Below are 72,089 nucleotides of genomic sequence, written 5' to 3' on the forward strand. Positions count from 1 at the left end.
CAAGGTCTTCACTCAACTACAAGGCTGATTTTCAGAATCACCTGAGCTACTTGCCCCCAATTGAAGTCCTCAAGCGGACAAATTCCTCAGCTGATGAAAAGGGCAAGGCACCTGCTATTATTGATGAAGGCATTCGTCCATTGGATGGTCAGTTCCGCAAAGCTGCTTCTTACTCCACCAATGATGACTCTGCCACTCATGATTCTGCCAATGCTTCCAAGCCAAATCCTCAAGCCACAGCTCCAAGAGTGATGACTGACCGTGAGCTTCTCCTCAGTCTTCACCAGAAGGTGGATCGAAACCACAAATGGGTTAAGCGTCAGTTTGGTTATATTCTTCACAACACGACTGCTACACACAATGCAGTGAAGAAAAACCATTACTACCTCCATAAAGTCTTCGGTCGCACCTGGGCTGTTCTATCACATCTCTATGGTGAAGAAGATCTGAAGCAAATGGGTCTTAAGGAGGACTTTGACCGGTCTGCACCACTAGCGAAGAAATTCAAGAAGGTCAAGGTTCCTTCCTTGGTGGCCAACTCCTATTCTTCATCACGCGAAACCGATGAGCATGAAGACTTGGACGACACTGCGGCAGGCCCTACAACAACAAACGACCCCAACAACGCTGGTGCGATATTCTTCAGGGGCGTTAGTCCTCATTTTCGATCCTTTTGGTCATTCGATGACAAAGGGGGAGAAATTTGGGTTAGTCTTCAAGTGGGTCTACCTATATGGGCGTTTTCTTTGGGAAAAGTTACAACTCTCGTTCTTCTGAGACTTTATTCGACCGAGTTGTAAACTTAAACTCTATGGTGGCCTGATACTTTTACTGTGATTTTCTGCATGCTTATTCCTCATTAATGCACGCATGCTGAATTACATCAGTCACCATATTTCATCATGCATTTCAAATTCTTCATATTATATGTTAAATGCGTGTATGAATTACAAGATATAGGGGGAGATCTCCATGATTCTACTCTTCAAGTGTGCATTGCTTCAAAAGCAAATTCCTCACTATGCACATCTTCAGGGGGAGTTCTTCTATATCTTGCAATCAAATTCCTCAATGTCAGTGTTTACACTTCATATGTTTATCCCCGTTGAAAACTTAACCTATATTGTCATCAATCACCAAAAAGGGGGAGATTGTAAGTGCCTCTAGTGCCCCTTAGTGATTTTGGTGTATTGAAGACTTATAGGTTAAGGGACTAATGTGTTTGTGAGTGTACACAGGCCTATAAGTCTATGAGGAGTTTGATATTTACAGAGAAAGATCGACCCCTAAAAATGAATATCTTCGACTGAAGACTTTGGATTTCTGAAGACTTTCTGAAGACTTTGAAAGTGAAGAAATTGGTGTGACCTTGAAGACTTGGTATTCATTCGAGGAACATGAAGCGTGAAGACTCTTGTTTTCGTAGTTTCATTTTCTCTTTCTTGAGTCATAGGAAACACCGTACTGTTAAAGGGGGTCGAGGAAATACTAAGGAAAAATTTCCATGTGACGCTCAACTCAAAATCCTACACCTACCAATCCCTTTGAGTGAAGCCATTGGAAATCTCATACAGTTCAGTAAAATTTCTTCAGTGACAGAGACGAAGTTCTTCTGGTCTCTGAGGAATTTGTTCTAACTGAGGAGTTAGGAATTCGCCAGTGCGAATTGCCTACAAGTGAGGAACATGATAGCCGTGAGGAATTTGATAGTCAACTTTCCGACCGTTGTTGTGCTACGCGCCAGCTGTTCCAAAATATCTACCCACCTAACGGTCATATCATTGAAGGGCATTTATGTCTTATCATGTTGGGCTGCTCCCTAGGCTATAAATAGCCGCCCCCTACAACCACTAGCTGGTTGGCTGCTCCGAGAGAAACTGACACTTGTCATTTGAGAGCATCCCATCCTCCGAGGACTTTGAGCGAAAATCATCAAGTGAGGAAAACCCAAACCCAAACACCCACAAACCCAAAGTGATTGAGCATCACTGAAGATATTGATCCTGCGTGGATCTGACGCTTGTTACCTTTGAAGATTGTGCATCTTCCAGATGATTAGGCGTCATGGTCTGAGCATCCAAGAGGAAATTGTGGATCGCCGAGTGACCGAGTTTGTGAAGGTTTGGAAGTCACCTGAAGACTTATCACGAGTGATTGGGCGAGGTTTGTGTGACCTTAGCTCAAGGAGAATAGCCTCACTGTGTGTCCGGGACTGTGTGTCCTCATGTTTAAATACCTAGCCGCTCCAACCAGACGTACAACTGTCACAGCAGTTGGAACTGGTCTACCAAATCATTGTCTTCACCAAGCCTACTAGTTCTATTTCCTCAACTCTTTCATTTCCTTCATTACTGTGTTGTGTGCTTGTTCATATCTGTTCGAAGACTTTGACTGAAGACTTTCTCAATTTCCTCAGTTCAATTTCTTCAGTCTGTTTGTCTTCATCCTGTTTATCCTGTGTTTACGCTGCCTGTACTCTGAGCTTGTTTTCATTTCATCTTAATAACCATGCTTCTGTTCTGTTATGTTTACATCTGAGTACTTATTCCGCTGCAAGTAGTTCTTCGCTCAGGAATTTCCTCACCCTGAAATTCCTCAGTGAAGAATTCATAAAAATCGCCTATTCACCACCCCCCTCTAGTTGATATAACGCACTTTCACGTGTGGGAATTTGTGCTTTACTTTGGTTCATTTGGAACACTTGTAATGATTGTATTTTTAACAAAACGAAAGTTCCAAACTTTTTGCAGGTTATCTTCAAGGCTACCAGCTGGATCCTTACGTGGTCATTACTTTGCAAGGAGGAGGATCGGGTGCCTACGATCTTTCGGTGCAACCGATGGAAGATGGTCTCTCGGGATTTGTTCAACTTATTTGGTTGGCGGCCTACTAGTAGGATTTGTGATGCATGAGGCTCATTTTCCTATGTTTTTTTACTTTTTAATTTACCCTTCGGGCGGTCATGTGCGACACTTTATTAGTTGAACTTTCTTATGGTCGGATGATGAAATTTGATATTATAAATAAAAGGTTGTGTGCATCACTCGATGCAGAGGCCAAGGGATGTCCCCTCTTTAAAAAAAAACGTCGTCCTCGTCTACGGTCTTATTGACGAGCAGTGCCGCCTTCGCGACGAATGCGCTCTTCACCTACCTGGACACGGTGTCCGGTGATGTTCGTGCCACTGTCGATGATCGTCCACTCTGTAGCATGTCCATTGAGTGGTTGGTTGCAGCCGCGCAAGGTTGGAGGTGGAGAGGAGCGGCATGAGGAGGGAGATGAGCAAGCCCAAGATAAAGTCTCCTCAGGTTTCAGTTAAGTCTGCTTCATCTAGGGTTTTGGGCGATGGGCGCTCCTCCATCGCCGCCACCTAAACTTTCCGATGGAAGCGAATCGGATCGCTGGGAGGAGTCCTCTCGGGCCACGGATCTGATGTACACGGTGTCTACGAGTCTAAGCTGTCTCCATCGGGAGTCAGTACGCGCCACGTTTGAGGGTCACCCGGTTAGGCCTGGGGATACAAAAACCCTAGACCCTGATCGCCGCTCCTCATGAAACCTGGGAAAGATCGAAAAACCTCCAGATCAGAACACGAGCACAAGCCGCCGCAAGCACGAGATGTCTCAGATCGATCCTAAGGAGATGGGTGGGGGGTGATCATGGCGGATCCGGTGAGGATCTTGTCCACCCGAAGCCCGTCAGTGGTGGGGCGATCGTGATGTCTAGACGTGCGGCCATGCATGTGGATCGGGAGGAAGACAGGCAGAAGAATAGCAATTGGGATGGGCCAACAGCGGAAGGTGTCATGCCGGAAGGGGCGGAAGAGCAGATTGCAGGTGAGGTGGAAATGGACGATGTTGCCTTCGTTGCGGTTGATCTAGACGATGATGACGAGGAAGATGAGGTGGATGCTGGGGCCAGATGGAGGCTGATGGCTCTATATAGATCGCAGCGACGACCAAGCACAAAGACTCTGTCGGGTCACTTTGAGAAAATTTGGCAACTGCGCACTGGAGTCGAGTTTAAGCCGGTAAAGAACAACTACTACATTGTTTCTCTGTTCTCGGAAGGGGATTTTAGGTTTGTGGCGAGGGGGGCATGGATTTATGATGGAGATGCACTGCTAGTTACCCTGTTCAATGGTGATGAGCAACCCTCTGAGACCATGCTTGAGGCTGTTCCGGTCTGGGTTCGAGTTTTTGATGTGCCTTGGAAGAAACAAACTAGGGTTTATGGAGAAGCTCTAGGAGGTACTCTGGGAGAGGTTATGGAAGTGGATGTTCCTTAGGTAGGCCATGGTACACGGGAGTTCCTCCGAGTGAGGGTGAAGCTGCCTTATAACAGGAGGTTGCAGAAGGAAGTGACGCTGGAGTATAATGCAAAGGGCGCCATAAAACGACTAAAATTTAAGCTTAAGTATGAGAGGGTGCCGCACTTTTGTTTCCATTATGGTTTCATGGGACATGACAAAGAAGCTTGTGAGAAGAAGAGGATTGGGCTTGGTGTTCCCCGTTCAAAAAGTTTGATCACCGGGCTGTCTTTACACCCTGGCCAGGGCAGCCAAGAGCGAGACAGAGTAAGGATTTTTCCTTGGGTAGTGCGGCGTCGGCTACCCGCGCGCCATCACGGGAGACTGCAAGGGAGGATGATCGAGGGTCACATGAAATACCAACTAGATTTGATGCTGAGGACGGTTTTGAGGAGAAGGAGATACATGCACCACAGGAGGAGGATGATGAGCTGGCAAGTCATGTGGAGAAGCTGCGTTTGAGATTAGCTACGGAACGACCGGAGTGTAGCAAGGTACAACGTATGAAACAACAGTTTGAGGCACAAGAGCAAGAGTCGGGGAAGGGGCCAGTGAAACCACAGAAGAAGAAGGTTACATCACAACTTAAGAAAGTTACTACAACAAAAAAGGCAGGGGGGCTAGTGATTCATGACAAGCCTACGGTGGATGACATGATTCCAGCGATGTTGGGGCTGGACTCGCTCCAAGTCTCTTTTGGCAGTGCTGTGGATTCGATGGACTATAATGACTCCATCCTGGGGAAGCGGCATATATCCGGGAGCCTCCCGGTTGAGCTCAATGCGTTGGAGGGTAAAGGGGTTGTGCCCTACGAGGAGGGGACAGAAGGTGGCAAAAAAAAGAAAGGAAAAAAGGGTCGGTGTGTCACAGATGATGATGCGAGTAGTGCGGGTGTGGAAGCAATGACGGAGGCAACTAACCATGGGGCCGCTAGTAAACTGACGGGGCCAAGTGTGGAGCCCCGTCAGGAGCAATGAATTGCCTAGTGTGGAACTGTCGAGGGGCGGGGAACCCTCGCACAGTTCGTGACTTACAGGCTCTGTGTAGAGCCAATTCCCCGAGGATGGTGTTTTTGTGTGAGACTAGGCAACAACTACATAAGATGAAGAGGTTGCGTAATCGGTTAGGGCTCCGTGGCTTTGATGGCATAAGTAGCATTGGGAAGAGTGGTGGTTTAGCGTTGTTCTGGGATGATTCTATGTATGTCAGTGTTCAAGATGTAAACGCCAGGTGGATCGATGTGTTTGTTCGAGTTGCCCCGTCCGAACCACTTTGGCGCGTCACCTTTGTGTATGGTGAACCGAGGGTGGAAAACCGACACCTCATGTGGGAGAGTTTGTGCAGGCTAAGGAACATGTCCGAACTGCCATGGCTCGTTGTGGGTGATTTCAATAAGGCACTGTGGGACTATGAGCATATGTCCATGACGGCGAGACCGCAACCCCAAATGATGGCCTTTCGTGACTGTTTTGAAGTGTGCCAGTTGGTGGATCTGGGCTTTTTGGGATATCCCTTCACATACGATAATAAACGGAGTGGCCGGGCTAATGTGCAGGTGCGTTTGGACAGGGCGGCGGCGGACAATGCTTGGAGGGATCTCTTCCCGGAAGCGGCGGTTACCCACCTTACGTCACCTCGGTCTGATCATCGGTCGTTACTTTTGCGGTGCATGCAGGATACAAGTGTGAAAGTGGTTAAAGCGAGGCGCTATGAGGTCATGTGGGAGAGGGAGGCTTCTCTGGCAGAGGTGGTCGTGGCAGCTTGGGCCGCTTCGGGCGCGAAGGGTGACCTGGGCGGTGTCACTGCGGCCCTGAAAGCACCCATGGCAAAGTTGCATGAATGGAGCAACAAGACAATTGTCAATGTCATGAGAGAGATTGAGAAGTCAAGGACGAGGCTGGAAGAACTCCATAATATGAATGCCGACCGCAATGAGCTGCGCAAGGAATCAGATCACATGGATGAACTCCTGTACAAGGAGGAGATGATGTGGCTGCAACGTTCTAGAATGGAGTGGCTAAAACATGGTGACCGAAACACCAAATTCTTTCATAGGAAAGCAAGATGGAGAGCCCGAAAACAGGATTAAAGGCCTTCGAGACGACCTAGGGGTCCTGCATTCTGAGCAAGACGTCATGTTAGGTATGGCCATGAGCTATTTTCAAAACTTGTTTGAAGCTGACCCCGGTTTAGCTTCTCATACAGTGGTAAATCTCTTTGAGCCTGTCATTACGGAGGAAATGAATGCAAAGTAATGTGAAGCTTTCTCGGACAAGGAAATCAGTGATGCTCTTTTCCAGATGGGGCCTCTAAAGGCTCCAGGCCCAGACGGGTTTCCGGCGAGGTTCTTCCAGCGGCATTGGGGTATGATGAAAAATGACATTATTGAGGCAGTCAGACAGTTTTTCAGCTCGGGGGTGATGCCAGAGGGCGTCAACAACACCACTATTGTGCTCATTCCAAAGGTGGATAATCCCCAACGCTTATCTGAGTTCCGGCCCATCAGTCTCTGTAACGTGATATACAAGATCATATCAAAATGCTTGGTGAACCGTTTGAGACCTATACTTGGGGACATCATCTCTGAGGAGCAGAGCGCGTTTGTGCCTGGCAGACTCATAACAGACAATGCTTTCATTGCCTTTGAGTGCACTCACTATATTAAACAGGAGAAGGACCCTGATAAAGCTTTTTGTGCTTATAAGATGGACCTCCACTAGTAGAAAAAGGGCCTTTTGTCCCGGTTTATAAGGGCCTTTAACCGGGACTAAAGGGTCGTTACTAAAGCCTCCCCCTTTAGTCCCGGTTCTTACACGAACCGGGACTAAAGGCCGTCCACGTGGCCGCAGCCTGGAGCTCCACCTTTAGTCCCGGTTAGTAAGGAAATTTTATGATTTTTTTTCAAAAAAAAAATTTGAATTTTTTTATTTTCAAATTTCTGAATTATTTTAACCTCTAATCTCTAATCACCACCCCTCATCACTGCTCAATTTAACCTCTAATCTCTAATCACCCCTCATCATTCCAAATCATCTAACTTTCCGGACGGTCACCCATCCTCTCACTACTCCAGCCTGAGCACGCTTAACTTCCGGGTTCCATTCTCTCTCGTTTCCAAGTCTGCACTTTTTGTTTTCCTGACAATAGTAAGATGTCAATCCTATTAACCCTCGGGAATTTAGCTTGAGCATGAAGTCACACATTTCACTGTTTGAGTTTGAAACTATTGTTTTAAAAAACAATAATTATTTAGAAACACTAATATTTCTTGAATAAGTAGTTTGACCATAGTTTGACCACAGTTTGACCACAGTTTGACCAGATTTGACCAAAATTCAAAAAAACTGAAATAATTATTTAGTAACACTAATATTTCTTGAATAATTAGTTTGACCATTGTTTGACCACAGTTTGACCAGATTTGACCAAAATTCAAAAAAAACTGAAATAATTATTTAGTAACACTAATATTTCTTGAATAAGTAGTTTGACCATAGTTTGACCACAGTTTGACCAGATTTGACCAAAATTCAAAAAAAACTGAAATAATTATTTAGTAACACTAATATTCTTGAATAATTAGTTTGACCGTTGTTTGACCACAGTTTGACCACACTTTGACCAGATTTGACCAAAATTCAAAAAAACTGAAATAATTATTTAGTAACACTAATATTGTTGAATAATTATTTAGTAACACTAATACTTCTTGAATAAGTAGTTTGACCATAGTTTGACCAGATTTAACAAAAAAAAACTGAAATTTGAGCATAACTTTTTTTCCTTTTAGAATGTGAGGATTCTAAAAATTTGCAAACAGGCCGTGATGCGGATTTTCGTGCTGAACATTTTGATATATTATATGTTTTTCCTGACATCGTATGCAAAAGTTATAGCCGTTTTACATTTTCCCTACACTTTTTGCAAAACATGTCCAAATTTAAGTTTTTAAATTTTCCTAACTAGTACATGTAGTAACATAACTACATCTGGAAGGATTTTAATTTTTGAAGTTTTTATCATTTTCTTTTGCTTTTTACAAAATTGAAAAGGCGATCCACGGGGGGGCGGGGGTAGAGTTTGAAAATGGGACCTTTAGTACCGGTTCGTGCCATGAACCGGTACTAATGCCTCAAACCCCATTAGTACCGGTTGGTGGCTCGAACTGGGACTAAAGGTCTAACCTTTAGTACCGGTTGGTGCCACGAACCGGTACTAATGGGCATCGCACCCTTTAGTCCCGGTTCGTGTCTCAAACCAGGACTAAAGGGCTCAGGTGAACTGGGACTAATGCCTTAGCCGCACGAACCGGGACCAATGCTCACATTAGTCCCGGTTCGTGACTGAACCGGGACTAATGTGAATATTGCCCTGTGACCAAAGCCCTGTTTTCTACTAGTGCTCTCTAAGGCGTATGATCGGGTAGATTGGACTTGGAGCAAATGATGAGGAGGCTGGGCTTTGCGGATCGGTGGGTGAAATGGATTATGACCTGTGTCACCTCGGCTCGTTACTGCTGCAACGTTAATGGAGCCCTGTCAGATTCATTTGCACCATCGCGTGGGCTTCGGCAAGGAGATCCTCTCTCACCATTCTTATTCCTTTTTGTGGCGGATGGCAGGCGGCGCTTCTGAAGCGGGGTGTTGCCTCCGGGCGAATTACACCTCTAAGGGTCTGCCCACGAGCCCCTGGTATTTCACACATTATGTTTGCACATGATACACTATTATTCTTTCGAGCAAGCGAACAGGAAGCTCGACATGTCAAGGATGTCTTGGCCACCTTTGCACATGCCTCGGGTCAGCTAATCAACCCACAGAAGTGCTCAATTCTCTTCAGGGAGCAATGTCGGAGGGCTGACCGTGATGCCGTGGTACATGCTTTGGAGGTGCAGCAGCAAAGTTTCGAGGAATGTTACCTGGGCCTTCCCACGCCAAATGGTCGCATGTCTAGGGGAAGTTTCAGAACATCCAACAGAAATATATGAAGCGAATGGTGGAGTGGGATGGATCGCAACTTGCGCAAAGTGGAAGAGAGGTTCTTATAAAATCCATTGCTCAGGCCATTCCGACGTACATCATGAGTGTTTTTAAGTTGCCGGCGGCAACATGTGTAGATATGTTGCAGATGATTCGCAATTTTTTCTGGGGAGTAGAGAAGGGGAAGAGGAAGATGCATTGGCGGGCATGGATTCATCTCATAAAACCTAAGGCGCAAGGAGGGTTGGGATTCCGCGACCTTTGACTTTTTAACCAGGCGCTTCTGGCGCATCAAGCTTGGCGACTCCTGACGAGTCCGGACAGCTTGTGTGCCCGGTTGCTGAAAGCGCGTTACTACCCGCAGGGCAATCTGGAAGACACGGTTTTCTCGAGCGCGGCCTCGGTTACTTGGCAGGCGATACAACATGGACTTGAGCTTCTGAAAAAGGGACTGATCTGGCGGGTTGGGAATGGGAGGGCCATCAGGATTTGGCGTGATAGTTGGATTCCAAGGAATGGAAGTGGAAGGTCAGTTACTCCTCAAGGACGATGCCGGATACGTCGTGTCAGCGACTTGCTGGATAACCATGGAGCATGGAATATGGATATAGTTCGAAGCATTTTTTTGCCGGTGGATGCGGAGGTGATTGCAACGATCAAAACCTCTCCTTGGTTGGGGGAGGATTTGCTGGCATGGGAACCGGAGCGCAACGGGAACTTCACTGTTAGGAGCGCGTATAGACTTGCACTTGAGGATCTTCTTCGATTCTCTTCAGTCGCGGGGAGCAGGACACCGGACGTGCGACGAGCCGTCTAAGCTTTTATTTGGAGGTGCCCTGCTCCTCCTAAGGTTCGAATCTTTACTTGGCGGCTAGTCACGGATTATCTGCCCACTTGGTTTAACAAGCGTCGTCGAGGTCTGGAGGTGTCTGACAAATGCCCTCTCTGCGCCTTGGAGCCGGAGGACACGTTCCATGGTTTTTGCAGGTGCCCGTTGGCGGTTGCGCTCTGGCAAACAATGGCGGACCAATGGCGGATACCGGATGTCGCATCTTTCTGCCGGACAGGAACAGAGTGGCTGGCCCAAGCCCTTTGCGATCTGCCGGATATGGAGAGGATGATGCTCATGATGACGTTGTGGCGATGTTGGTACATTCGCAACGAACTGGTGCACCACAAGAAGCCGCCGCCGATCGAAGTATCCAAACGCTTCCTCACCAGCTACGTCGACTCTTTGGTGGGGCTCCAGAACGCACCGGAGACGGACCCAAGCAAGGGGAAGCAGGTGGTGGACACGCTTGCCCCGAAACGGCTCGGGCAGCTGGAGAACCGAGCGCCGCCTGTGCTGCTGCACTGGTCCAGGCCAGCCTCGGGGTGGACAAATCTAAACGTCGATGGTTCCTTCAGTGCCACGAGTGGAGAGGCTAGAGCGGGCATGGTCCTTCGCAGCGACACCGGTGATATCATCTTTTCTTCCTGCAGGGAACTACGGACGTGCTCTGACCCCCTTGAGGCCGAGCTACATGCATGCATGGAGGGGCTCAACCTGGCACTGCAGTGGACTCCTTTGCCTATGGTGATGGAAACAAATTGTTCGGTGACACTACATGCGATAGCAGCACCGGGGCCGGACAGATCTCGCTTTGCTATGCTCATCGACCAGATTAGACGCTTGATGTCAGGAGGTAGAGAAATAAAGCTAGTTCATGTACGTAGAGAGCAGAATGGTGTAAGCCACTATCTTGCGAACTATGGTAGAGTTCATAAACGCACGGTTGTATGGCTGGGATCGGGACCGGAGGAGGTCCCAGACTTGTGTAAGGCCGAGGCACTTTATGTGTGAGAAATGAAATTTTCTTTCACCCACAAAAAAAATAAAGTTTGCAAAACAAAATCCCCAGATATTGTGAAACTCGTAACTACGAGGTGGCAGTTTTGTCTAAGGCACGATGGCCAGTAGGCCGTGAGTATGAAGACCGAGTAGCCCGATACAGTGGTACACACCAGAGGCGTAGCCAGGCCTGAGTTGTGGCCAGGGGCGTAGGCATATTCTGGCTACGGCACTGGTGCCCACGATCAGTAAGTTTAATCATAACATCCAATTATTGGAGACTGCGGTCTCGCAAAAAGGTGAGTACGCTACGTGATGCTAACCCAGCCATACGTGGGCTTGCTATTGATTATATCTTACTTTTAGATCTCCAGATTTGTTTTCTGGTGATTTGCAGATTGACACTAGCGAATCAATCTGTGGTTGGATAGTTAGAGAGACCGTAGTATCCCAGTCAAGTAGGGTTCAAGTCCTGGTGCTCGCATTTATTTCTGGATTATTTCAGGATTTATGGCGATGCGCATTCAATGGGAGGAGACATTTCCGTCAAGCGACGAGGTGCATACGGTGACTTCGTAAATTTCAAGATGATATCCCGGCTCAGTCTTTCGAAGTGCTCATAGAGGTAGGGTATGCGTATGTGCGTTCATAGAGATGAGTGTATGCACGTATATATGAGCCCTTGCATCTGTTCTGTGTTAAAAAAATGTAGATTGACACTAACACACAATAGCAAATGTGAGTCTAGCCCATCGTAGTCTTCCATCAATTTCACCTCTGATCCCCGCCGTTTGTAAAGAAACTTTCTTCCAATGCTCTGCATTATCGTCTGCTAATCGTTCACGTCAAATCGATACAGTTACTATTCTCCCACGATTTCCACGCTCCTGCATCGTGGCTTTTTGGTCGGTTGTGGGCCTATTTATTAGGCTGTGTTTGGGCTGTTACATGTACATGGGCCTACTTAGTGCTGAGTCGTGACCATTAATGCAGCCTTTTTTCTTTGTACGTAGAAGTGTGTGTGCCCGCTCTCTCGGCATTCTCCTTCTTCTCGATGGAGCGCTGGCCCAGATTGTCAGCCGCGATCAGATGTGGCGGTGCGGCACTAATAGCAACCACATATCGATTTTGTGTTTTTTTCTTTTTAGTGTTATTTATTTATTTTTTATTTTTTGGTCTTTGTGTGTTTTATCTATTGTTTTTTTCTTTCTTTCAGGGATTTTCTATTCATATTCTTTTATGAATACATGTCCACTTTATTTAAAATACACTGAGCTTTTTGTTTATACAAGTTCTATAATTTTCAGATACATGTTTTTTTTCAAATACCATCTTCAACAGCAGGCCAACAAAATACGCAAGAAATAACCAGCAGCCCAACATGATATCTAGATGAAAAAACAACGCCAGAACCTAACCAAAACCCAAACAGACGCAGATAAACCAGAACAAAACAATCCGACCGCAATAACATCGTAAAGAAGAAGAAGAAAAAGTTAATCATATGGGTGAAAAATGGCGCGGCAAAGCGCGCGCTAGCCTCTAGTTTTTATCTATGTAGCAACCGAGGAAGCGAAACATGTGCTATGTTACGTATCATCTCTTCAGACAATCCAACAAATAGATAATTGCACTTATACGCCGTATCCAGTTAGACTCGCATGAACTTAATAAAAGTACTCCCTTCAGTCCATATTAATTGTGGCTGGTTTGTACAAAGTTACTCGGAGTAAGATTTGGTGTATTTATACTTGGCCTTGGCGTCTTTAGATGGAGACTAAATACCAGTAGGGTGTTTACTGTCAAGTCTATGTATGAAGATCTTATTAATACGGGGCCTGTGTTCCGTAGAAAGCATATATGGAAAATCAAAGTACCTTTAAAGGTTAAATATTTTATGTGGTTTGTTCATAGAGAGGTGATCCTCACCAAAGATAATTTGGCTAAACCAAACTGAAATGGATGTAAGAAGTGTTGTTTTTGTGATCAGGGTGAAACAATTCAACATCTTTTTATTTCCTGCCCTTTCGCGGCTTTGATTTGGCGCACAGTTCATGTTGCATATAATTTGCCACCCCCAACAAGTACCCCAAATTTGCTTGGAAACTGGTTGGTCGGTATCAACAAACAACTTAAGGGTCATATCCATGTAGGGGTGTGTGCCTTACTTTGGGCAATTTGAAATTGCCGGAATGACTGTGTTTTTAACAGGTCTCGCTCTATTAACTTTTTGCAGGTTATCTTCAAAGCCACCGCATTGATCCGTATGTGGTCATCACTTCAACGTGGGGATGCTGGGGGGCTCATGGCCTTTAGGTGCAACCGTCTGGAGATGGTTTCACAGGTCTTATTCAACCGGTTTGGCTGGCATGTCTCTAAAAGATTATGTGGTTAAGTCATGTAATCTTTCGTTTGTACCCACCTTGATGGTGTTTTCTTTTTCTTTTTGTCATTTTAGTTGATAGTATGGTGTCCTTTGTTTGAGCTGCAACTACAGATTCCCCATTCTGGGCGTCACAAAATCGGAAACTAAAACAAACACACATATTCTCACCCCAGCTTCCTAGAATCACTTCTGAAAATTAACTACCAGGAACGCACAAGCCGGAAGCTGTGAATCTGGTGATTCGGGCCATTCCTGGGCGGCCACTTACCTAAGTTAAAGTCTATACCAAGTTGTCCATGTTATTACACCAAGAATGCCACTCCTCCCCTCACCCAAATCACCCATGATAGGCTCTCCTCTCCCCTTGTTCTTTCTCACCCGAACAAAAGCTTGTATTCCGGCAACCAACCCCTGCCTCCGCCACGACCATCGCCAGCCACGTTGACTCCAGGATTGGCAGATCTTACGCCATCATGCCCGTCCCTCCCTGTATTTCGGTCACCGAGTTGTGTCGCCGCCACTGCCCACGAGCACCGCCAGCGACGCGTCATCCCTGATCTCCGTGTACGCCAGCCCAGTCAGCTATTGGACTGGCGGATCTACCCCGTATTCTGGGCACCAAGCTCCGCCGCTGCCCACAAGCCCCGCCGCTGCCCACAAGCCCCGCTAGCGATGCCTTTACGGCGTCTTGCACTCTACAACATTAGGGGCGTTGTAGACACTTCACAACATTTATGGTTTTTCAAAACCAGGGTAAACAAAGAGTCAGATTTGGATTTTCAAAATTTGCAGTTGTAGCTGACTTTAGGAATCCAAGCCACAACTGATTCTCAAGAATTTGTAGCCCAAACAAAGGGGACCTATGTACGTTTCACACATATTTTTTTAACGAAAATGATTGTGTGCATCATGATGATGCAGAGGCCGGGGTCATTTCCCTTTTCGAAAAAATATATATACTTGGCCAGCAAAAGATTTATACTACTTAAGATGGCGAGTATATAGTGACATGTCAAACTTGTATACGCATAGTAAGGGATGCCACTGGAACTAGCCTAACAAGCACGCATATATGTCGGACCAGAGCTTTGAAAGGGACACAATTATGCGTCGTTAATTATTGAGTTTGTGTGCTAGCTCATAGACGACCACTGGGACTGGCCTAATAGACACACATATATGTCATCGCATATAGGTCAAGTTGTTGAGCTTATGTCACCACAATTTCGAAAGAGACACACACACTATGCGTCCTTAATTATTGGGTTTGTGTGGTAGCCCATCCAGCAACCGTTCAATTTGCATCAAATAAGTAATTAATGATGTTAATTTGTTACGCCACATGCCCGTCACGATCAACCCAACCAAAACTCAAGAAAGAAGTAGAAAACTATGTTATGGTAACATTCCCTTGAGGAAGAAGAGTGACACAGACTTCAAGTGGCATTGCCGTCAACATAACGTGGAGCATCCAAAAGTGAAATGCAATCAACGTATCTTTCATGGTGATTTGCCAACGCCACACTGCCCAGGTGGCGTCAAGGAAGCAATTGATCTTGGGACCCAGTTTCTCAAGCGAGGAAATATCAGGTGGAAACCAACAAAAAAAAATTCGACTGTCAGGTGGAAACTAAGTTATAGTGGAAGCTGATGAAAACAAAATAAAAAATATGCTTGTAAAAATTCTAGAAAATTGTGATATATTGGAGAGGTGATGTTCTACAAACATGTAAATCTGAAGCTCAAATCAAATTCATTTGAGAGGTACGAGCAAACCATATCCAGGAAAAGAATAGTTACAAATCATACAACATCACTATTCTTGCGAAGTTTATTTTTCTTCCCAAATGAGTATGAGTTTGAACTTCTATTTCCACACGATTAAAGAACACCACCTTTCTAATGTATATTTTTAAAGAAAAATCTCAAAACTTTTGACCGTGGTTTCCATGGAGTTACATTTTAAGTTGGATTCCACTAGATACTCCCCCCCCCCCCCCCCCCCCCCAGCCACCATAATTCTCCCTTTATTTTTATTTTCTTTTGGTATTTACTTATTTTAAATGTAATGGCATCACTATGCTTGAGCCTTTCTTCTTTAAATGATTTTTTTATTTGTGATGAATAATTACTTTACGCCCGTTATCAAGTTAGATGGATAATTTATAGATGTATATTGCTCTCTATTTTATCTGTCTATAATCATTGGCTAGTTTAGATGGACAAACTATAGAGGAAGTGGTGTGCATTAGATGAAGTAGATCCCTATCTACGAAGTATTCTTAATGGCAGTATGCTTAGATGGATTTGCCTCACTAAGGATACAAAATTGCTTGACTTGTGATATATGATGAAGGGAATATGGTTTGAATTATTTATCATCATGCTCTATGCAATGCTCTATTATATTAATTAATACATGGGTGCATACGAGAGTTTCGATCACTTTGGTTTCTCAACTGAGAAGAAAACTTATCACTTGCTGCAAACCCTTGCATTTATTGGGAGCAAAACAACAAGCTGTCAATCTATATGTATTGGAGCAAGTAGCCACCGCCTATCTCTTCATGTGCCATCTGTGTCCCACCCTGAAACCCTCATCGAAATCCTCATCGTACCCCCACCAGTTGTTCATCTGCCTTCCGAGCCCACCATCTCTCCCTCCATCATATGGTGGCGAGTGTGCGAGAAAAGAGAGATAGAGAGCATCTCATGAGCCCATCCATAGAGCGTGCAGTGGTGGGTGCGGGTCCTCTTTTCCCTATCTCCCAGAGAGGCGCTGCCAGCGCTAGCGTTACTGCCGTGTTTTTTTTAGAATCATGTAGACATAGCACGCAGTAACAATGACTGAACCGTGTGCAATGGCACCCACACCGCACAATATTTCCTTCCATGTATGACCAGCCACATTCTTTTAGTAATGAAGCAAAAACCGTATGCAATTCATGCTTTGACTCCATGCGATTGTCCTTTCTGTACCAGTGACTCTTCTGATCGAAAGCAGAACATGTTCAACAAGGTGGGGTTTTTATCACTTATGCCACAGGTTGTGTCTCACTACTCAGTTTTGCCACTAGGAATTTCAACTGCTCAAAAATTCCATCGCTTCGTTAGATACATGCTCAAAAATGCCACTGGACACCATTATTGTAATCTTAAATCTCTTTTGCCATGTTATAATGACATAAAAACCTATGGACCACCATGTCAGCTCTTTCTCTATCTCACTACAATAAAGTGTGGGGTCCACTTGTCCCAACAACGTTCTTATTTTCCTGTAAAATTATTCGCTTGGTTACTCCTGACAAATGGGGCCACACTTATCATTGTGAGATAAAGAGAACTGACATGTGGGTCTAGGTTTATTGTTGTCATATAACATGGTCAACAGGTTTGACGTGAAAATAACAAGGTCTAATGGCATTTTTGAGCAAACATCTAACGGAACGAGGGCATTTTTAAGATATCTAATGGCATTTTTGAGAAAGCATCTCACGGTTCGATGGCATTTTTGAGTAGGTGTAACTTTTAATGGCAAAACTGAGTAGTGAGACACAACCCGTGGCATAAATGATAAAATTGCCTCGTGCAATATTCAACCGTGTGCCATTAGCCACTCACATCAGCCACAACCCTCTAGTGACAAACGGTGTTCAATCTTTTTTCACTGTATGCTTGCTCTTTGCTTACTACATAGCACTGATGACTCCTCAAATGGAGAGTAGGACGTATTATCAATAGTGTGGTGGTTCCCACAACAAAGCGACGCCATTATGACTATGACGGACCTTTATGAGCAAGATAAACGAACATCAGGTCATCACAAGGTACCTAGCGAGTACCGAGAAACAGAAGTAGTAGCTAGACCTACAGTGGAATATAATCTGCCTTCAAAATCAACTAGTTTTTTTTAGAATGAGAATCAACTAGTTATTTTTAGAATGAGAATCAACTAGTAGTTGGATTATTAGGAGGGTGGTGGTACCCCCAGTCCACTAAGGATCAAATCCGAGGTTTGTTGCTTTGATATCTCATTAATGCAGATTAATTTTTCAGTGGGAGACGATGTTCCTATTGATAGCGAGGCGTGTATGATGACTTTATCAATCGTAAAACTCTACAACTTCAACCCATTCTTCAATAAACGTTGTCTGAGTGTGGTGTGTGTAGTGGTGTGAGTGTGTGCGTCTACGTTGTAATTGGTGTTTCTCAAAAATAAAAATAAAAAACTGCTTGAACTTGAGTAACTCAACTTTTATGTTAGTTTGTGTTATTGGTGTTTCTCAAAAATAAAAATAAAGAACTGCTTAAACTTGAGTCACTCAACTTTTATGTTAGTTTGTGTTACTATATATATGGGTTATAGGTATGAGAGGAGGCCATGCGTCCGAAGCGATTTAGCTATGACACCGCTACAAACCTTGCTCCTCCTACTTGTCTTCTATGCCGCGCTCCTCACCACCGCTGTCTCCGGCGCACCGTCCCCGTCACCAGCGTCGGCGCCGCCTGTGGCAAAAAGCTGTCCTGGCAAATGCGGGGAAATAGACATCCCCTACCCATTCGGCATCGGCCCCGGGTGCTCGCTGTCGGGCCGGTTCGCCCTCACGTGCAACGAGACGACGAGTCCTCCCACCCTGCTCCGGCGCGACATCAAGGTCGCCAATATCACGCTGGAGACGGCGCAGATGGTGGTCTACACCCACCTGACCTATAGCTGCGACCTGCCGAGCAGCAAGAACACGAGCAAGCCCACGAGCACGAGGGTGAGCGCGGTGCTCCGCGTTCGCAACCCGTTCCTGCTCTCGGCGTCGGCCAACGTGTTTACGGCCATCGGGTGCAGGTCGACGGCCAGGCTCAGGAGCCGCAGCGTCAGCGACTACCTCACCGGCTGCATCACGACGTGCCTGAGGGTGAACGACACCGGGGACGACGGCACGCCCTGCAACGGACACGGCTGCTGCGAGACCTCGCTGATTTCCCGCCTCAATCAAGTCAACGTCAGCTGGAGCACGCGCGCGCTGGGCACCAACCCTGTGCCTGAAAGCCCGTGCCAGTACGCCTTCGTCTCCACCAAAGGCTGGTACGTGCGTACGTCAAGAAATTGCTTTTCTTTTTCCCTATTCAAAATCACTGTACTCCCTCCATCTCATAATACTCCCTCCGTTTCAAAATATAAGTTGTTATTACATCGAATATACTCACATATTTGATTTTTTTTCGAAAAGGGGGACTCCCCGTCCTCTACATCAAAAAGATGCATACGGCCAACTTATATAAATAAGCAAATAGGTTCAACAAAGGTCTTACAGTCTGAACGAAAGAAAAAAAAAAGCTCACAGAGAGCAAAACAAAGTAAGCAGACATGAAGCCACAACCGGCTGGCAAAAAAAAGATAGGAAAACTAATTGTCTATCCTATTACATGATCGCCATCCAAACCGGTTGAAAATAATCCGAGCTACCATCTCCCACCGGATAGATCCAGTAACCAAACGCTCCCTGGCCTCCGTCGGAATGAGTAGCGACCACAAACGGATCAACGCAGTGGCTCGGAAGATAACCTGCAAAAAATGAATATTTGTTGTTTTGTTAAAAACCAAATCATTTCTGCAGTTCCAAACTGCCCACAATAAAGCACATACTCCTACGCGAATGTGACTCGCTGTTTCGGGATCTATCCCGTTAAGCCACGTCCCAAATAATGTGCTAACAGAATTCGGAGGAGTAATGTTAAACGCTATGTGAACCGACCGCCATAATTTTTTTGCTAACGGGCAGTCAAGAAGGAGGTGTTTGATGGATTCATCCATATTACAAAAACTACATCTTGTAGGTCCTGTCCAATTGCGTTTTGCCAGGTTGTCCTTTGTTAAAATGACTTGTTTATGCACAAACCACATAAACACTTTAATTTTCAAAGGAACGTTGACCTTCCAAACATGTTTGGAACTAGGAATGGAGTTAGAATTGATAACATCCATATACATGGATTTAACCGAAAACTCTCCATTCCTAATAAGCTTCCAGCGCAACTGATCGGGCTGTTGAGAAAGCTGAACCTCCATCAGTCTACTCACAAGATGGATCCAGGTTTCCCAACGGTTTCCGGCAAGCGTCCTCCTGAAGTGAATATTGAGAGGGATGGACTGAAGCACTGATGCAACGAAATCGTCTCGTCGTTGAACAATGCGATACAGGGACGGATATTGAAGCGCTAGGGGTGTTTCCCCTAGCCAAGTATCCTCCCAGAATCTCGTGCTGGTACCATTTCCGATTATAAACTTTGTCCTATTAAAAAAACTGATTTAACTCTCATCAGTCCTTTCCAGAAAGGCGAATCCGTCGGCCTCACTGTGACCTGGGACAAAGTTTTGGAGTGAAGGTACTTACTACAGAGAATCTGCGCCCATGTTGTGGCCTCCGTTTCAACAGATAACTTATACAGCCACTCACATATTCGATCCAATAACATCTTATATTATGAGACGAAGAGAGTAGTTTGTACTGCGTGGCTGATTCGTGGATGTGTGAAATTCAAAAATATCTCTTTCCTTACCAATTGACTTGCACGTGAACACTATTGAATCATTAACAAAAGGAACTATAAAAAGGCCATTTTTAATTGAATTAGTCGAGACATTAACGACAGACACAACCAAATTATTAAAAAAGAAGGAAGAAGAATCAGAAATGAAAAAAAATGCCGATGCAGCCAAGGACAAGCAACAATAAGCAGTAACACCAATCATCGTTCTTTTTTTTTGCGGGGTGAAAGAAATCTCCATTAAGCTCACGGGGGCTTTTCAGCCGCAGCCAAGTTTACAACAAAGTCCATACCGACAGCAAGCCATACCGGTATGGACTTTGTTGACATGACAACACACAAACTACGGAAAAAGTTCTTGGAAAGCCATGTCTCCAAGAAGGTAGCAACGCGCGAGGATAACCATCGAAGAAAAGCATATAACAAAAGACATTACAAATTTTCATTCGGCTAGACAATTTTGATGATTGGTTGTAGGGTTTTACCCTCTCCAAAGAGAGGGATCTGTTGGAAATCCTCGGTTACCTATAAGGACCAAATAGAATGGGTTTGGAAATAGTTTTCAGCTAGCAATAGACGGGCCCAAGTATAATCTCACTAGATGTGTCATGCCCCAAGTGCAAGCTTGCCTTCTGCCCACTTCTTCGTATAACCAGCTATCTCCATGCCGCCTCCCTCTAAGGCCGGACTAATTAGACCATCGAACAATTGAGATATCTCTTTGCAAAAGTCACTCTTTCAGACAAATGTTGCACTGCATATGCGCCACTTATTACAAGTTTACAACCTGAGAGTTTTTCTTTCTTTCGTAGATTCGTTTATTCAAAATGTTTCATCTCTCAAACCGTGCGTCCAAATCTCGAATCGTTTTCACCATCGGATTTCTCACGCCGAGATCTTCAAAACTATAACTCATGTTGATAGGTTTCGACGATCTATTTTTCATGAAAAAATCCGGATAAAAAAACGAACCGGGAGCACTTTTTTTCTTTTGCCCAAAGGCACGGCAGTGCCCCTCGCGGAAGTAAATCCATGCCTCTGCGAGAAATAAATCTGTACCTCTCGTGGAAGGAAACAAAAAAGAAAATACATTTTTTCCTTTCCGAGGGGAACGACCGTGCCTCTCACGGAAACAAATCCGTGTCTCCACGAGAAGTAAATCCATGCCTCTCGCAGAAGGAAAAAAAAGATAAGACATTTTTTTCTTTTTCCGAGAGACACGGCCGTGCCTCTCGCGGAAGCAAATCCATGCCTGTCATGGTAGGAAAAAATGAAAACGCTTTTTTTTTCTTTTGCAAGCTCTCGTGGAAGAAAAAAAATGTGTTTTTCCTTTTATGAAAGGCATGCCATAAACAAACATGTGCCTCCACGAGAAGTTAATCTGTGCCTCTTGAGGAAGAGGAAAAAATATAACGCATTTTTCACGTCAATTTTTTTTAAAGAAAATGTTGTTGGTCCAAAAGCTAAGAAAAATCGGAGGGAACCAAAAAGCCAAAAAATCAAGAAAATCGTCTAGCTAAAAGTCAAAAACGCGTACCGAAAAAAAATTAGAGAGCGCCCAGAGCGCGACACATGGCGGCGGCTAAGAGTGTGCCAAGTGGCGCGCCCCCAGCCCACCCAAGTGACCCTTGCTGGGGCTCCCGAAGGAGTACTCCTTAATTAGTTGCTCCCCATTTTTTACCCCCCACCATAATGGAATAACCTAAGCAGATCCTTTTTGTATATGCATGCATCTCCTTTTAGCATATACAGAAAGTGTTTCCCAATGGAATAATTTGTCATATACAAAAAGGAGATGCATGCATATAGGAATCTTTGCATCTCATATTGATGTCAACGACATTATTTCTAAATCCAAGATTTTAAAATAATTTAAATCTAAAACCATCAAACCCATTTGTCTTCATTTGAGTTCGATTTCTACAAGGGCTTCAAAGAAGATCTCGCTATCTTGCCTTCCAACGATGTTTTCCTCCACCAGTTATCAAGTTATCATGTTGGTAGGAACTCTTATCACTCTAATATTGTAAGGTCGCATGAAATAATTTGAACATATTTTGGCACCGCAATGTGTTATGCAGTCCCAGAGAGTGGGTATCAGCATGTAAGAGATTATATTAAACCATAAAACTACTATCATACAAGTTTACATCGGTGGAAAGTAACATTTCATAACCTAGTAACCAAGTTACTATGACCTCACTATAACCTAGTAATGAACTGATGAATTGACTATAACTTGGCAATTATTGAGAAGAAAATCATCAAAACATTTAACTATATGACCTAGTTTGGAAGATCATGGCACAGCGAACCAACATTGAAAGCATATCTTGAGCCGGATTAATGGTTGGTGAGATGAAAGATTCTTAATTTTGAGAGAGAGAGAGAGAGAGAGAGAGAGAGAGAGAGAGAGAGAGACGTGGGGTGGGGTCACACATTTAGAGTTAAGATGCATCGCCACATCATAGTCCGGCCGTCATTCTATAGATGTTACTACCTCCGTCCTGTTTATTAGTCCCCTTCGTATTTTGTGTCAAATTTTGACCATAGATTTTACTAACACAATGTTGATGCATGTCACCAAGAATTATATCGTTGGATTCGTATTTGAACATAGTTTTCAATGGTATAATTTTTCTGACATGCATTGATGTTTTGTAAGTTAAATCTATTGTCAAAATTTTACACTAAATACGAAGGGTACCAATAAACCAGGAAGGAGGTAGTACAACTCTATTGTTGATATTGTCATATTGTTAGTTTGAGCTTGTGTATATACAATGCAAGCTGCAACAATCTTTATTGATACTAATGGTTGAATTTCTTGAACAGGTACCATTTCAAGAAAACTGATCTAATTGGGAATATGAGATTCATAAATAGACTTGGACATGGTCCCGTCGTTCCTGTTGTCCTTGACTGGGCAATACGGGATGGAACATGCCCGTCGGCGCCAGAGGGTGACAACAGTGAGAATGTTCCCTACGCATGTGTTAGCGCCCAGAGCTATTGCGTAAATGCCAGCAATGGAGCACGCGGCTATTTCTGCAGATGTTCTAAGGGATACAGTGGCAACCCATACATTAAAAATGGATGCACAAGTTTGTACACTTTCTGTGTTAATTTTTCCAAGGAAACTTCATTTATCATATGTTAATATATATTGTGCATTCCTTGCAAAAAAAAAGTAGTAATTTACTATCTTGTAGATTATAATGCACACTACGGATATGAAGGCGTACTTTCTACTTTCTACCACATGATTTGGGATTGTGTGAATTTTCCGCTCTCTCATTACTTTCAAGAGCAGAAAACTTAAGAAAAAATACTAGTCATTGCTGTCCTTGTTTTCATATTAAGTAAACTGATAATATACACTATTTTTTAATACATCTTCAGATATTAACGAGTGTGAGCTACGGAGATCCCCAAACTCAACAATTTACAAGAACATGTATCCTTGTCATGGAGGGAGATGCCACGATAGAGAGGGTGAATATGAGTGTAAATGCAATTTCGGACGAAGAGGTGATGGTAAAAGCCACAAGGGTTGTGAACTTGTAGTGTCCACGACTGCTGCAGCGGTGATAGGTGAGGCTCTCTTTAATTAGAAAAGTTAAAAGGTGCATTTACATGTGTTAAAATATCATAAGCAAATCCCATGGTGTGGATGTGAGAATAAAGTACGAGTGAGCAAAATTTAAATAATCTTTTGCAAGCTGCATAGAAAGAAACAAAATGTATGTGATGATAATAGTGATGTTACGTATTGCTAAACTTTTATCATTATATTGGTCATTGTTGTGCGGGACAACTTTAAAGTTTTTTTCCCATTAAACCTAGCAAAGCTATTACAGATTTGTCATGAAACATATTTTTTTGTTAAAGAGGTCACTGCACTTTGGTAGCTCAAGAATAAGATCCTCCACACTCACTTATATATGGCCTATGCATTTTCTTAACCCGCGTGTTGCCGTAAAATTGGATATATAATTTCTAAATATCATGTAGAATAGTACTTTAATTCTTGCGATTTAAACTATGTGAGAAATATCTGCATAAAAATCTAAGCACTGAAAGTTTTGCATGCCACAACTAAATGCAATGTGATTTAAAACCCACTTAGAATGCACTAATGTATGTTACATGATAGAGAATTGTCATGTGTAGCTCGGACGAATACTAGTGGATCAAATTAGTATATCTAACAGCTATAGTAATTTTGATGACGTAGAATCACATGTATTAAGATAATTACAAGTAGTGGGGACCACTCTCTTAGGTATATAAGATAAGATAAGATAAGATACTCTCATACATGCAATTGAACATCCCAATCAATAACATAAAGTGCTATTTTCACCGTAAAACACATATTCCTTTTTTGCGAAAACGTATTCCTGTTTTACTGCATTATAACATTTAATTATTACAAGGGGTGTCTATAGCTATATATATTGAGTATTTCTCAATATCAGTAGTCATCCAATTAAGATCTTTTTTTTAATATTTGCACATATCTCATGTGCTGGATCTGTGTGCTCCCAACGATGACTTGGCATAGTTAGTTTTTAGTCGAGTAATAAATAGCAATACTGTTACTACGTATATATCATCACTATGTAATAAATGGAAAATCACATGACATTTGTCCGCCTGCAGGAACAATTGGTGTCATTGCATTACTCGCCGTGCTACTGATATTCTTACATATGGAGAACGAGAAAAGAAAACTGAGAGATTGTTTCAACAAAAACGGCGGACAATTACTCAAAAGCCTCAAGGTCGAGATCTTCACAAAGGAAAAGCTAGACCACATCACAAATAACTACCGTTGCATAATCGGCCAAGGCGCCTTTGGGAAGGTCTACAAGGGAGCCACTGGCGCCAGAGACAATGTACGGGTTGCCGTGAAATGCTCGATCCCCATCAACGAGGACTGGAAGAAGGAGTCTTTTGCGAATGAGATCACAATCCAGTCCAATATCAGCCACCGGAACCTGGTCCAACTGTTGGGTTGCTGCTTGGAGACGGAGGTGCCCATGCTGGTCTACGAGTACGTGCCCAGGGGGAGCCTCCACGACGTACTCCACGGTGACAATAAGGAACCTCTCCCGCTGGAAACACGCTTGGATATCGCAATCTATTCAGCGGTTGCGCTCGTTTACATGCACTCGGAGGCGAGTCAGACATCAATCATCCTCCACGGAGATGTGAAGTCGGGCAACATCCTCCTGGATGACGGATTCACGCCCAAGGTGTCGGACTTCGGGACGTCGAGGCTCATGTCGATCGACAAGGACCACACAAACTGGGTGGTCGGGGACAGCAGCTACATCGACCCCGTGTACATGAAGACCGGGCTGCTCACCGAGAAAAGTGACGTGTACAGCTTCGGCATCGTACTACTGGAGCTCGTGACCCGGAAGAAAGCAAGGTATGACGGGAACCATAGCCTGCCACTGGATTATGTCAAGGCTTCCATGGGTGGGGCGGTGAGGGAGATGTTTGATCCAGAGGTTGCGTCTCACGGGAAGCAAAATGAGGAGTGCCTTGAGGAGGTGGGCAATATCGCGGTGCAGTGTCTCAAGGAGGATGTGAACGACAGGCCCACCATGAATGAAGTGGCTGAGAAACTTAAAATATGTAAGTGCCGGTGGTTGGAGTATGACAGGAAGACGAATGAGATATGCACTTAGTTACTGTCAGAAATAAGTACTAGTCCTACCTACTTAAGATTTTTTCCTACAGTTAACCTGTACTTTGAGTAATTAGCTAGTATGCTCGCGTGTATCCCCGAGTTGAACTTTGTTAGTTTTGTATAATTAATTTTTCTTTTTTGTAGATGGGGTACAATTTTAATCAACTAGTGCATTATAATAGTATCTTGCTAGCGGAAAAAGTTATTTCACTGACGTTCCAAGTCTTGTCTTATGAAAGTTCTAAAAGGTCTTAATTAAGCTGGTCAAGTACATGGGTTTTAAAAATGTCGAAGTTTTGGTCCAAATTCGTTCCCCTTGCAGATATGGACCCTAATCCAAATTGTCATCGAAATTGAAATAGAACCATAAACAGACTCCATTAGAGACTAGGAAAGTACAACAAGTCAGGCCACCGATGCTTTCTGCAAAACTGGGGAGGTGCGGAGGTGGGAATGATCTTTGGAAGGAGTACTCCTCAATGAGTGATTTTGCTCACTAGAGGATAAGTTGGGCCACCGATGCTTTCTGCAAAAGTGGGTCTCGTCGTCGTTCCATATTTGCTGGGCCGGAAACCAACATCCATTTTGACTTGGCCGCCAATTTGGTTTTGTACTGTATAGGTGTTGTTAAAAAAGTGCTACCAACTTTTGACAAAGTAAATATTTTTTAACAATAGAATTTTTTACAAACTTTTGAACTTTGTTAGAAATACAATTTTTTTTATTTTCTGAACATTTTTTCCGAAGTTGACAACAAGTTTTGAATTTAGAATATTTCTTAAAAATTATGAAAAAAATTTGAACATTTTTCCAAAACATTAACGAATTTGGCTAAGATGATCAAGTTTTTTGAAATTTCATACATTTTTGTAAAATTTTGAATAAATTTGAAATCCTGAATAATTTTTGAAGATTTAGATATATTTTTTTAGAAAAAATGAAAAGTTTTTGAAAAATGCAAAAATAAATTTGAAATTCTGAAGAAGTTTTGGACATAATTGCTATTTCGTTCGTTGTCGTCGCGTATCGCCGTCGTCGGCAGTACTCGGCGGGACGGGGCCAACAGCCTTGGCATCTTGTTACAATGCTATTCTTATGCAAAGTATTATTGATGCTCTAACCTAACCTCATTTCTGTCATGATTATTTTTTTACTTAAGAATGATGCGCCATCTCCAAGTCATATGAGATGCCTGGGTTCCTAAGCTTAATTTCAGCCTCCTACATAGAGTGGTTTAGGGTGTGTTTGGTTCCAGTTTGCTATAGTAGCTGCATTGCATGTTCATCTCCAGCCAGCCTGATTCTTCATATGCAGCCTCATATGCAGTAGATGCAACATGTTTCGTTGCCTGCATCGCATGAAGGGGCACTTACCACCTGCTGTTTGGTTGCCGTTTTTTACTTAGGGTGTGAGCAGATGCAAACTTCAGCTGTTTGGTTGCAAACATCGTTTGTGTTCTGCTCACCCCATTCAAATGTGGCGGCCTTACCACCACATGATCAGCACAAAAGCAAGCATAAATGAGATCAAACAAAGCAAGCAAGCAATCAAATGAGATCAAACAAAGCAAGCAACGAAATGACAGCAAACTACTTAGATTAACAGCAGGGGCATCCCCCTTCCCTGCTCCACGCCAGGGGCTGCTCCTGGCCAAAATATTAACAAGTTCACAGCACAAGTACCATAAGTTCTAGCGATAGACCATAACAAGTTCAACACTACCACCTTAGTTAGCTAATTGCATGCTCAATATCACCAATGCAGTTGTGCCTGGTGCAACAAAACCTGCACATGACCGAGGAGTCGTGGTTGTAGATTTGGACCTTCAGGCCGAGTCCTGTGATGTGCACAACGACGAGGTCGCCGGGGACGATCCGGTGGCGGCGGCAGAAGTAGTTCTAGCCCCGGCCAAGCACCATGTGCCCCTCGAAGTTCTGGACCTGCACCCAGGACGCGCACCGCTTGTTCGCCGACAGCCTGACCACGCGCGGGAGCCGCTTGATGACCAGCCACTCGTTCATCACCTCCACGAACTTGCAAGGGATGACAAGCATGGCGAGGTCCTCGTTGTCCTTGATATGCTGGTAGAAGCGCAGCGGCTCCTGAGCCCCCTCCTCGTGGCCGGTCCTCGGAGATCGTCCCCTTGAACGAGGGAGGCTCATGAAGGCGACCCTGCCAGGTAGGTCCACCCTCCTGAGCCACCTGTTCGTGGGGATGAGATCCTCGGCGCCCTCAGCTCCGGCCACCACATGAGCTCCTCCACCCGCCATGTCCCAGTCACTCTTCAATATCTTGCCAGGTAAGATGACAATTATTAGATGTTCTTGTAAAATGAGCAACCACTGACCAGTACCATTAGCTCTTCTGTAAATGCCACTGATCAGTTGCACTAGCACTACAGCAAATGGTACTGATCAGAGACATTTGCCCAAGAGCAAATGTCACTGATCAGTGCACAAACTCTTTGCCAAATGCACTTTCTCCCTATCAATGGCACTTTCTCTTGGGCAAATGCCACTGATCAGTGCCATTTGCTCTTGAGCAAGTGCCACTGATCAATGGCACTTGCTCAATACACTAGGGCTTACTTGACGGGGTACGCCTAAAAATATTTGAGTTTTCAGGTGTTTGCAATGCGTATTAATAACTTTCTTTCTCACCCACATGCTTTACTTGACTAGAAATATTTGAGTTTTCAGCTGCTGAGACTTCCTTAGCCACTCCCAATTGAAATTGGTTCATGTATACAATTATTTGGTACTCCCTCCGTTCTATAATATAAGATCGTTTTGCAAGCTGTTTTAGCTTGCAAAAACGCCTTATATTATGAGACGGAGGGAGTAATAATTTTTTTGCCTTGTTGCGTCTATGTTTTTCTTCTTGGCGTCCCAGGAGAAGCATACGTCGTCCTCATCCGCGGTCTTATTGACTGGCAGTGCCACCTGTACGATGAATGCGCTCTTCAGTTGCCTGAAGACGGCATCCAGAAATGTGGTGAGGTCCGTGCCGCTGTCGATGATCGTCCCACCAGAGCCGTCGGCCTTGATCGCGAACGCCAACATGGGGACCGGCAGCCGCGTCCTGCCGACGGTAACCCCTTTGACACTGAGGAAGTAGTAGGAGCCGTCGGTGCCTGGAGGAGGGTTCCGTACGAACGGAGTGGATAGGGTCGGCCCTGTAGCGTGCGCCTTGAGGTCGCCCGTGGTGCCCAGAAACACGGGATTGCTCTTGGCCTCGAACCTGTTGGTGAAGCAGTAGGAGAACTGTCAGACCTTGATCTGCGAAGGAAGCGACAATGGCCCGTGGCCGAACCCCGCGGTGCCAGTCTCGGTTCCTAAAAATTTGCCGACATTGTACATGCCACAGCCAAAGCCAATATCCGCCATGGTGACCGCACCTCCTTTGCCATCGTCGAAGGTGAAGAAGCAGTCTCTGAGTAAGTGGCCAAATGACCTAGACCCGTCGCTGCACCCGAAGACGTAGGTGCACCCGTGGAGGAAGCAGTCGTATTCTGAATGGGCTTTGCAGAGAGGGTCGGAGCACGCGACGCTGCAGACGTTGGGTGAAGCACTTGGCGCAGGATTCGCACTGCGTCCAGACGACGTCGCTACCAGTGTCCAGCGTCAGTGTCACGGGCTGCGAACGCGCCTGGCACCTGGCCGATGCTCAAGTGGATTAGGTACTGGGAGTTTATGTCTGTGTTGGCACGTCCCACCGGCGCGATCGCCGGGTGGGCGGTGGTGCCGTAATATGGGAAAGATTGGCAGCGCGGGCCCTAAGGCTCTGAAGGTCTGGTTTGAGAAATGTGACCACATCACATATATCGAGGTCCTATGCCGTAGTCCAGTGTGTAAGTTTCACCGGATTCCTTGAACATCTACAAGGCGGCGACCAAGTGCATGCTAGGAAATGGAGAGGTGGCATTGTTCTGGACGGATTGGTGGTTATGGGACTGGCCAATCCAAGACCTCATGCCAAACCTACTCGCTGCAATTAAAAGAAGAGTGTACAAGAGAATGGTGAAGCAAGCCATAATCGACAATTGGTGGCAGCACGTGTCGCCTAACATGGGCCTTCAAGCACTGAGTGTCGTGGAATTGTCACGGCAGATGTCCTTAGTGTCAGGACTTAGTCACGAGGCCAGCGCATCTATGTGGTAGCTTGAGAGGGGTTGATTGGGATGAGAGACGCAGGGCGGATCAACGCACAAGACAAAGGTTTAGACAGCTTCGGGCCCCAGGAAACATCATCCGGTAATAGCCCTACATGCTGTTTGAGGCTAGGTCTCATTATGCTCATGAGAGAGTCGCCGGTAAGCCGGCTCTTTGTGTCTAGCCTTAGAGATTGTTTCTTGTTTCTTGTTTCTTGTCCCTCTTTGGGGTGCCCTGCCCCTCCTTATATAAGTTAGAGGGGCGGGTTACATGTGGAGTCCTAATAGGACTAGGACTAGTCTATCTTTTCTTACAAGTTAATTACAAGTCCGGATCTTGCTTCCTCGTAAAGGAAATATTCGTCATCCCTTTCCTTTTAATCCGGCCCATCATAACGTGAGCCGGCCTTCTGGGCTTTAGGCCTTGTTGTCCATCTGACCCGCCCGCCGGGTTACTAATGAGTCGCCAAGATCGGCCAGGTTATCTGTGAATCGCCAAGCTCCGGGCGGGTCACCAGTGAGCCGCCAATTCCGGCCGGGTCATACCGCGGGGTATATCCCCGACATTAGCCCCCAGTTTAATTTGGATTTATCCATGTTAAATTAATCTGCAATATAAACACAAGAACAAATTTGACAGGTTGTGTTCCGGGTTAAATATTCTTTGTAAGCCGGCAATTGGTCATCCTTAAGTCCTTGTCATCTTCCTTCTTGATATGTATCCATAATCTCATAGCAAATCTATTTAGCAGATATGTTCAAATTTTGCCAATGAAATAAATCCAGATACTTCCTTTGAAAATCCGGGTCAACAGGCCAGCTTCAGAGTCAATTTGCTGGTATTGGTCTCTTGTTGAGAAATATTGTAAGAGATAATCCACTTGAATCGGCTTTCAATGCTCTGACTTGACAAAAATATTGGTCTTCAAATATTCAACTTATATTCATCCGGCTTAAAGATATAAAACTTGCCGGTTTATGAGTACCAAAATTGCCGGGTTATAAATAGATGATGCTGAGTCATAATTGTCGCCGACACCGGTTTATGATTGTTAATGACGCCGGTTTACAGACACAGGGTCATAATGATTGGTGACACCGGATCAATCTGGTTTTGCTCAAAACAGAGAAATTGAAGATATTTCTTTGATAATAATATAATACCTGTAGCCCCCAAGTCTTGAGCAGAACAAAGCGATGGCTTAAGACTTGCTTCAATATGAATACTGCCACTTTGAAGAAGTCCATGTTGTTTATCCCAATCACTAGTAAAAACTGAATATTCCATATTATGTAGCCCCAAGTGCCGGGTTGTCATGCTTGCAGCAACCTGGGACTTGTAATTGCCTGATTCTCAAAAACTTCAACCAGTGTAGCCCCCAAGGGCCGGGTCATTATGCAATAATGAGCAGGGACTTTATAAATATGATCATGTGAATTTGAACAGCAATGTGTAGCCCCCAAGGGCCGGCTTAGTAAGATAATACTGAGCTGGGACTTTTCATTGAAAATAATCATATGATGTAACCCTCACCATGGGGCTTGAACCCATGTCCACAAGGTTAAGAGCTTTGTGCTTTACCAACTAAACAGTGGATCCTTCAATATAATGGATTAAGACTTATATACCTTGAATTGTTGACAGGAGCAATTGGTAGCCCCCAAGGGCCGGTTTATCATAATATGATGAGTCGGGTCTTCAACAAGGCCAATAAAAAGTAATCTTGCATTAGCCCCCAAGTGCCATGGTGCATGCTGGCAGTGACATGGGACTTGCACATTTGATGTAATCTCAATTTGAATAATGTAGCCCCCAAGTGCTGGGTTGTAAGCCTGCGGCGACTCGGGACTATTCCTTCCATTGTAGAATAAATCATATCCATTGATAAAATAATAGCCATTGCGCTGAAGCGACTTTGAAAACCTCAATCATAATATTAGTTTCTGATAACCATAATAAAAATCCAGCCATGTTGGCTATTAAAGATTTGACTAACCCGGTTTGAAAACCTCAATCATTCAAATCATAATGAAAATCCAGCCAAGTTTGGCTATTTAAATATTCCAAATACCTTATCTGTTGACAAGTAAATCCGGAGTTTAAATACCCGGCGGCTTTTGGCCGATGGCGATTTATTACGCCTCCATTGTAAGCCGGAATTTTTACAACCCGGCGGCTTATAGCCTTTGAGAAAACCAAGAATTGATAACCCTTTTGAGACACCAATTTCAATCTTTGATGATGGGCTTGAACTTAATCATTTATGTAAGTCATAGCCCTGTAAATCCTGCACAGAGTTCAAACAACATATGCCCTGGCGACTTAACGTTAAAAGCCAGGGCGGGTAACCACCCAAATGTAGTCTTATCCTGCACACAAGTAGATCACAAGATCCCTTGGCGGTTTACCGAGGGCGGGTCATAATATCTCACATATAACCACTGTGATATTGAATTTGTACTGCCGGTTTACATGACCTGTGCAGTAAGGGTGATAACCCGATCCTTAGAAGCCAATGCTTCCACATAGATGATGATTGTCATAAGCTGGCGATTTATCATCGAAAATCAAGCCGGGTTAAATAGCAACCACTCATATACACTTCAGATATGAAAAAAGAGCTTCAAATAAAATCCAAAAATTGTTTGCAAAAAGAGACTTCGAAAAATTTTGAGGCTTCTGATTCTAATACGATCAGAAAACCATCCCAAAGGGGTTAAGCTAAGATTCGAATACGATCATATAGCCCCCAATGGCTTTGGCGTTGCCGATCAAGAGGGTACCGACAGCTATGTTCTCTTTGGTTTGAATACGACCTATGTTTGAACAGGAAGCCCCCAAATGACCTTGAGAGTTGTTTAACGACGCTGATTCGAATACGATCCACGTCGGTTCCCAAAGGGGGTTGAGCTATGGTTCAAATATGACCAAGAAACTCCCCAATGAGCTCGGCAGTGTGCCGATCAAAAGGGTATCGACAGCTATGTTCTCTTTGGTTAGAATACGACCTATGTTTGAACAGGAAGCCCCCTAGTGATCATGAGAATATTTAACGACTCTGATTCGAATACGATCAGGGTCACACCAAAAGGGTTAAGCTAAATTCAAATACGATCAGCTCCCAATGGTCATTAAAGCAGGGTACCTATATTTGAGTTGTGCTTTGTAACAGACTCTCTTTGGTCCCTTTAATTTTTACTGAGAACTCGAACTTTGCGAGAGATAACCTCTTTTTGAACCGGAAATTTGTAAACCGGATATTAAGAGCTTCAAAGCTTTATAAGATACAAATTTACCTTGAGCCGGACGATTGAACCGGATTTGAGAGCTTCAAAACTTTGCGGGAGAAAGATATCTCTTGAACCGGATTTTAAACCGGAATCTTTATTTGAACCGGCAATTTTCTGACGGCCTTTAAAGTTTCATCAATATGGTAGCAGCCTCCGGAACCGGGTTATCATTCCCTCCAACGACCCGGGGCTCCCGAGTCATGTCACTGTAGCCCCCGAGTCTCAAGATGACTCGAGGAGTTGGCTTGAGATTCTCCATATTTAACCGTGATATAAACCGGCATAACTTGTATATCATTGGTGTTGATAACACGATGTGTATCCATAGAAGGTTAAGGTGACTGCGGCGGGTTATAAATGATCCCGTATGAGCCGTGTCAGCAACTCGGCCAATGGTTCCTTCCAACTGGCTGTTTGAAGTTTAACCAAACTGTAGTGACGGCGACTCGTGCACCTGCCCATTGAACCATCCAGTGCAGACGACGGCTGATAATATATGATAATTTGCCTCCAGTTTGTTGAAAGAAAACCGGGCTTCCCAAGTAGTGACTTGCTCATAATCAATAAACAACTCATCCAGCCAAGTGCGGCCTGGTGTGTTGATTTAGATCAGGCCGCGAGAGACGGACGGTAAAGACGATCGTAACATCAGAGGCGGCACAGACAGATGAGTCGGCCGTGGCGTTGTAAACCGGTGCGGACGGGTGATTTGTCCTCCTTGTTGTAAGCTGGCGTGGTCGCGAGAGACGGCCACGGCGTGGTAAGCCGGCGCGGTCGCGAGAGACGGCCACGGCGTTGTAAGCCGGCGCGGTCGCGAGAGACGGCCACGGCGTTGTAAGCCGGTGCGAGGGTCCGTTGAATAACGAAGACCACCTGTGGCAAAAGATGTTGGCGTGCCTCCATCTCCGCAGTATAATATCACTTTTTGTCATAAATAATTGCCCTGTATAAGCAATATTGCAGACCAAGGCAAACATAAACTATTCTTTGACAAAAATAATATGTACTAAAAATATATTTTAGATGGATATCACCTGATGTGTTTAGGCCGAAAATAATCCGCCATGAAGTTGATGATCACTAAGTGAAACTGGAATCCTTCACGGGTGAATCGGCCGTGGGAGCAGACAGATAAACCGGCCACGGTGTTTGTGAGCCGGTGCGGACGAGCAAGTTGTCCTCCGCGTTGTAAGCCGGCGCGGACGCGTGAACCGGCCGCGAGACGGACGGGCAAGTCGTCCGCGGCGTTGTAAGGCGGTGCGGACGGGCAAGTCGGCCGGCGCATTGATGTAATCCGGATCATGACACGCCGGTCCGTGAAGCCGCGTGGTACCGACGAACGTGCCTCCGTGGTATAACACCACTTTGTATGAATGATTCTCCTACATATGAAAATACCGTAGAGCAGAGTAGTTGTGCTCATAGCAATTAAAGTATATTAAGAAAAATGCATAGGAGAAATAACACCTGATTCGCGCGGACTAAGGAGGGGCAGGGCGGGGGAGACGCCTGCGTGGGAGGCCGTGTGGGTAATGGCTGACAAGGTAATGTGTCGGTCCAGTCTGCGGCCAGTGGCAACAGAGACGCTCGCGAGCGATGGCCAAGTCCTTCTCCGAATTGTGGATTTTTTTTTACGCGTTCACGCAATTGTAGCCAGCCAATCCAATAATTTCCTCGTTCTTTTCCCGATCTACTAGTACTCAAACAGTACTATCCTTTTTTGCAGTACTAGTGGAAGCGCTTGGGGGCTCTTTGGATTTGACTCGGGCTTCAGGCTAGAAAAAGTAGTGACAATGACTGATTTGACGTATCTGCTTCACGTGCACTACTACTTGAAGTAGTACCTTTCCTTCGATCTTTGCTCCATGCTCGTGGAAGTAGCAGCAACAGCGTACACTGATACGCCTTAGGGCTTGATGCGAGCGCCCGGATGATTGTTTCTCAGATCCAACTTGTACTAGTAGCACTTGGTCCTTTTAAAAAGTTGGCAGCAAGCCTAGGGTGCCACGCCATGCAATAGTGATGCTCCGAGTTGGGTTTGGACACGGACGACAGAACCGTCAAAGTCTTTCGGTCTCCGCAAGTTGCACGTCGTATCGATTGATTTCAGATGCAAGATTTCGACCCTCAACGACAACGGAAATTAATCCAGCCCCGACGGATCATCTGGTGGTGTGCGCTGGCGCATAAACACGACCCTAATTTTCTCCTTTGATCTTTAAATCGTGTATACGTCGCTTTGACTGTTTGTTGATGATGTTGTCTTCTGCGCCGACTTCTTTTTCATCCGGAAAATTGCAAACTTCTCAATCCTTTTAGAGAAATCCCTTCAAGAACTCAACACCACCGTGCGCAGGCCCCACGGTGGGCGCCAACTGTCGTAGAATTGTCACGGCAGATGTCCTTAATGTCAGGACTTAGTCGCGAGGCCAGCGCATCTATGTGGTAGCTTGAGAGGGGTTGATTGGGATGAGATACGCAGGGCGGATCAACGCACAAGACAAGGGTTTAGACAGCTTCGGGCCCCGGGAAACATCATCCGGTAATAGCCCTACATGTTGTTTGAGGCTAAGTCTCATTATGCTCATGAGAGAGTCGCCGGTAAGCCGGCTCTTTGTGTCTAGTCTTAGAGATTGTTTCTTGTTTCTTGTTTCTTGTCCCTCTTTGGGGTGCCCTGCCCCTTCTTATATAAGTTAGAGGGGCGGGTTACATGTGGAGTGCTAGTAGGACTAGGACTAGTCTATCTTTTCTTACAAGTTAATTACAAGTCCGGGTCTTGCTTCCTCGTAAAGGAAATATTCGTCATCCCTTTCCTTTTAATCCGGCCCATCATAACGTGAGCCGGCCTTCTGGGCTTTAGGCCTTGTTGTCCATCTGACCCGCCCGCCGGGTTACTAATGAGTCGCCAAGATCGGCCAGGTTATCTGTGAATCGCCAAGCTCCGGGCGGGTCACCAGTGAGCCGCCAATTCCGGCCGGGTCATACCGCGGGGTATATCCCCGACACTGAGCGAGTTCTTGCAGCTTGTAGACAGAACCATAACATCCAGTTGCTGGATGGTGTTGAAACAAACCGGTTTGGGCTTAGCAGACAAACATATGCTTCTCGGCGAGCTCAGCTTACATGGTGTTCTTTGCTGAGAGAGTGAAGGTCAATGGAGCGGCGCAAATCTGGCGGTTGAGGGCGTCGGCGACCTGCATGTTTTTCACATGGCTGGCGGCTAGGGAGAGGTGCTGGACAACCAACATGCTTGCACGTCGACATCTATCACACCCTCCGGCTTGTCCCTTCTGTGTTCGAGCTCCAGAGAGAATCAACCACATCTTACTTGGGTGCGTATTTGCTATACAAGTGTGGCTCTCCATCCTCAACCACTGGGATAAACTAACTTGGCTACCTAGCGCGGATGCTAATCTGATGGACTGGTGGACCTCATTAAATCCACAACCAAAGCATAGGAAGGACACATGGATAGTAATTGTGCTAGTAGCATGGATGTTATGGAAGCACATGAATGATGTGGTGTTCAATGGAACGGCTCCTTCCACAAGTGAGATTCTCAAGAAGGTCGATCTACAAGGACAAGACTAGAGGGCGGCCGGGTAGCTGCGTGAGGGGAGATCGCTTCGGTTAGAGTAGATGAGTGGGCTAGTAGTGAGTAATCCGCATGTCAAGTGTTGGCTATAATAGCCGTGGATAACCTGTAAAACTATTTGCCTTTCTAGGCACTTTCTCTCTATGATCTCGATACATCAATCTTTGACGTATTCTTGAAAAAAAGTTCTCAAGTGAGCATTTTTGGGGATTTTAGGTGGGTGGTGTGGGTGTGTGTGTGTGTGGGGGGGGGGGGGGGGGGGGGTAGTTTCAAAGCAAGGAAGGAGAAGAACTTGCATGCAAAGTAAAGCAAAGGGAGTAAATAGATTAGGGTCTCATTTCTTGAGAACATTTTCCATGGTGACGACTTATATCAAGCGGGCCAAAGCGCCGTAAAAAGAAGGTAAAATAGTAGTTCAATTGGACAGACTTCGGCCATAGGATGTAAGCGAAGGGGTATAACTTCATCCGAACAGTTAGGGCTTCTTTCCTTTGCTTATCATGTGATCTCTTCAGCTAAATATGGTATCGAAAGATCTGGACCGTCTGAAAACTAGGGAACTTACGCTATTTAGGTATACAAGTCCATCTTCATATTCTGCTCAGTTGTCACATCCACCTTTGATGCATTTTCCATCCGCTCCTGGTAGTATGACAAGGTTTATCAAACACAAGCCCTCCCCCCTTACACTTATCCAGTACAAAGTACTCCCTCTGTCCCATAATATAATTAAGACTTTTTTTTATACTAGACTGGTGTCAAAAAACGCCTACATGATGGGATAGGGGGACTAATTACTATGACAAAATAATTATGTGACATTACCATCGGTACAGCTGCGTGTTATGATAATATAATTCCAATGAACCAAAAACATGGCTCGGACAAAGCAGGGTTGGGCCTCTGCCATGGCAGGGAGGGCGGTCACCTAGGGCCCCAGCTCGAGCAAGGATCCATATTTTGTGCATATGCATGTACTATAGGGACTGCCTATACTTCGCTTCTTGCGACACAATTTTTCCTGCAATGTGAAAAAATTGTTCCTGCAAGATTTAGAAAAAATGCTTGAACCATTCAAAAAAAGTTCAAACATGTATTTTAAACCAAACATCCTGCATTGAAAAAGGTTCAACGCGTATCAAAAATATGTTCAGCATATAAAGAAAAATGAAACCTGTGTCCGAAAAAACGTTCGTCTTCTTTTTAAATGACATTGTGTATTCCAAAAAGAACTCATCTTTTTATAAAATGTTCAAGGTGCATCTGAAAAACAATTAAGTTCAACATGTACTAAAAAAATATTCACGTGTTTCATAAATATGTTCATAACATTTCAAAAAATAATATAAAATGTAAAAAAATTGTTCACATAATTTTAAAATATATTTCTGACCATTTAAAAAAGATGCTCATCAATTCCAAAAATATTTTCGTGACTTCTTTAAAAAATGATAGGACAATGTAATAAAAGTTTAGTCCCATCCAAAAAAATGTCCAACATTTTTTGAGAAAAATCTTCAAACATGTATTCGAAAGAATGTTCAGCATGTATTTGAAACAATATTCAATGTGTTTCAAAAAATGTTATGCATGTATACAAAAAGTGTACAACATGTACTATTAAACAAAGTTGACTTGTATTTGAAATTAAAAAATGATGCAAAACACACTGAAGCAAAACAAGGAAAAAACACACAAATGGTTCTAAAATCGGTCCAAACCGGTCCATAGAATCATCCCAAAACCATTCCAGGGAGCTACATTGTTGGGACGGCCTACTCAGTGGAGCGCGAGAGGCGAGGCTGGGTGATGTCTCGGAATAAGTGAGATACAGGGAGCTCCTCTTCAGCGCATGTTGCGCCAAGTAGTCTCTTTGGCGCACACTATGATTTTTTCTGGGCCTCGGCCCATTTAGTACTCCGTGCGCTCTTCGCCTTTTTCTCCGGTCCACCTGTAGTTAGGTCCTTTGCACCAGTTTGTTTGCTCGAATTTTTTGCTTCCTTGTCTTAGAGTTTACATACTGATTTAAAAAGCAGAGAAATCAAATTAGTTTTATGTGTGTACAGATTCTTTTGCAGGCTCGGTCGTTCGTTCGGCAGCTGACCCTTGATCATTGACTTTTTTTCAAATTTTCAAAAAAAAATCAGAAATTTAAAGAAAACTCAAATTTGAAAAAAGATTATCAATTTAGAAAAGAACTTCATCTAATTTTAAAAACCGTTCATCAATATTGAAAAAAGTTCACAAACTTGAAAAATGTTTCTCGATTTTGAAAAAAGTTCATCAATATTGAAAAAAGTTCATCGAACTTTGGAAAACATCAAATTCGAAAAAGTTCCTCAATATTGGAAAAAATCATCGTTATTCTAAAAAGTTCGCGCACTGTAAAAGAAAAAGAAAAAGAAAAAATATTGTATACGTTTTAGTCGGCTGACCCATGTAGCATCGATGGAGGTGGGGGTGCGCCCGTTTCTGGCGATGCCTTTAACCGATGCAACGGGTGTCGAATAGGATTTGGCTGAGATATAACCCTAGCATGGACAAGGCAATTCGGTGCCCAGGCTCAGTTGCACATGCGATGAAAAGAAAATTCAAAACAAACACTAGATTTTTTTGCATATAAGATAATTTATTGCGTGAGGTTCAGTCCAAATTTTAGATCATTTGGACTCTGAGTAGCTCTCGGCAAAAAAGACAAATCTATGGTCTGTGAAAAAGTTTACTGTTCATATATTGTTCTACCCAATTTGTCTTTTTTTTGCTGAGAGCTACTCATATGTCCAAAGGATCTAAAATTTGGAGTGCACCTCACACACTGAATTATCTTCCATGAAAAAAAACATTTTTTTGAATTTTTTGTGAATTTTCTCTTCACTGGGTGCAGATGGGCCTGGGCTCAGAAATGGATATTCGCCCTCGCATGTACTATACACATACAAGATAGGAGGGCAAGAGGAAGGGCAACATACCCTAACTCATTAAGGATATACGCACCCAGCTAGCCACGCACAAGGTATTTTGCATGATTCCTCCAATTCCATGTTCAACGTGCGGAATAGCGAGGTAAGGCCTTTCATGTTTGATGCTCCCTCCGAAAAGATGTCGCACAAATGCGTTGGCCCAAGCAATTTTTTTCTTGTTTAGTAACTTTTGGAAGGTAGTACAGCTTATGCATGCATGACAAAAAAAATAACTGCTAGCTGAGTGAAACCCATTGAAGCTAATCTTTGTTTTAATATCACATGAAGCGATAGCACTAGTATATCATGTTTTCCAATTTCCATGCATTGTGTGCCAAAGGACCTAAATGATGTTATAGGGATGAGCTCATGTATTGTCTAAAGAGGGACGAGCTCATATGACTCACTTGTTTTGCTCTGCTGGTACATTTTTTAGCCCCCCCCCCCCCCTCCCCCTCTTAAAGGTTCTAGCGCTTCAAAATTAAGTCGCTCTAATCTGTTGACTGAATTATGTCGTATTTCTCGACCAACATGTGTGGATGCATGATCCCTTGCGAGTATTTTTTATTTTTTTTAGGTTTCATGCAGTGGCACTATTTGGTGCATGATTATAGACCATGAATAGTTTAGGATGTGCATTTGTTGAACCCTTATAAAAGGAAGTGAAGAATGAATCGGGAGTCATTTAAGTGGGACCATAGTTGCATGTCCATCTTCTTGCCAATGTCCAACCCGTGTCTTTCATCCAAGAGTTCGCGTGTTTTAGAGTGTAGTGGCATACACCGGTTTGAGTTAGTGATTTGATCCCCAACTAACATCCAAGGCTCTTAGATCACGCCTACCTTCTGCATCAGCTTGATTAGCACTAGTGGTCGGGGCTCGCCATTATGAGAATCTTGAGAGGAAACTGTGCGCGTATCTCTCCCTCTTAAAGAAAAAAAAGGAAAAAAAACTCACCATCATCTCAAAATTAAAAAAAAACTTTCTCACAACATGTGGACATCACATCCATCTCAAAGAAAAATGAAAAGCCTAAAAAATTCTCAAAAAGAAAAAGGAAAGGAAGTCTCACTTCCATCTTCTAAAAATAATCTAGAAAAACTTTTCTCAAAAGATGAAAAAAGTCTCACTTTCTTCTTCCAAAAAAATCTCCAAAAAAAGAAAAATTCTCGCCACGCCCAACCAGCATGCGCCACATGGCCATGCTGGTTGGCCGCCCTTCTCCCGCACGTTAATGTCTTTAATTATGAGGGCTACAATGTTAGCAACTTCTTCATCCATGTTGACATGATCATTGATGTGCACCTTTCCTTCTTCAACACATTCGACAATGAAGTAAAATCTCATGTCTATGTGTTTGCTCCAGTCATGATGGACAGGATTCTCACACAACACAATTTTTGATTTGTTGTCCAGTCCCAGCTTGAGAATCCATGTTTACATGCTCTAGGTCCGAAAAGGAGTCGACTAAGGCATAGGCCTTAGCATATCAATTGCGCCAGTCATGCTAAACTAAATATCTCCCGTATTTGACAATTAATTTTTATTCTTGGCATCCCTAGGTCTGTGACGGACGTGGTGATGCAGACTATACAATGGCATGGTTGGTGGTGGTGGTACAAAGACACCATGGTTTGCACTTGACGTGTCACTCGAGCTCATATGGGGGCATGAACAGAAGTACTCAAATAAAGCATGTAAAATGTCATCAGAAAATGGCATTCTGCTGGTTTAATTTAGGATGAGTGTAGAAATGTAAATAGCGTCCACGTAACTTAGTCTTTGTTTCCTTGGGCTGAGCAACGGTTCTCTTCTGCTCATCGGCACCCGCCACTACGCACTAGCGTGCACGTAGTCGTGGATTGCCAACCTCTTGTACCCCGCTCTTTCTATCAGTGAAATGATAAGCCACATGGCGTATTCGTGAAAGAAAAAAAATGTAAATAGCAGAGAGAACAGTTGAGAAAGGTTTGCCTGAGCAATGTCATCTTTACCAAAAAGATTTGTTCATTGGGTTTGCTAATTTACAGTTGCTGATCTCAACCTTCACAAGCCATGGACATGTTCAAACCTGCGAGACACACATGCATTTCCCCCAGCAGATGAGATGTATTCACAGTGCTTAGTGAAGAATCATGAACACCGTTTCTTTGTGTGGATAGTCCCCTTGATGAGGTTGATCAGGCTTCAATCCGATTTGAGTTTGATCAGAGTTTTTTCTTTGAGGGGCATCTCATCTGATTTTTATCTAGAAAAAAAAAAGTTTACAGTGATGACTCAGGGGATAAGTACTTAGGCCTTGCCAGTAGTACTGATTGACATGCAAAGCAATGTGCGAGAAGCTCATCAGTGTGCCATCACTTTCACCTCTGATCCGGCTGTTGCTGAATAATAAAATGCATGACGATACATGCTGTGCATCATACCAGTGAGCTTGTGTCGTGTCCACCGCGCAGCTTGACACAGACGCGCACCATGCGTTTAATTATTGTGCCCTTTTACTATGCTTGTCTGTTTAATTATTTGGAACGAGAGACATGTTAAAGTGTTTAGGAAGAAACCCACATACACCCATATACTACATTCTCAAGCTTATCCAAGACGAGGCAAAGTTTTGGGTCACCATTGGGCTTGCCACTTGAGCATCATGATGCCTCTAGAATAATCCATATATGTTTCTTTATCTGACGGGCCATGTTGTGGAGCCAGTGTTATGTACCCCAAAACTCTTCTTAATTAATGATTAATGAATGAAGCAAGCCTTTTGTCTCCATTTAAGAAAGATATTAGCCCGCGTGTGTTTGTCATCCCCAGATAAGTATATTAGCGTTTGTTGCAGTTTACGTTGCAACCAACCAGAGACCAAAACAACAACAAAAAAAGAAACTTGTGATCCCAACACTTGTTGAGTAAGAAGGCATCTGAAAGAGAAACGCAATCACTCAGAGGATCTTCAATTGCGATGTGCCGACGCCATCTTGGAGCACCAATCATCCTTGGCAACTTTCCTCGTGCAACGGGAACCCTTTTGGAAGTATTTGCTGTTGTCGATGCACTAGTGCAGAACCGGGCTTTAGTGCCGGTTCGTAAGGGCCTTTAGTGCCGGTTCTGCAACCGGCACTAAAGAGTGGAGACTAAAGCCTCCCCCTTAGTACCGGTTCATCATGAACCGGCGCTAAAGTGCCACCACGTGGCACGAGCCAGGCCCGGGTGCATGCAGGACATTAGTACCGGTTGGTAACACCAACCGGTACTAAATGTTTGGGTGTGTTTTGGTATTATTTTTTATTTTTCCTTTAATTTTGTGTTTTCAATTTAATTTAGTGATTATTTCAGTTGTTAAATCATTAGGTGAAAGTACCGCAGATAAGTTTTGACTGGATGCATGTGGATCCTAGCTAAGTGATCAAGTATATGCCATATCCATATTATACTTGATCACTTAATTGATCACTTAGCTAGGATCCATCCAGCTGAAACTAATCTGCGGTTTCTTTTATAAATGATATAATAACTCATCATCATCATCATCATCATATTAATATAAAAACTCTTGCATCATATCATCAACAACAGTAAATTAGCTAGCTAAAAATCATCATAGTCGTCATTACCACTGTTTAATCATCATAGTCATTACCGCTATCTAATCAGCACCAACACTAGCTTAAAGAAAAAAACATTCACTTGTACCAGAAGCAAAGATATCATCGAGTTCAACATGGTCATCATATTATAAGCGTTCATAACACCACAAAAGCAAATCACCCTTTGAGATTAAGTTTAGGACGAAGAACACGGACATGAGAGGACAAAAGTACTAAGATCATGAACTAGCTAAATCACTCCTGCTGCTCTCTCTCAGGTAAAATAGCATAGAACATGTATAGCTCTCCGGATTCATCATACTGGAGCATGCAGATGAACCTGTCTCCTAATCGTGGGCTGCGCTTCTCATTGCTGCCCCCTAGTACTTCTCTGCTGGGATCGTTAACAATTTTGCTCTAATCTTTCACTATTAAGCATTCATCGCTATTAGAAATCCTGAATGCACTCATGTGCAATGTAGGATATGTTGGCCGTAAGCTAAACATTGACATGTGACCTTTAGTCTCGATCCACTGAGGCACAACTGTCATCGGGAGTCCCTGTTGAAGAACATCGTATAGTAATTAATATACTTAGCAATGAAAGTTTAGGAAAAAAGTAATGTATGCAAAAGATGCACTGAGGACAAATAGTAAAAATCTTACCATCTTTCGTAAATAGATGTGACCGTAGTTCAATACGATCACTATTGGTCACACGTTTTGAGTACTAACATTTCTAAGTGCAGGAAGAAAATTTGTCTTAACAGTATGAAGATCCTCAAGCCATGAAACATAATGACTTATCTCCTCGCAGTTTAGTTCAGCTCCGGGACAGTAGTAGGTCCTGTCTACCAAGCGCCGGACATGTTTGCTTGAATGGAAATAAGCTGTCAATAGAAATTAGTTGTCAACTATTTTTGAATAAACAATATCAAAGACATAAATATGGTTGAGAAACTCACATAATGGTAGAACTGGAGGCGTCTGCACATCGACCCAGATGTCTCTATTACCTTCAATATCATCTTTCGGACGAATATGAAAGGTGATAACCATATCAGGCTCAAATGCATAAGCCTTGCATAGCGCTTGCCAAGTTTTGCATTCAAAATAGGTGTACGTGTCTGCATTGTATAATTTGACGTTGAAAGTATAACCATGCTCGGTCTTCAGGTAAACTCTCTTTACCTCCATAGTTTCCATAGCAATGAAACCTATCTTATCCAAGACAAAAATTCTTGCATGGCAGGGGATGCGCTAGTAGAATAGTGGAAATTTAAAATTATAAGTTCAAGCAAATGAAGCATATATAAGTCATGCTTAATTACGAAAAAAGACTTGTCGTTGTGACTTACTGTATCCACTTCGAAGGTCTCGTCCAGCTTGATGCTGAAGCGCCTATCATCAACAAGGAAATTTCTGTCGCACAGGCCGCGCTGGTCTTCACAGTATTAGCACTTAATGAAATCTTTTTCGTCGTCAGACGACATTTTCTATGTTCATATAGGTGAAACATTAAACACTTACTAGTTCTATTAATTCAACTAATTCAATTAGTTCTATTAATTCAACTAGTTCTATTAATTCAACTAAGCATTTAATAAAAATAAACTTGTTCTATTAATTTTCTTACTAAAATAAAGTAGCTAGTTCTATATAGTAATATTTTAATTAGATCATCAAATCTCAGATATCTAAATTTTCTTACTAAAAATAAACTAGTTCTATTAATTCAACTAAGAATTTACTAAAAATAAACTAGTTCTATTAATTTTCTTACTAAAATATATAAAGTAGTAGCTATATATATAGTAATATTTTAATTAATTAGATCATCAAATTTCATATACCTAATTTTTTTTACTAAAAATAAACTAGTTCTACTAATTCAACTAGTTCAACTAAGCATTTACTAAAAATAAACTAGTTATATTAATTCAACTAGTTCAAATAATCTCATATACCTAAATTTTCTTACTAAAAATAAACTTGTTCTATTAATTTTCATACTAAAAATAAACTAGTTATATTAATTCAACTAGTTCAAATCTCATATATATATACCTAATTAATATCTTGCTAATTCATCTAAAATTGAGATTAATATTTAACATCTTTTCCATATAATTCATCTAACATTAACATTCTAACATTCTTATCTAACATTAATCTAAACAACAGAAAACAGAAAATAAGTAAAAACAATATGTGTGTGTGTGTGTGTGTGTATGTGTGTGTGTATGTGTGTGTGTACGAGCGGGGGGCGGCGACGTACGGGCGGCGGCGACGTACGGGCGGCGGCGCTCAACGGCGATGCGACGGGGACGGCGCGATGACGAGCGGCGGGTCGAGGGCGACGGCGCGATCGAGACGGCGACGTACGTAGTACGGGGCGCCAGCGACGGGCGGCGGGGGCGATGGCGGTGACGGCGACGACGGGCGGCGGGGGCGACGGCGCGCGGCGGGGGCGGCGGAGCCTGCGAGGGCGGCGCGCGATGGGCGAGGGCGGCGCGCGATGGGCGACGGCGCGGCGGCGGCGGCGATGTCGCGCGAAGTAGTTGGAGAAGAAGTGGTGGTCGATGAAACTGAATTTTTTGTAAGTGCCATATATATAGGAGGGGCCTTTAGTACCGGTTGGAGCCACCAACCGGTACTAAAGGCCAATTTTCGCCAGGCCAAGGGGCGGGAAACTGCCCCTTTAGTACCGGTTCGTGGCTCCAACCGGTACTAAAGGCCCCCCTTTAGTACCGGTTGGAGCCACGACCCGGTACTAAAGGGGTGCGCTGGCGCAGGAGCGGTGCGGGCAAGTTTAGTCCCACCTCGCTAGCCGAGGGGCGCCCGCACCAGTTTAAAAGCCCCGGCGCGGCTGCTGTCTCGAACTCCTCTCTATAGCAGGCTTCTGGGCCTAACTTGGACGCGCTGCCCTGTGAGCCCGCTGGCCCTTCTGGGCCTGTATTTGCAAACCCTAGGTCTGGCAGGCCCATTGGGCAGCGCCCCAACAATTTTTTATATAATTTTCTTCTATTTATTTCTGAGTAGTTTTTTTTGCTGTATTTAGTTTCTTTGTGAATATTAAAAAAAATTATATAGTTTTTTTTTCTTTTCTGCATTATTTATTTTCTGCTATTTATTTTTGAGTAATTTTTATATAATTTTTGTCTTTTCTGTTTTATTTATTTTCTTTTTTATTATGATACTGAACGTAAAAATAGGCTGAAGTTTAAATAAGTTTAAAAAACATTGAAGTGCCCGTGTAACAGATGAGTTCTCGTCCGAAACCCTGATACTCCGAAAGATATTGTCCAGTTTGTACACGAGGTGCGTCCAGTTTTTGCCGTGACCCTCTCTACTATTTTGCACATGCTATGCGGGTGAAATGATGATACCATGCCAAGTTCCAACATTTCAGAGTTCATTTTGTAGTGATTTTTAATTTCACCGTCATTTAGCTCTCTAAACAAATCGGTAAATGACTGAAAAACAGCAAATGATGTCAGAACGTGTTGGAAATTGATGACGTCGCTTTGAATGATGCATACTGAACGCAAAAATAGGCTGTAGTTCAAATAAGTTTAAAAAACATTGAAGTGCCAGTGTAACAGATGAGTTCTCGTCCGAAACCCTGATACTCCGAAAGAGATTGTCCAGTTTGTAAACGAGGTGTATCCAGTTTTCGCCGTGACCCTCTCTACTCTTTTGCACATGCTATGCGGGTGAAATGATGATACCATGCCAAGTTCCAACATTTTCAGAGTTCATTTTGTAGTGATTTTCAATTTCACCGTCATTTAGCTCTCTAAACAAATCGGTAAATGACTGAAAAACAGCAGATGATGTCAGAACGTGTTGAAAATTGATGATGTCGCTTTGAATGATGGATACTGAACGCAAAAATAGGCTGGAGTTCAAATAAGTTTAAAAAACATTGAAGTGCCCGTGTAACAGATGAGTTCTCGTCCGAAACCCCGATACTCCGAAAGAGATTGTCCAGTTTGTACACGAGGTGCGTCCAGTTTTCGCCGTGACCCTCTCTACTCTTTTGCACATGCTATGCGGGTGAAATGATGATACCATGCCAAGTTCCAACATTTTCAGAGTTCATTTTGTAGTGATTTTCAATTTCACCGTCATTTAGCTCTCTAAACAAATCGGTAAATGACTGAAAAACAGCAGATGATGTCAGAACGTGTTGAAAATTGATGATGTCGCTTTGAATGATGGATACTGAACGCAAAAATAGGCTGGAGTTCAAATAAGTTTAAAAAACATTGAAGTGCCCGTGTAACAGATGAGTTCTCGTCCGAAACCCCGATACTCCGAAAGAGATTGTCCAGTTTGTACACGAGGTGCGTCCAGTTTTCGCCGTGACCCTCTCTACTCTTTTGCACATGCTATGCGGGTGAAATGATGATACCATGCCAAGTTCCAACATTTTCAGAGTTCATTTTGTAGTGATTTTTAATTTCACCGTCATTTAGCTCTCTAAACAAATCGGTAAATGACTGAAAAACAGCAAATAATGTCAGAACGTGTTGAAAATTAATGACACGGAGAAGTCCGGAGTTGTAATAAGTTATTAAAAATAAAAAAGAGGCGCAATGCTCGTTAATTAGCTTCAAGCCTTTCGGAATAGTGTAGACTGCACTGCACATAGCTCCATGCAGTCTACCCTATTCCTCAAGGCTTGAAGCTAAGCAACATGAAGGTGAGCATTGCGCCTCTTCTTCGTCGTCTCTGCACTCAGGGCTTATAAACCGCTCCTAGTGCCTCTCTCTTCGCGAGGTGGGACTAAAAAACAGCTTAGTAAGAAACTCTAGTACCGGTTCGTGCCACGAACCGGTACTAAAGGTGCTCGTGGGGCCACAGCCTCATTAGTACCGGTTCGTGGCACAAACCGGTGCTAAAGGTTCGCCACAAACCGGTACTAAAGAGCTCCTCCCGCCTAGCCGTTGGAACCAGCACTAATGGACACATTAGTGCTGACTCAAAAGCAAACCGGCACTAATGTGCTTGACATTTGACCCTTTTTCTACTAGTGATGATGAGTGCGCGCAAAGATGGAGCAAGAAAGAGACGGAGACAGTAGTGTGACTCGCAAGAGTGTTGGGCAATAATTTGCTTTCCTGGCCATCAGGGGCACATCCGCACATGGAGTGCTCGGGAGTGGAGTGAAGTCTGATTTAAACCTTGAGATTGTAGAGATCGTAGCAAATTAACCCTCACCTCCAAATCCCTAAAGTTTGTACCTTATCCTTTTGAATCCCGGTCATTTTCAACCCTAGACCAATCCTAGACCTGTTTGTAAGCATAATCCCGGCCGGGATCGCTCGTTTCTCTCGATGACAACCTGGGCCTACGTGTCACCTTCATCTATCTCTCCTCTTCTCTATCTCTCTTGGCGTGAGCCCATGCAACAACCCGCTGTCCCCAATGTCCGTCACGGCCACCGCCACCTGCGACCCCGCCCCCTCAGGCGCCGTCGGTGTCGCCGGGCTCGCACGCTCCAGCGCCTCGTTCCCGACCCAGCTGGCCAACATGCAGAAGGTGGCCAGCTTTCGTGCTCTACCTCCGGAGCGACAGCGAGACCGGGGCAACAGTGTGGGCGCAGCCATCTTCCCTGGTTGGCTGTTTTTCTCGCGCCCTTGGCAGACCTTTCATCGCGATGTGAGCCAGTGTAGTGAGAGTAAAAAAACTAAAAAAATTATTCTGGCCGGGATCATGTTTTTCCCTGTGCACCAAACGGGTTCAGGGTTGGGATTGGCTGAGATCCCTGAGTACGGGGTATAGACTTCAGGGGTTTAGAGATGAGGGTTCATTTGTGACGAGCTCTACAATCTCAAAGTTTGAAACATACTTCACTCTCGGGAGTGTGGATAATGACCCCAGCGTGCAGGAATCCATTTGAAATACAACTGGATTGAGAGGACATTTGGTTGTGGAAAGGAAAAACACAAGATATTTGTCCAATAGGTTCCGATCAATGTATATCTATGGAATCTGGTGCTAATAAACTATAAGAATATTTTCATAAGACGTGGCTTTCCGTCCTGTAACTTTTAGTTTTCTTTTTCCGGAGCTTAGTACTTGGAACTTGGTTACTTGGGACTTTTAATAAACGGCCAGGGGTACTCATCCTTTTCAAAAAATAAAATATATGTGACTTGCATCATACAAATCAAACAACACACATACAAAAGGTTCTATGGGTCAGAATTCAAAAAGAACCCAAGGCCCTAACCATTCATCTTCTTGATGTATAGTTAAAAACGACTTAATTCTCCAGTAAGGTCGCTATGTGATACATAATGTTAGGTTGAACCACATTTTGATTTATTTTTTCTACTTTGAACTAAATTTTACGCATAAACTCCACTTGAACAACATTTTAGCATCTTAAGTGGTTTGGGACATGATGAGCCCACTCATGAACATGACGTGGCACTCACCACTTCATTCGCAGGCTATCAGGATCCACAATTTGTAAATACGAGTCTATTGTGGCAGATGGTAACCAATTGTTCAATGTCCAATGCTGTAGGCCTTTACCTCTCGTAGCTCTATATTGGTTCTGGCTATATTGCAAATTTGATGGCGCATGGCAAGGATTTGTCTCTCCTCAAACACATCTTTTAAGAGATGAAGGCGAACTTGAGGCTAGCTCCTCCCTATTTTTTAGGCTTCGACCATATCACTGAACTGTAAATGGTGTCACTCATGAGCGCATACATACACTAGGTTACGAGTAATGCTAAAATGTGAAATGTGAAATCATACATGAATAGTGTGGTAAAAAGACAAAGCAACATTAGACACTATTCACAACTAAATTTGTCTTTTTTGTTTCTCAACGTACATTTCGAGTTTGGATCAGAAATTTTTAGGGGTTGTAGTCACATTCCTTGTGAGCATTTACATTTTTTTCAAAAAAATGAAACAATTAAAATTGATGTTTTGAAGTTGGAGCATAGGGAGCACCCCAAGGATGGGAGCACATGATATTTTCCCGGTGCTCACAAAACACAACCCCGTTGTGGTGTTTCCAAACATTCCAGCAGCCACTTGTTTTTTGTGTTTTTAAGATTTATCTGGCGACTTTCATCCCAACAATAATATATTAACAACTCATTGGCAAGGATTAGAGATATTAGATTTTCTTTTCTTTTCAAAAAACACTGAACTTCCGTCCCAGCAAGAATATATTAACATATCCTTGCCAACTCATGTGTTGACCCCGGGATCTACATAAATTGATGCACACGATCATATATTATTAATTATTCAATATGCCAGGCAAAGCCAAGCATTGTTGCCGAACATGTTGATCAAAAATAAGGAAGTCTGAGGCCATCCAAAATGGACTTACCTCGCCGTAGTATCTTCATATCCTACAAAGAACCCTATGACCTAGATCGTAATCCTCTAGTCAAGCACATGTAACTGAATAAAAGGAAAAACTACTCCTAGACACAATCTTCAACAAGGGATCATCGTCTGTGCGTCGACGTTGATAGGTCCTACCAAAGTTTGAAATTTGAATCTTCATTCCTAAAGCAGAGCTTCAAGCAACACTTTCAACAAGTGCACAACACATGCTCGTCAACAAGCTGAAGAGGCAAGATCATGGGTTTTTACCTATAGTACGTGCATACTTGTTGTCGAATATGTCACACCAAGCAACCTTTAGCATTAGCTGGATCCCAATGACAAGAGAGTCTGATCTCCCCCTCCTCTCCCGCTGCTGAAGAAAACATCGATTGTCGGTTGGGAATCTTGTCATGCCACTTCCAATCACTGCCGCACCTGGCGGTACGGGAAACCGCCAGTACCCTCGATAGGGTGGGAAACGTGGGCGGAAATACCAAAATGGTTTTTCCACAAGGGGGTTACTCAGGTTCGGGCCCTCATGGTGGGGTAAAACCCTACGTCATGCTTTGTTTTGAATTGAAGGTGGAGCACCTGGTGCGAGGGGGGTAGAAGGGTGATGATGAGTATGGCTACCGAGATTATAGTCTAAGACACTAGATGGGAATGGCTACCCCTAGCCCCACCTTATATAGGTGACGAGGGCTAGGGTTTACACGTCGCCTAACCAATCTCACCCCACCGACATCTTGGCTTGCACGCCAAGGTGATCTTCTGGCCTCGAGTAGAGCCCCTAGGCTGCCCTCCTGAAGCTGGACCTCCACTAGGCCCCCTGAGTTAGGCACCTTTGGTCCTTGCGGTTTAAAGTAGGGTTACTGCCGACTAGATATGGTTGTCGTTGCAGTCACCTCATAGATCCGCCGAACAAACGTCCTACGACCACGATCCCCGTCGGATCAGGCTTCTAGGTAGAGGCAACATGATCCCGTCTGATTTGGCATGCACACGCATTGGGGCAGCGTGGCAACCTACATGCGGTTGCGCCATCCATGTATGCCACTACTGCGTGCCTACATGGCCTCATAGCCTTGACGCCATGGAGGGTCGAGGAATCCAAGGCCGCACGCCTTCACAGCCAAAAAGTTCTATCATCAGGGTGACTTTGAGAGGTTGTGCTAGAAATATCCCGCCGCTGCCTGCCGGCTTTGTTTGGCGGCGAGGGAAAATGAGCTAGGGAGGGGGGAGGGATAGGGTTGCCCACAGCCATGTTAGCCTAGTCCATCACAATCTTCCATCAGTTTCACCTGTGATCCCTCCCATTTCTAAGAAACTCTCATCCAATGCTCTGGACTATCGTCTGCTAATCCTTCACGTCAAAAATTTATTTATGAGGCATGGAATTACCGAGAAAATTAAACGTGTTTTATGTTATATATATCATCTCTTCGGACAATCCAACAAATAGATAATTAAATTTATACACAGTATCCAGTTAGGCTCGCATGAACTTAACAAAAGTAAGATTTAGTGTATTAATACTTGGCCTGTAAAAAAGATTTATACTAGTCCTTGAGATGGTGAGTATAAAGTGACATGGCAAACTAATATACGCATAGTAAGGGATGACCGCTGGAACTGGTCTAACAAACACGCATATATGTCATCTTATTGAGCTCATGTTAGACTCGCATGAACTTAACAAAAGTAAGATTTAGTATATTAATACTTGGCATGTAAAAAAGATTTATACTAGTCCTTGAGAAGGTGAGTACATAAGTGACATGGCAAACTAATATACGCATAGTAAGGGATGACCACTGGAAATGGCCTAACAAGCACGCATATATGTCAGCATATCTATATATGTCATCTTGTTGATCTCATGTCACCATAGTTTCGAAAGGGACACAAACTATGTGGCGTTTAATTGTTGAGCTTGTGTGCTAGCTCAGAGATGACCACTGGGAGACTAGCCTAATAGACACACATATATGTCATTGCACATACGTCATATTATTGTGCTTATGTCACCACAAATTCGAAAGAGACACACACTATCCGTCCTTAATTATTGGGTTTGTGTGCTAGCCCATCTACCAACCGTTGAATTTGCATCAAATAAGTAATTAGTGATGTCAATTTGTCATGGCTCATGTCAATCACAATCAACCCAACCAAACACTCAAAAAAGTAGAAAACTATGTTATCGCACATTCCCTTGTGGAAAAAGAGTGACACATATTCTTCAAGTGATGATGTCGTCGACATAACGTGGAGCATCTGAGAGTGAAATACAATCAAAGTATCTTTCATGGTGATTTTCCAACGCCATAATACTCTGGTTGACACCAAGGAAGCAACTAATCTTGGGACCCGGCTTCTCATGTGAGGAGATATAATGTGGAAACCAAGCTATAATGGAAGTTGGCGAAAATAAAGTAAAGGCATGTTTCAAAGTTTCTAAAAAAATCTGGAAAACACAATATATTGGAGAGGTGATGTTCTACAAACATGTAAACTTTGGAACTCAAAACCAAATTGATTCGGAAGGTTCCAAAATACCGTACCTAGGAAATGAATAATTACAAACTTACAAATACAAGTTTTATGGTAGTTGGCATTTTTCTAAGCCGTCCATTGGTCTTGATAACGGTAGATAAGTGGGTAGTACTGGCAAGAAAGTACTCAAAATTACTAAATAATGTGGGGTCAGTACTCATGTTTATGTGGGGCCGCTTCTTAAGAGAGGGGTAAATTAGTCATTAGGAGGATCCACTCATAGCGTGTCGCCGCTCTCGTCCAATCCAAAACCGCCGCCAGCCGCTCCTCCTCCATTGCTCCTCTCCTCTTCCATCCAATCCAAAACCGTCGACCTCCGCTCCTCTTCTATCGCAAGACCACCGCCGCTCCTCTCCTCTTGCATTCCAAATCCACCGCCGCTCCTCTCCACTTCCATGCAATCTAAAACCGCTGCCTGCCGCTCCTCTTCCATTGCAAGACCACCGGGAAGTAGATCGATGGAGGAGCACCGATACACGATGATCATAGGCGGCGACTAGGTGAAGTTAGCCAGGTTGATGGAGATCAACTCTTGGTTTGACAACCAGCTGCAGTTAGCGGCGATGGTGATGGCAATGGCCAAACGTCTCAAACGGAGCGAAAAGGCGACGATCTGGCCGTTGGGAGTCGCACGAGTACATAGAGCTGCTCCTCTGGGCCATGGAGCAGACTGATTCGCCAAATCCGGTCATGAGGCGGAGGTGGTGGGAGTATCGATCCAAGATCGAGCATCCAGAGGATCAAGGATTGAGCATCCACACGGTGCCCTTTGTGAGTGTGACATGGCATGGTGAGCCGGAGATTTTCTTATCTGAAACTAAAACTTGCAAAAGAGGGCTCCCCCTCCAATTTCATTAACAAAACCATCAGTCAAAGAACCAACATCATGTTTTTCCAACAGTTTAAGCTACTACCAGATTCAGGGGGAATCAAACCCGGGCCGAGCATGTGTGAGGGAGGGGGTGTAGCCGTTGGGCTACTGTGGTGTGTTCGACAGAACAAAGGCGTGTGGCCTTAAGATGTTTATCCAGACACTAACGCTGGGTTCCATGTATCAGCGACGGAAACGGACGCGCAGCGAAATGCCTCTACCATTGAAACTAGTAGTCTTTACGTGTTGGAAGAGTACTTGCAATAAACAAATAATTGTACATGTCGGGATCCGCGGAGTCAGACCTGACGAGATCTGCTCCGGGATCGGTGCTGCCTCATGAGAGCAGCGCAAGCGGTGGATTCCACTAAGCGCATCACGCCATCCCACGTTTGACACGCGGCAACCAGAGGATGAGCCGTTCCACGCGCGGGCGGCGACACTCTGCAGACTTCTGTGCTAGTCTAAAAAATAGAGATATATTCTCAAATGCATACATTCTACATTTTTGTAAACCTGGTAGCTACGAGGTGACAGTTAAAAGTCTAGGCATGATGGGCAGTTGGCCACGAGTATGGCGGCCGGGTAGCCCAAATATATCTAATGACATAACATTGTATTGGAGTCTAACAAAAAGTGACTGCGTGATGCTAACCCAGCAGATATGTGGGTCTGCTACTGATTTTATCTTACTTTTAAATTTGCGGATTTCTCTGTTGGTGATTTGCTGACCTTTTTTTTTTGCGGAAAGGTGATTTGCTTATTGACATTTCCACAAAAGCAAATTTGAGTCAAGCCCATCGCAGTCTTTCATCAATTTTGCCTCTTATTCCTGCTTTATCTAAAAAGAAGTCTCTTCCAATGCTCTGGAGTATCATCTTCTAATACAGCAACAGCAACAACAAGCTTCCACACACATGGATAGCAAGCTTTCACGCATCCATGGCTAGTTCTTTGGCGATACTCCAATCCTTCAGATCTCTCTTTACGGACTTCTCCTATGTCAAATTCGTTCTACCCCAACCTCTCTTGACATTATCTGTATGCTTTAGCCGTCCGCTATGCACTCGAGCTTCTGAAGGCCTGCGATGAATATCATCTTCTAATCCTTCACCAAAAAAAATATCTATGAGGAGAAGAATTAATGAGAAAATGGAACATATATTATGTTATATATCATCTCTTCACACAATCCAACAAATGATAATTAAATCTATACGTAGCACCTTTTTTTGTGAGATGCACATGAAGTTATTATAAATAGTAAGATCAAGTATACTAACATGTATGCATATTAAGGGATAACAACTGAAACAATCCTAAGAAACACGCGCATATACGTCATCGCGTATATGTCATCTTATTGAGCTCATGCCACCACAACTTTGAAAGGGACACAAACAACGTGTCGTCAATTACGAAGCTTCTGTGCTAGCCTAGAGACAACCACTGCGACTGGCCTAAAAGACACACATATATGTCACTGCATATACGTCATATAATTGTGCTTATGTCACCACAACTTTGAAAGAGACACAAACCTCTGTGTCCTTAATATTAAAGTTTGTGTACTATGCCATCCACCAACCGCTCAATTTGCATCAAATAAGTAATTAATGATGTTAATTTGTATGTCAATCACAATCAACCCAACCAAACACTCAAAAAAGCAGTAGAAAACTATGTTATCGCAAAATTCCCTTCTGGAAAAAGAGTGACACGGATTCTTCAAATGAAAATGTCGTCAACATAACGAGGAGCATCTGAAAGTGAAACACAATCAAAGTATATTTCATGGTGATTTGCCAACGCGATGATACTCAGGTGGCGCCAAGGAAGCAACTGATCTTGGGACCCGTCTTCTCAGGTAAGGAAATATCATGTGCAAACCAAATTATAGTGGAGGTTGATGAAAATGAAGTAAAAGTATGTTCCAAAATTTCTGAAAAATCTGGAAAATAGAGTATATTGGAGAAGTGATGTTCTACAAACATGTAAACCAAGTCAAAATCAAATTCATTCGGAAGGTACGAGAAAACAAGATGTAGGAAATTAATAGTTATAAACTTACAAATAGTACAACATCACTATTCATGCATAATTTGTTTTTTTTTTCTGACCTCCCAAATGAATATGAGTTTGAACTTCAATTTCCAAGTGTTCCTAGAACATCAAATTTCTAATGTTCTTTTTACATAATTTTTCAAAACTTTGAATGTGGTTTCTATGGAGTTTTCATTTTAAGTTGGGTTCCATTGGATACTTTCTCCTCTCGGTCACTGTGATTCTCCACTTCATTTTTACCACCCTTTATCTTTATTTCTTTTAAATGGGGTGCTTGCACTATGCTTGAGCTTTTCTCCTAAAATAAAACATTCTCTTCAGGCCACAGACGGCTCCCGAGCTCATCTGCTCCCTTGTGTGAACAATAAAATAAAATAAATTCTAGAAAAACTCAAAAAAACAGAATTTTTTTTGGCATGGAAGATGTTCAAATGCGGGTGTCCGTGCTAAATTTGGTGATGTTTGGACATCAGTGTAGCTCACAGCAAAAAACAGACAAAATTGGGGTATGTGACAAAGTTTACTCTTCATGCAGTGTTTGCCATTTTGTCTCTTTTTTTGTGAGCTCCTCAGATGTCCGATCACGATAAAAAAAATCCCGGACATCACGCATTTGAGTGTCTTGGTTGTCAAAAAAATGAGATTTTTTTTTAACTTTTGTAGTATTTCATTATTTCAGTGTTCATCCAAGGTGATAAGCCCGGGCTCAGAAATGAATATTTGTTCTCTTCATATCATATATGTCTGTGTGAAAAATAGTTTGGACCTTAGCCTATATTTATAGAATGGAGATGCCCAAGATCAGAAGATGACTATCATAAAAGCATACAAAGTGTTAGTGACGTTAGTGCTTAACACGTCATCTAGAGACACCTATCCATCGTCCTTTTTTAAAAGCATCACATGCGTTCCCATTGCATGTGTTTGCTCCAGTTTCATATATGTTTCTCATTGCATGTGTTTGCTCCGGTTTCATACATGTTTCTCGTGATGAACAATATGCCTTTTTTCGTAGTCTAGATTTTATTACTGCATCAATTTGATATATCTAAATAACCATTGCCGCTCCGATAACACGACGATCATGCATAGAGGTGCACATAGCCAACACGCCGTTTTAAAAAGAAAACAGAAGCCAAGAAGAGAAATGCTCATAGTCCTCGTCATGATAAAATTGCACATTGTTCAACTAGCGGAAAGAATGAATGTTGGTTGACAAAGTGAGCCGCCGATGACAATGTCCAACTACCCAATACAACTTGTCATCTTTGGGTGACGGTGCAAATGAAGGCAAGTGCATGCCCTAGAAACAGTCGTCCACAGGTGACAAATAGGTGAGGTCACTTGTAACTTCAAAATAATGCCTTCGCAACCATCTCCTAAACTGCCAAAGATGGCTCATAGGTTTGCACCCGAGTGAAGTAACCCAAAGTAGAAGCCATGCCATAACCTCAATATGATGCCTCCAAGAAGGCCAGTGATACCATGGCCGCCACCATCGCTTGATCCTCGAATCAGGGTTTTCACCCAAGTTCCACACCGACCACACAGTAAGAACGGACACTCCTAGGAGGGAGTCAAAGCTAATAACACCGGCGCAACCCCCTCGAACGCATGACATTGCAACATCTCCAGTGCAGAGAGATCAACCATACATTGGTAGGACATCCATGAGGACCTTGGAAGTGGCATTGTGCCACCATCCAAAGAGGCCCTAGAGTAGATAAAGATAACGTCTCAAGGAACCCCTGCCAAAGCTCGTCCGGACTAATGTGATATGCCGTTGTTAAATGTGGCATGTTATGTCGACCAATAGATATCTACATCTCGCAAGAGACTAGCTGGCAATGCGGCTACTCAACTTCACTGCCCCAGATTCCACTAACAACCCCAATTACTGCCACGGACCAACTCAACACGTCGAACCAATCAGTCGAACGAAGCCATATTGCTGCATGAACTTGGACAAACAATTTAAACAAAGTGTGAGTTTCTGCCCCCATTGTTGATTGTGCGGGTTTTGCCCACTGGCCTTTGTTGTCTATGATTCTAGGAGGGGCACTAAGAAGAGGAGGGTTTGGAGGCTTAATGATTGGCCACCTGTGTCACCGTAGAGGACACCGGGGGTCACTCGGCCCCGTTCCTAAGGCAACCGGTACTAACTAGTCCTAACAATATTCTCCTAGCTAGCCATGAAGTTAGTTTGAACTGAAACAAGATTCTTACTTCTCTAATGGAGAGTATGGAATTTGTTCACGGAACCTTTAGTGATATCCAAAGTAGTGGACTACCGTATTTTTTTCGCGAATATGCAAAAGCCTTGCGTATCATTGCATTGATAGGTAGAGTGAAATTACAGTCATATATACACATTGCCACACTGGTCACTATATCAAAATTTCATGCTCGCAAGAACAACATCGGATCAGACACCAAAGGAGGGCATCCACATTCGGACGTAAAGTTGAACATTTGCTCCATACAATTCTTTGTATTTAAATGAACATTTGCGTATTCACTGGTATGTAAAACCTCATTTGTGACCCCTAATTTCACATGGTTTCGAAAAATCATCAATAAAAGGACATTAACAAGGTTTAACCTTACTAACCATGTGCGAAAATGGATACCATGAATTGGTGTGTGCGATGACTTCCTTGCACATGGTTAAGAAGAAGAATAATTGTGTGCATTGATCTGGCTACGGCTAGAATTGAGGAACTATGTGCAATGAAGCATACATGAGTGATGTACCTAACTACCTATGAATTCGAGTGTGTGCGGAACATGTCTGGCCCATCTAAATCCCATTATAGTATCCTCTTCCATCTCCGCCAAAATTCTATATGCCGTGCACATTTTCTCCATCTGCCACTGATACATCCTAAATGCGTATATATACTTTTGAAATTCTCTAAGAACTGTATAAATTTTGATGTTTCCATGTCAATTTATTATAATTTTATATTAATTTCACTAACCTATTAATTATCAGTCAGAAGACCAGAATTACATGTTTTATGTTTGCTGTTTCAGGAACTTTACAAGATCGAGAAAATCTAGAAAAACAAATAGTGACCTATGAACCACAGTCCAATTTCCTCCATAAGAAAACCTCCAAAATCTTTTTTTTCCACTTTTGTTTTCATTTTTTATTTAATTTGACAGTAAATACTTCATGTACAATATTATCTTCTCACTACTTGTTGCAACTAGTAAAGCTAGTGAGATTGGAAATTTCATTAGAACTGTTGGGGACACAAATAGGGCTCTTTATTATTGTATTGCAGCTGCTTGAAGGACGCTTGGATGTTATCTTTACAGATTGATACATAGGTTTCTTAACTGAAAAGAAAATGTATTGCTTGCTGTAAACCCTTGCGCTTGGGAGCTAAACAACTAGGAATCGATCTATAGGTTTTGGAGCAACCAACCACCACCTTCTCTATATCTTCCTCTGGCAATATTGTACCGTGCGATTAATCACTCACATCAGGTCATCAGCTAAAATAATCCTCCAGTGACAAACACAAACCGTGTGCAATCTAATTTTTTTACTGTATACCTGCTCTTTGTTTGTTTACTAGTGACTCCTCTAATGAAGAGTACGTAGGACGTACTCATCACTATTGTGGTGGCTCCGGCAACATTGTGGCCTGCGACGTCGTTACGACGACGGCGCATCTTCTGGTTCCACCATGACCTCTGTAGATGATTGGTACCGAGCAAGATAAAACGAGCACGAGGTCGCCATAGGGATTAATTCCGGGCAATATAGAAGCAACAGCGAGAACAGTGGAATAATAATCCAAGTCTCAATTCTCAAGTCTGCCCCTGCCATAACTCACTCAACTTTCATGTTAGTTCCTTTGCCTATATATATATGGGTTATGGGTGTCATAGGAGGCCGTGCGTCCTAAGCAACTTAGCCATGCCGTTGCTACGAACCTTGCTCCTTCTACTTGTCTTCCATGCTGCCGTGTCCGGCGCGCCATCTCCTCCTCCAGTGCCGGGGCCGCCGGAGCCGAACAACTGCCCTGACAAGTGTGGGGACATAGACATCCCCTACCCATTCGGCATCGGCCCCAGGTGCTCGATGTCCGACCGCTTCGTCCTCAGGTGCAACGAGACGACGAGTCCTCCCACCCTGCTCAAGGGCAGCGCCAAGATCGCCAACATATCGCTGGAGACGGCGCAGATGGTGATATACACCTACCTGACCTACAAGTGCCGCGTGCCGGGCGGCAACAATACTATCGAGGACACGACGCAGAGCATGAACCTTAGAGTCGGCGACCCGTTCCTGATCTCACCGTCGGAGAATGTGTTCACGGCCATCGGGTGCAGCTTGACGGCCAGGCTCAAAGGCAGCAGCAAGGCCACCGCCGCCTACCTCACCGGCTGCATCACGACGTGCGCCAGGGTCAACAACACCGGGGACGACGGCACGCCCTGCAGCGGACACGGCTGCTGCCAGGCCTTGCTCACGTCCGGCCTCAGGCAAGTTAGCTTGGTGTGGGACGTGAACGAGCAAGCCGCACGTCCTGTGTCTGGCAACCTGTGCCAGTACGCCTTCATCGCTACCAAAGGCTGGTACGTGAAGAAGTAACTTTTCCTTTTCTTTTTCTCGATGGGATTTCCTTTGCTTTTCAAGTCATCGTATGGTGTGTACGGTCTGGCTGGCCAATTGGTGGATGTGTGGAATTCAAAAATATCTGATCCTTCCTTACCTAGTTGCTGATGTTTTAGTGAACCTAATATTAGCCATGCCAAAAAAGAAAGTGAAAGTGAAAGGATTTTCTTATTTTAACATGAAATAAATATATATGCCAATGCCGAATACCAAAGGATAATAAAGGGAGGTGTGTTTCTCCGATTTTTCAGCCTGTCCACCTACCCTATGTTGCCCATAAAGTTGTTGCCCATCATGCCACCCGTAAGTAAAAAAACTCTATGTTAATTTTTCTCTAATTTTTTTGTCTATCATCAAAATTGCCCCTAAAGTTATAGTAAATTATCCACCCCGCCATCTGTAACTGAAAAAAACTCTTCGTTAATTGTTTCTCTGAATTTTTAGTCTGTCATTGAAACTGCCCTTAAAGTTGAAGTAAATTGTCCACCCCACCACCCGTAAAAGTGAAAAAAAAAACCCGAGTGTTCCTTTGAATTATTCGTACGTCATAGGGCCCTTCAGTTTTTCATCCATCCCGACACTGACCTTTTATTTTCCTTCTCATACACGCATTGAGGATGTATTAAAAAAATACAAATCAAGGATCAAGTCGAACGTTCGATCCATTATGAGCATGTTAGAATGCACATGTCTTACGTCCACGTGCGCGCCGGTTGGTGCACAAATATTCAAATACATGTATGGAGTGTGAATATTTGGAACTTGATTTGAAGACCACAATTTTATTATCCCGTTGCAAAGCGCGGGCCCTTTTGCTAGTATATGCCAAAGGACAGAAACATACTATAATGATACTAATCATGGGATACATATATGTTTCTTTGTTGGAACATGGCAGAAGAGTGAGCCGCCAGGTTCAAATTCCTTTGACTTACCTTATATTACATGAAGAGTGGCTCTTTCTTGGATACATGTTGAAACATGGCAGAAGAGTGAACCACCAGGTTCAAATTCCTTTGACTTTCCTTACATGAAGAGTGGCTTTTTCTTGGTACAAAGAAAGAGTGTCTTTTCATGTACCAGATCTAGCGCAACCATCACAATAAATTTGCCGGACTCCAAAAAGTGGCTTTGAGCTACTTATATTCCAGGGATCTTCAGAAGAATAGATAATCGTGAGAATGTGTTTAAAAGAGCAGGACCTTCTTTTGTTGTTTCAAACTCTCCTGCGAAAGAGTATGTAAAATATTTATGCAAGCCCTAAAGAGTGAGTATTGAAGTGTTATCAAGGATTAAGAGATGATATTTCACCATAAAAGTATTATCATACATGTTTTACATGGGTGGAGAGTAACATTCCGTAAACTACTAACCAAGTTACTATGACCTTCCTATAACTTAGTAATGAGGTTACTATAACTTGGTAATTACTAAACAGAAGAAAAAACATAGAAACATGTAACCATGGGATCTACTTTGGAAGATCTTGTGGCAACGAACCAATGGTGAAAGCAGATCCTGAATAGGTTTTGTCAGTTAAAGAGATAAAGGAGTCTTAGTGATGTCATGCTTGTGTGCATGTGTGAGAGCGGATGGGTGACATCGCATAGTATGGTTAAATGTATCATCGCTTTCTAGTCTCCCACATCATTTTATAGATGTTACACATTTTGTGCGGATTGTCGTGTTGTTAGTCTAGACATATATATTTACATATATACATTGCAAGTTGCAAAAATCTTTACCCTGTACTAACGGCTGAATTTGTTGAATAGGTACAATTTCAAAAAAAGTGACCTGACTGGGAATATGACATTCCTCAGTAGACTTGGAGGCGACAGAGTCATTCCAGTAGTTCTTGACTGGGCAATTAGGAATGGAACATGCCCATCGGCACCAAAAGGGGATAACAATGAGAATCTTTCCCATGGCGCTTGTGCTAGCACCCAGAGCTGCTGTGTAAATGCCAGTAATGGAGAACATGGCTATTTCTGCAGATGCTCCAAGGGATACACCGGCAATCCATACATAAAAGATGGATGCACAAGTTTGTTACTTCATTGCATTTTTTTCTACATTAATTTATTTAAAGGAACTTCATTTTTCCAGATGCTACCATTAATATTGTGCATTCCTTGCAGAAATGAGTAATTTGCAATATTTAGATTGTATTGCACGTTACAAGTATGAAAATGTAATGTGTATGATTTGACATCTCAGGATTTTTTTTAATGCTCAATCATAGTTTTAAGAATAGAAAACTTAAGAATAAATATCAGTGAGCTTTGTCATTGTTTTGTATTCACCAAACTGATCATATGCATTATTCTTCATACATCTTCAGATATTAATGAGTGCGAGCTGCGGAGATCCCCAAAGTCAACAATGTACAAGAACATGTATCCTTGTCACGGCGGGACATGCCATGATAGAGAAGGTGGTTATGAGTGTAAATGCAATTTCGGACGAAGAGGTGATGGTAAAAGTTACAAGGGTTGTGAACCCATCGTGTCCACGGCTGCAGTGGCAGTAATAGGTAATGCTCTCATTATTTTTTAAGAAAAATAAACAAATCCTATGGTATAGACGTGAGAAATTAAAATGGTTTATTTGTGAGCTGCGTTGAAAAATAAAATGTACGTGATGGTACATAATGTAAGTAGTGATGGCATTGTTTGGTAATTTAGATCGTCATACATACATATTTGTCGTTGCTGTGCAGGGCACACCTTCGAAAACATTTTCCCATGAAATCTAGCAAACATATTTCCATGTTAGTTTTGGATTTGTTTAGAAACTAATAAATGTACTGTCAGAAGAAAAAAATGTTAAAGAGCTCAGTGGTAATAATTATGTTTTCAAATCTATTAACATACGGTACTATATTTTTTCACCATACAAACATATTCCTATTCCACTGAATTTTAATATTTAATGTGTAGCCATCCAATCAACATCTTCTTATCTCTTTGTACTTCCATGAATCTCATGTTTAGACCCCGCTTGTTATTAAATATGACTTAGACATAATTGTTTCTCGATCATTCAAGAAATGGAAGTTCACGTGACACATGTCCTCCTGCAGGAACAATCGGTGCCATTGCATTACTCGCTGTGCTACTAATATTCTTACACATGGAACGCGAGAAAAGAAAGCTGAGGGACCGGTTCAATAAGAACGGTGGAGAGTTACTCAAAAGTCTCAAGATCGAGATCTTCACAAAGGAGAAGCTAGACCACATCACACATAACTACTGCGACATCATCGGCCAAGGCGCCTTCGGCAAGGTCTACAAGGGAACCATCGGCGCTGGAGACAGTGCACGGGTCGCCGTGAAATGCTCGATCCCCATCAACCAGGACTGGAAGAAGGAGTCCTTCGCGAATGAGATCACGATCCAGTCCAATATCAGCCACCGGAACCTGGTCCAGTTGCTAGGATGTTGCCTGGAGACGGAGGTGCCCATGCTGGTCTACGAGTTTGTGCCCAGGGGGAGCCTCCACGACGTACTCCACGGCGATAATAAGAACCATCTCCCGTTGGAAAAACGCCTGGATATCGCCATCTACTCAGCGGTTGCCCTCGGATACATGCACTCGGAGGCGAGCCAGAGGACCATCCTCCATGGAGACGTGAAGTCGGGCAACATCCTCCTGGACGACGGGTTCGCGCCCAAGGTGTCAGACTTCGGGACGTCGAGGCTCATGTCCATCGACAAGCACCATACCAACTGGGTGGTCGGGGACAGTAGCTACATCGACCCCGTGTACATGAAGACCGGGCTGCTCACCGAGAAAAGCGACGTGTACAGCTTCGGCATCGTACTGCTGGAGCTCGTGACCAGGAAAAAAGCAAGGTATGACGGGAACCAGAGCCTGCCACTGGATTATATCAAGGCTTCCATGGGCGGGGCGGCGAGGGAGATGTTTGATCCGGAGGTTGCATCTGGTGTGAAGGAGAACGAGGAGTGCCTCGAGGAGGTGGGCAAGATCGCGGTGCAGTGTCTCAAGGACGATCTGAGCGACAGGCCCACCATGAGTGAAGTGGCTGAGAGACTTAAAATATGTAAGTGCCGGTGGTTGGAGTATGACAGGAAGACGAATGAGATATGCACTTAGTTACTGTCAGAAATAAGTACTAGTCCTACCTACTTAAGATTTTTTCCTACAGTTAACCTGTACTTTGAGTAATTAGCTAGTATGCTCGCGTGTATCCCCAAGTTAAACTTTGTTTCGTGTACTTGTGTATAATTAATTTTCCCTTTTTGCAGATGTGGTACAGTTTTAATCAACTAATGCATTATAATAGTATCTTGCTAGCGGAAAAAAGTCATCTTACTGACTTTCCAAGTCTTGTCTTATGAAAGTTTTGATCCAAATTCATTCCCCTTGCAGATATGGACCCTAATCAAAATTTTCACGGAATTTGAAATAGAACCACACACAAACTCCATTAGAGACTAGGAAAGTACGAAATTGCCCTGACGGAACTCCTGCACGGGCTCCTCACCTGTTTCGGACTGTCCAGAACGACGCACGCACACACGCCGTCAACTTTCCGTCGTCGAAACAGGATCATATAGAAACACCGACAGACAGATGTACTCTCTCCACTTCCAAATATAAAATATTGTTACAACCGATAGACTCACATATCGGTTGTAATAACATCTTGTATTATATTATGGGACAAAGGGAGTAGATGCTTAGCATCCACCCCTTACGCATCCAACGGAAGCAGGTGGAACCAAGCAAATGGAACGGGCTGTCTAAAAGCCGTGCATCCCACGAACGCTCTGCAGCCAAGTCTAACTCATGGTGAGAGGGCAAAAACCGTGCGAGAGCGAGAAAAAGGGCGTGAGACAACGAAGGAAAAGAAGTATAATTCTTGAAGGAAGCGATCGCCGGAGGGGACGACCTGCCTTACTCATCGATCCTGTGTAGGTCTCAACAATCTGTCTTTCTCTTGCCTTCTTCCTCGTAAATGGTTCGCTGAAATTGATCATTCTTTTATCATCACATTGTTTTGAACCTGGTCAATCTTTCCCTTTGGTCATGAAAGAACGATGGGCTGATATTCGATTCAGAATTCTGCACATAGACATGTTACGGTTTAGTGGAAAATTCAAATAAAGATGCACAATCTGAACCTTTATGCATGTACATGTGTACGGTTGCCATTCATGTGCATGTTAAGTACTTTACTAGAACAATCATCCGTTCATAACATTTCAATGGGACCTTAGCACGATGACTTCCTGATTGTCTATTATGACAAGTTTTGCTCGGCCCCGGCAAGGGAGGAGCAATGATGGCGGCACGCCTTCGGCTCGCTTCAGTGCTTGTAGTCGTCGTTAGGTGATCTACAAATCTAGATGTAATTTTTATTATTTGGTGTTCATTCGAACATAAATAGATCAGAAGTTTTCTTGAAAAAAAATTATTGACAGCTTGTCAAACATTCAAATTGATTTTCAATCTCACTTGAACATTTTCTCCTAAATCTAAAACTTGTTTGTCTTGCTCAATTTGAAACATCTTCTCTGCTTAATCTAAAACTTGACATGCCCTAGTATGTTGTGACATGCTCAATTTGATACTTGACAATGCTCTGCCCAATCTGAGCGTCTCTACATCCTGGTCACCATTCATCCGCGCCCGTCGTACCTTGCTTGGTGACTTGCGCGGCGGCACGAGCTTGACGGCGTGGTGCAGCCACGCGGTGTCGCGATACTCTTTGGTGCCTCCCTCCTAGGAAGGTGCAGGTGTGGTAGGAGTCACCCTGCCATGGTGACGCGACAATGATGGTCGCCCTCCGTGGTTGAGCTAGGTTTCACGGGCGGCCCCAATGGTTAGCCGGGAGCGAAGAACGAGAGAGTGAGGAAATGGAATATCCTTGTTGGTTTCCGGAATATGCTGTTCCAATACACTGCTCTCGATAGAAGGCACACACATCCATTAGCTAGTTCTAACTGGGCCGACCCACGTATGTCTCTCTCCATGGATTTGGGAATATTGTTGGTTTCCCTGTTTTTTTGGTTTTATTCAGTTTGTTTCCTTTTGTTTTTTAATCTGTGAACACTGTTTCAAATATGTGAACTTTTCGAAATGCGCGGACTTTTTTCAAATATGTGAACTTTTTTAAAAGCATGAACATTTTTTCAAAGATGCAAATATTTTTTGAATTCATGAATACTTTTTCAAAATTTATGAACATTTTTCAGTTCACGATTTTATAAATTTAATAAACATTTAATTCCCCCAAATGTTTTTCAAATGGGCGAACTTCTTTAAATTGATATGAAAACCATACCCGATTTTTATGAGCAAGCAGGATGTATTGCATGAGCTCGCAAAATAAACGTAGCGAGCAACCAAGCATACTGTAGTCTGTGACGATACAACCGACCGAGGCGACTGTCGCCCGTCGGTGCTAGCGTGAAAAAAAAGCACGAGTGAGCGGTAGATAGCTGCTAGCGATTGGGCCATGGCCCGTGAGCGCCCGCGCGGCACTCACTCCTTCTTTCTACTGACTGGGCTGTTTACGTGGGAATTTCGAGATCTCAAAAAAAACGTGATGCATATATACATGATCACTGCCTTGAATATTGTCATAACTATGCGCTTTTCAATCAATTGTAGTAATTTGTTTACCTACTGTATGCTTTTTCTGTGAGAGAGAAGCCACTAGTGAAAACTATGGCCCCCGGGTCTACCTTTATCATATATTAAAATTCAAATATACATTGCTACAATTTATTTATCATTCTTTTATTTTGTGTTTTGGTTTATCTTCCTACCATTATCAGACTTGATCCTTGCAATTAACCGCCGAGGGGATTGACAACCCCCTATCGCGTTGGGTCCAAGTATTTATTATTTTGTGTGTAGGTGCTGTTCATGAGGTCTTGTGTGGTTCTCCTACTGGATTGATAAACTTGGTTCTTAACTGAGGGATATACTTATCTCTACTGTACTGCATCATCCTCTCCTCTTCGAGGAAATCCCAACGCGGCTCACCACTAACACTAGTGGGTCCCATTGGTCAGGTTTGACCGGTTAACCCGACTGTTGACTGCTGACTCAGCAGTCAATAGGCCCCACCTGTCAGTCACACAACTGTGTAATCCATAGTTACCGATTTATGCACGTACTTCCGCTGGTTATCATGTCTATGTAAGCTTTGTGTTGTCCTTTGTAATATCCGATTATGCTATGCAAAGGAAAATCAAGGATTACTATTCTTTGTACATATGTAGTGTATTTTTCATTCCAATAGTAATAGTTCAAGTAGAGCCCAGATGCAGTGACATAGATGGTCGAAGGCTATTTGGGGCAGCCCCAAGCCCTACCTCGCTCGTGGAGCTCCTCCCTTGTTCAAGAAGGAGCTCCTCAACGAGATAATAGATCCCTAAACTAATTTTACTTCTCCATTTCCAAAGCAAGCTTTGCTCCTTTTTTTGATCAATACGTTTATGCAGCTCGCACGTCCCTCTTTCTTCTGCGTGAACCCGATTGGATGTATGGCATGTCGATCTCAATCATTGGAAGTAGGAGATGACACAACGCTCCTCTGTACTTCCTTCAAAAAACCTCATAGTAGATTGTAAGATTTTAAATGTATAACTCGTCGACACCAGGGAGGCTGAATGGCCGGGCTAGAGCGAAATGTCATGGCAAGTTAATTTAACTTACATGGACATGGCAGAGATATGGGGGTATATGCCAATAGTTTTATATAAAGGATCGGTGATGGATTAATAATAGCGGTCATTAATTGGATACGCCACACTGACCATTAAATGCTAATCCGGACCATATAACAGTTATAAAATATTGATAGTCGAATAATTTTCCTCTTAAAAGGGTACATGACTCACAACATGAAACATGAGTTAGTGAGAAGCCTTCGCCAAAAACAGAAAGACCTATAGATTATATCGATCCAATATATCATAGGTACCTTATTATTATGGATAATGATGTCTCGCCATTAACATGAAGTTCTCGAAATCAAATGATACATTTGAACAAGCAACACAACAACGGAGACTGAAGCAAACATAGATCAAAAAGTTATACATTATTATTTCCTCCATCACTTAAGCAAGATGAATTGCGCTAGACCATGTCATTCTTCTTCTTGTTGATGACCTCTTGAATGATAGGGCCGAGAGCCTCCATCCTCATTGGTTTTGGCACAAATAAATCAGCACCAACACTCATGAAGGCCTCCATGGCATGATCATCGGCAGAAACCCCAACCATCTTCACATCAGTTTCCCCCATAGCACGAATCTTCACAATTGCCTGTCGAGCAATATTAATATTATATTGTCTATTTTTTGTAAATAAGAGGACTATACTTATATAAATACATGCCAAATACTTGCATATACAATGATATAGAATTAAGTACCTCTGGACCAGTCATGATGGGCATATTCTTATCGAACAAAACAATGTCAAACTTTTTCCCCTCAAGGAACAAATCAACAGCTTCCTTCCCATTCATGGCTAGAGTAACCTCACAGTGAAGTCTGAGCAGAATTGTTGAGAGGACCAACCTACAAACTTCAATGTCCTCTACAAGTAGTGCCTTGATAGAGGTGGATCCTTTGGCCTTGAGCTCCATCATCACCTAAACGAACTACAAACACTTGAATATATTTTATTCTTGATCCACGCATGACATATTAGTACTTGAAAGCACGTTGTTATTCTTGAAAAGAATCAACTAGCAAAATCTTAATATATTACTAAACTCATAGTTTAAACATCGTATAACATAATGAAACAAAATTGTCTATTTCAAAATGAAACAATGACAGAGAACGATCGATTGTGCCATGCTTGCAAAGATTCCCATATTCATTCCTTTTTCTGCGATATGTAGGATTGAAAAAAACGATGCGCCTAGATAACATTAACATGGAAAATAAACAATGAACATGTGAACAGTTATACATAAATGCATATAGATGGGTGCTAACAACAACAACAATGAAGATATTGATTAACAGGTCAAATTAGAATGGGTAATTCCACCCTATACTGGTATAGATCCACCTCTAACATTCTCATGGATGTAAAGCGTGGACACTAAAAGCACCAGAAGCCTGATGATAAAACAAGGCAGGAAAACAAATAATGGAACATATACCTGAAGGTTAGAACCAGATGGTGTTGGAGGAGATTGGGGATCTTCCTACTTTTCCCACTAGATAGTCTGGTGGTTGGGTGCTGGTATGCCTCGTATGACAAGGTATTTATAGATGGGAAAAGGTAAGTGTGGCCAATAAACAACCTATCTCCACCGCCTTCACACGCGTAGAAAATCCGCACCGATCTTCGCCCAAGTATAAATGGGGAAATCAATATTGGTCGCGAATATTTTGTTATTAATGAGTCATGTCCCCACCTAAATATTCTCGATTGATGCTTATATGCAACTTAATGTTTCATATCTAAGGTCATGTATTAAACTATATGTCCTCAAGTTACTAGAAGTTGTATGAGTTATAGTTCCAAATTTTCAATGTTGGCCAATACACTATAGTTAATATTTTATTTTGAGAGACATGTTACAACGCATAAACTCGCGACACACACACACACGTACTCATCCCTATGAAGGCGCACACATATACCTACCACTGGGAGCAGTTATGTGCTGTTGAGTCAATAGATGTTGAGATTGATAATGTCACCACTGGCACTTGATTGTAAAATGGCAAGTCATAGAATTGAAATAATAATGTCAGAAAGACTGAACTAAATATAGAAAATATTTGAGCACCCATGCGACGTGTAGAACTTGAACCCTGGGTAGGCTTGTTGCCCTAGAAAGTACCTGGCCATCTAAGGCCAACTCCAACGCACGACTCCAAATGGTACGTCCACGTCCGTTTGGGTCTAAACAGACACAAAACGCAGCCCAATGTGCGGGAGCAAATGGACAAATATCCTTTTTCTGTCCGCGTTCGACCCATTTCTGGTCCAAATTTGGGTCGCGTTTGCATCGAAAAGGACACGAGCAGACGAGCACGACGTGTGCCCTTGTCCTCCCCTGGCCCACCCGTCGGGGACACAGTCATCCGTTTTTCTTCTCCCCCTCCCCCCTCGCCCCCGCCCCCGCCATAGCCTCCACTGCCATTTTCTCGACCACCTCGCTGACTTGCTGCCTAGCAGTGTAGCCCAGCCGACCACAGCACGACGGTCGGATCCGTGCCTCTCTTGCCTCGGCACTGGCGGATAACCGCTATATCTGCGGCTGCGAGATTTGGCGCACGCGGTTGCCGGATTTGGCGAATCCGGTCGCATGCGACTGCTCCTTGCCAAGGATTGGTCGGGTACTGGTTCGCACGACCATGGAAACGCCTCCGCGTCGGATGCAGGTACCGAATCCGCCTCTAGCCGCTCGGATCTATCCCGGCGACAGTTCCCTGGCAAAGACACGGCCGGCCTCCGTCCAGGCTGGGCCCTGGCCCAGCGGCTAGTCGGCTCAGCGGCTAGACGATATTAATTTGGCTGATGTTCTTGATGGTCATTATGTGATTTTATGCATCTCTAATCAAAATGGAACCAATAAGAAGTTTTGATTATAGATATAATGAGCAAATGTAAAAGTGCAATTATGCTCTTAATCATATTTTTATCTTGATGACAAAATACATATAGGATACTAATTAGGGTTGCTAAGTGAATACACATGATATTAGTCTCCTTGGCATCATTATGTAGGGATCATGGACACGCCAAATGAGATATGACTCAAGAAGATGACAACAGAGAAGAAGCGTAGACTCTTTTATATAAATTTTGAGTTGCAAGGATCCCGCACTATTAAGAGGGGATCCAAGTGGTATGTTCAAAGATTTGCTCAAGTGTCAACATCATGTCACTATCATACTATAGGTACTGTAATGCCCCTATAATTAAGCTATAGTGATTTCACCCTAATGATGCCATGCCATCTTATTTTGCTAAGCTTATTGCCCCTTGATAAAAAATCAAACTCAAATTTAAATTCTAATTGCAAGTCAAATTATTATTTCTTCAAATAGTAAAACAAAAATGTTGGTGTTGTTGCAAATATTCAGTAAGTAATTGTCATGAAGATACCAACATCATTTGAAATACTTAAATGCCCTTAATACCATTTAAACAGAACAATCAACATTAAATTGATCCATTTCAATTTTAAAAATATTAATAATTTTCAAAATAAATTGAAACTTGGTGGGCTAGCTCAAAACATTG

The 72,089-nt window shown here is 43.3% G+C and overlaps 4 protein-coding genes and 1 pseudogene across 6 annotated transcripts; 3 read left to right on the forward strand and 2 right to left on the reverse strand.

Annotated features, from left to right (window-relative positions):
• The first annotated feature begins 5,372 nt into the window (after positions 1–5,372).
• LOC123497035 (uncharacterized) lies at positions 5,373–7,029 on the forward strand. Its single transcript, XM_045232805.1, has 2 exons — positions 5,373–6,336; positions 6,572–7,029. The coding sequence occupies exons 1-2, from the start codon at positions 5,373–5,375 to the stop codon at positions 7,027–7,029; spliced, it is 1,422 nt and encodes a 473-aa protein (XP_045088740.1).
• A 10,875-nt stretch (positions 7,030–17,904) lies between these two features.
• Positions 17,905–25,907, forward strand: LOC109775944 (wall-associated receptor kinase 1). The gene is made up of 4 exons (XM_020334640.4): positions 17,905–18,585; positions 22,884–23,152; positions 23,451–23,642; positions 24,714–25,907. Exons 1-4 carry the CDS (start codon positions 17,909–17,911, stop codon positions 25,748–25,750), a joined length of 2,175 nt encoding a protein of 724 aa, XP_020190229.1. The 5' UTR covers positions 17,905–17,908; the 3' UTR covers positions 25,751–25,907.
• A 1,743-nt stretch (positions 25,908–27,650) lies between these two features.
• Positions 27,651–41,662, reverse strand: LOC109775943 (aspartic proteinase nepenthesin-1-like; annotated as a pseudogene).
• An 18,395-nt stretch (positions 41,663–60,057) lies between these two features.
• On the forward strand, positions 60,058–65,097 carry LOC109775945 (wall-associated receptor kinase 3-like). The gene is made up of 4 exons (XM_020334642.4): positions 60,058–60,787; positions 62,603–62,874; positions 63,172–63,363; positions 63,913–65,097. Exons 1-4 carry the CDS (start codon positions 60,078–60,080, stop codon positions 64,944–64,946), a joined length of 2,208 nt encoding a protein of 735 aa, XP_020190231.2. The 5' UTR covers positions 60,058–60,077; the 3' UTR covers positions 64,947–65,097.
• Positions 65,098–68,762: 3,665 nt separating this feature from the next.
• LOC109775946 (two-component response regulator ORR42-like) lies at positions 68,763–70,063 on the reverse strand. 3 transcript variants are annotated; one of them, XM_040400880.3, is made up of 3 exons: positions 69,991–70,063; positions 69,247–69,477; positions 68,763–69,137 (listed from the first exon to the last, which is right to left on the reverse strand). In XM_040400880.3, exons 2-3 carry the CDS (start codon positions 69,463–69,465, stop codon positions 68,949–68,951), a joined length of 408 nt encoding a protein of 135 aa, XP_040256814.1. In that variant the 5' UTR covers positions 69,466–69,477; positions 69,991–70,063; the 3' UTR covers positions 68,763–68,948. The 3 variants fall into 3 exon arrangements, with proteins under 3 accessions (XP_040256814.1, XP_045089675.1, XP_020190232.2); XM_045233740.2 differs by having other exon boundaries at positions 69,247–69,486; positions 69,991–70,060; XM_020334643.4 differs by having other exon boundaries at positions 69,247–69,468; positions 69,991–70,057.
• Between the last annotated feature and the right edge of the window lie 2,026 nt (positions 70,064–72,089).

Source organism: Aegilops tauschii, chromosome 2 (assembly GCF_002575655.3).
Source record: "Aegilops tauschii subsp. strangulata cultivar AL8/78 chromosome 2, Aet v6.0, whole genome shotgun sequence".
Classification (NCBI taxonomy): Eukaryota; Viridiplantae; Streptophyta; class Magnoliopsida; order Poales; family Poaceae; genus Aegilops; species Aegilops tauschii.

Coding starts and splice junctions, on each gene's coding strand:
- LOC109775944 (XM_020334640.4), top strand. CDS start 17,909: ATGACACCGCTACAAACCTTGCTCCTCCTACTTGTCTTCTATGCCGCG. Junction 18,586..22,883: donor TTCGTCTCCACCAAAGGCTG/GTACGTGCGTAC, acceptor TTTCTTGAACAG/GTACCATTTCAAGAAAACTG. Junction 23,153..23,450: donor CATTAAAAATGGATGCACAA/GTTTGTACACTT, acceptor ATACATCTTCAG/ATATTAACGAGTGTGAGCTA.
- LOC109775945 (XM_020334642.4), top strand. CDS start 60,078: ATGGGTTATGGGTGTCATAGGAGGCCGTGCGTCCTAAGCAACTTAGCC. Junction 62,875..63,171: donor CATAAAAGATGGATGCACAA/GTTTGTTACTTC, acceptor ATACATCTTCAG/ATATTAATGAGTGCGAGCTG. Junction 63,364..63,912: donor GGCTGCAGTGGCAGTAATAG/GTAATGCTCTCA, acceptor GTCCTCCTGCAG/GAACAATCGGTGCCATTGCA.
- LOC123497035 (XM_045232805.1), top strand. CDS start 5,373: ATGGTGTTTTTGTGTGAGACTAGGCAACAACTACATAAGATGAAGAGG. Junction 6,337..6,571: donor AATGGAGTGGCTAAAACATG/GTGACCGAAACA, acceptor AGTAATGTGAAG/CTTTCTCGGACAAGGAAATC.
- LOC109775946 (XM_040400880.3), bottom strand. CDS start 69,465: ATGATGGAGCTCAAGGCCAAAGGATCCACCTCTATCAAGGCACTACTT. Junction 69,138..69,246: donor CCATCATGACTGGTCCAGAG/GTACTTAATTCT, acceptor ATTGCTCGACAG/GCAATTGTGAAGATTCGTGC.